General features: G+C 37.1%; 1 long non-coding RNA gene across 1 annotated transcript; it reads right to left on the bottom strand.

Annotated features, from left to right (window-relative positions):
- Nucleotides 1–31,859: 31,859 nt before the first annotated feature.
- LOC113593549 (uncharacterized) lies at nucleotides 31,860–71,138 on the bottom strand. The gene is made up of 3 exons (XR_003413761.2): nucleotides 70,988–71,138; nucleotides 47,620–47,939; nucleotides 31,860–32,569 (listed from the first exon to the last, which is right to left on the bottom strand). It is a non-coding gene; the product is annotated as an uncharacterized LOC113593549 (long non-coding RNA).
- Nucleotides 71,139–72,089: the final 951 nt, after the last annotated feature.

Below are 72,089 nucleotides of genomic sequence, written 5' to 3'. Positions count from 1 at the left end.
GCGATCAGAGGTAGGATGCAGAGAAGAGCCCCAAAAGATTCGGGGCTAATTAGTAAACAGGTGCTGCTACCCACAGAGCTGATGGGACTCACTGCCTTCTTTCTGGCCTTGGGGTTAGATGGTAAGTTTTCTCCTGGATTTTGAGTTTCATGCTTTATGTCTGAGCTCTCCAGGCTTTATTCGGTGTTGGTTTTAAAACCTTCATTTTTTCTTTTAATCTGTAAGAGTACTCATCTGGCTTTCTGTCTGACTCCTTTTCAGAGCTGGACTGTTCCTTCTGGAACTATGCTGGACTTCGGTCTGATTCCTTCTGGAACCAGGCTGTTCCTGTAGAAACTGTGTTCTTAGTGTTTCCTTTTGGTCTAGAGAAAAACCGCTAATAAGTCAAAATGATTTGAGGGCACCCCTCTCCACTGTTTTATGTTTAGAAGATATGGTCCCTCCACATGCACAATGAAAACTAAGTGGACTGACTTAACCAAAAGTACTTGAGAACTTCATTGGCCATCGTGGGGAATTTTCAATCTCTCCAAACTTGTTTTGCTCGAAATTAACTTGGAAGCTGCAGCTTCAAAACAAAAAACCTGAATGGGATGCCTATTTTAAATGGTACTTTGAAGCTTCCAGATGTTTTTTGGATTCTACGTTTGCCTTTTTGCAGAATAGTGTTTCTAAAGTGAGGCAAACAATTGAAAGAAGTCACAATGGCTTCTGAGGTCTCTGTCCCCCCCCTCCTCCATCTTCTTTATCTGCAGACACTGGCAGCCACCTTGTGCTCAGGCCCCACCTTTGGTGCCATCTTTTTCTCTTCTCTCTGCTTTTCCCCCATCTCCTCCGTACCCACCAGGCCCCCATTCTAATGCTTTTGTCAAATTTCCCTTTTACTCTGAAACTCCCTTTACACCCTCTGCTCCTGAACCTATTAAAACCACCCCTTTAAAGTTAAGTGTTCTGAGAATCTTAATAAAACCCAAGTTTCTTATGTTCCCTGGACTAAGGACAAATTGCAAACCATAGTTAAAAAGTTTCTTAAAGTGGCTGAGGACCCCCATGATCTTGCTGAAGAATTTAACATAGTTATTCAAGCTTATTAAGCTGGTTTCTCAGATTTATATCAATTAGTCGTCGTGCTTATTGGTGTGGGCCAGGACAAACATTGGATGAAATTAGCCCAATGGGAGCATCCTCAAAGGAATTTAGAGAAACAGACCCCTTACTTTTGTCAAGAGACTAGAAACCTTGCTGGAAATCTCCACCACGCATTACAGTAGCTTTCCCTAAGTCTTTTGGTTGGTTGGAACAAAATTCAGACTTGCACACAAAAGCCCAATGAATCTGCTCATGATTATTAGAATTGACTCCAAATTGTCTTTAAAAAATTCTGGTCTGTCTTTAATGTCGAATCCACCTGGGTAGCATTTAACTCTGTGTTTATTAATGGGCCAAACCAAGAGTTTTCTCTTTTAATTAAAAGGACTAGGATGGAAAAAAAAAATAATAAGATAAAATAAAATAACCAGGATGGAAAGACTGCTGAAGTTCTCAATTTTCAACTCCAACAAATGAAGGTCTCTAAACAAAACCCAAACCTTCTGGTTTCAGGTATTATCACAAAGGCGGCTTTAAATAAAAAAAGATTCTTGGGGCACCTGGGTGGCTCAGTCGGTTAAGCCTCCGACCTCAGCTCAGGTCGTGATCTCGCGGTCTGTGAGTTCGAGCCCCGCATCGGGCTCTATGCTGACCGCTCAGAGCCTGGAGCCTGTTTTGGATTCTGTGTCTCCCTTCCTCTGACCCTCCCCCATTCATGCTCTGTCTCTCTCTGTCTCAAAAATAAATAAACGTTAAAAAAAATTAAAAAGATTCTTGCAAATTTAAGCACCTCAGGCACCATCAACTCTCTAGCCAATTTTTCTAATGTTCTAATTCCCATTGACAGGGCTACGAGGAACAACAGGGGCTATTCCCAATTTTCCTTTTTTTTTTTTTTTTAAGTTTATTTACTTTTGAGAGAGAGTGAATGAGGGCACGCAAGGGAGGGGTAGAGAGAGAGTGGGAGAGAGAGGGAGAGAGAGAGAATCCCAAGCAGGCCCTGCGCTGTCAGCACGGAGCCCAATATGGAGCTCAATCTCACCAACTGTGAGATAGTGTTCTGAGCCAAGATAGAGTCACACACTTAGCCGACTGAGCCACCTAGGCGCCTCCCAATTCTCCCTCTTCATCAGCTTAGAGAAAGCACCCTCCAGATGGGGAATTGACTTCTCTCTTGTCTGAATTGACGCTAAAGCGATATTCTGGGTGCTTAGCCCCATTGCTATAAAGCAGCCCCTGCCTCAGAGTCCTAAAACACTTCAAACAGTAGGGGGTCTCTAATAAACCTCGACAGGTTCTTGTCTCTGAACCTATTTCCTTTAGTCTAGGCCCTTTGAGAGCTACTCACCCCTTTTCTCCTTAATTATTTTAAGTTTATTTATTTTGAGAGAGAGAGAAAGAAAGCACAAGCACAGAAGGGGCAGAAAGAGAATCCTGAGCAGGCTCCATGCCATTAGCATGGGCTAGGGGCTCATTCCCACATAGTGTGCTATCATGACCTGAGGTGAAACCAAGAGTCAGATGCTTAACCCCCTGAGCCGCTCACGTATTCTCCTTTTCTTCTTAATTACTCCATCCCTGTTCAGTTACTGGGCTAGGATTTTTAAAAAATGTTTATTATTTTTGAGAGACAGCATGAGTAGGGGAGGGACAGAGAGCAACACACAGAATCTGAAGCAGGCCAGCACAGAGCTGCCTGCACAGAGCCCAACGCAGGGTTCGAACCCACAAACCATGAGATCATGACCTGAGCTGAAGTTGGACGCTTAACTGAGCTGCCCTTTTTCTTCTTGATTACTCCACCCCTATTTATTTATTGGACCAAGATTTCTTAGAAATGTATCATGCCAGACTTTCTTCCAGAAGGGGGAAATAATTCTAGAATTCAACAACAGTAATCAAAATAGCCAACTAGGGGAATTAAATGACCATTTGACATGTTTCATTCATTCTGTGTCTGATGGCACTATAGTGGAGTCTGGGGACACTGATCAGTTTTTCCTCTTGGATCACCGACCATACTCTTCATATGCAAAATCCTAATTGATATTGGTAGAATCCTCAGTGCACGTCCCATCAAGAATCAAATAGATCTCTCAAAACTCTTCCTATAATTAATCAATGTCCTATAAAAGCTCTTGAGGGCATAATAGAAAATTACAAGACTTAGGGCCTCATTAATGCCCACACTAGTCCCTGTACCGCCCCTATTTCACCCGTGAGAAAATCCAGTGGCTGAGGATGAAGGTTTGTCCAGTATTTGTGGCAATGAATAGCACTGTTATCCTTTGGCACCCTGATACTCCTAACCCCCCATATGCTACTAACACCCGTTTCCACTGAAAGCAAAATTTTTACTGTAATTGATCTATGCAGTGGATTTTTCCTGCTCCACTTGATAACAATAACCATTATCTTTTTGCCTTCACACTTGACAAGACCAGAAATATACCTGGACAGTAAGTAATTCCCCAAGGTTTTACAGAGAGTCCTTCTTTTCACAAACTTTAAAACCTGATTTGGATGTTACAAAGTTATCTGCAGGTTTTGCCTTGTTAGAATACACAGATAATTTGCTTCTCTGCTCTCCTCCTCAAACCTCTTCACAAGAAGAGAGCATCCACTTGTTAAAACTTTTGACTTTAAAGGAACAGAAAGTCTCCAAAGAAAGAATGCAGTTAGCTCAAGCTCAGGTTCGATACTTAGGGCATCTGATCTTGGAATAAGGGCTACATTTGGACCCACATGAAACCCCTCATCATTCTTTAAAACTGACAGATTACTTTTGAGTCAATTTATAGGAAACTCATTTAGCCAATGCACATTTTTCATGGCTTCCTGATGGTTCTTATTTAAAGGATGAAAATAGTAAATATCACGCTGGATGTGCTTTTGCAACTCCGTGTAAAGTTGTTGAGGCAGTACTGATTGCCAGCACTGGCTACTTCAGCCTAACAGGCTGAGTTACATGCTCTTACTCAGGCTCATAGTTTAGCCAAGGGAAAAAACGCAAGCATTTATACTGATAGTTGGCATGCATCTTGGAATATTATGGAAACAATGAGGTGTTCTTACCTCCAATGAAAATAATTTTCAGAATGGCTCCTATGTTCAAAATTTATGAGATGTTATACTTTGGCCAGCTGTTCTGGCTATTATTAAGCTTTCTGGGCATTCCAGACTTGACTCTCTGGGGGCCAAAATGGTCTACTCTGCTGATATTTCCACCAGAAATGCTTCTCTCAGGGGGGCCTATAGCCAAACCTCTGGCATGATCCAAAGGGATAGTCTCCCAAATTATAAATTGGCCCCAGAGAAGGAAAACCAATATGAAAATCTAATAATTTTTGCCTTGATTAAAAAAAGAACAACTGAGCCAAATGACAATCTGGCCTTACTAGAAATCCTAAAATTCCCACTACTTAGACCTGTACATGCACTAAACTATTGGTCTACTAACAAAATGATCTCTTTCATGTATCCCACCAGTATTGGTGGGAAAAAGCTAACTGGATATCACGAAGTGGTGATATCCCTTGTCCCACCTGTCCGAAGTATAATCTGGGGAAACCTGTTTGTACAAACGGATTTCATACAGCTTCCCCATCTCGTGGATATAAATGTTTTAGTCATGCTCTGTATGTTTTCTCACAGGCCCAAAGCTTTCTCTTGTAGACAGGCCAACACTTCTTATGTTAGAAAAGATTACCCCTACCTGGGGAGCCCTCTCAAACTTCATAGTGATCAGGAACCCATTTTACCAGTCAGATGCTTCAACAGGTCTGTGATATTTGCCTGGTTTTTAAAACACTTTAATTGTGCATTCCATCCTTAATCCTCTGAGTTTGTTGCATGCACTAACAGCTCTTTTACAACTTAACTGGCAAAATTTGTAGAGACGCTCCAAATAGGTTGGCTGAAAGCATAGCTTTGGTCCTTCTAACTCTCAGATCTACCCCCTTGGGACCTGAGGCTGCCACCCTTTGAGATAGTCACTCTTGAGATTGTCAAGTCCCAATGCCCTTGGCCCCTGCCTCTTCTGATCCATAGTTAGTAAAAGGAGATATACTTCAATATTGTAAAATTGCTAATTGCTTCTGTTAAAGATATCTGTACTTTGGTAGAACAGTGTTACACAGTGCACTCTGGGGAGATGATGACCTTAAGTATAAGGGGATTTATCTATTGGAAAAGACAACTCCAGAAAGAGTATTCAACCTCTCTGGGAAGGCCTCATCAGGAACTGCTAGCCAATCTTTGTGCCGCTAAACTCTAGGGACAGACTCCAGGATTCACATGATGCATCTAAAGAAAGCACCCAACACTGACTGGACCTGCATATCATCTGGTGACCTGAAAGTAAAGATTTCCTGGAATTGAAGCAGATGACATCTGATGAGATGTTTTTCCCAAGATGTTCAGACCAGGTCTGGATATCTTATTCTCACTATTGTTTTCTCTTTTTTCTGTGGAAAAACCATGTCTCTGTATGCATTTCCCAGGCCCTTGTGAAAAGGGGAAACCCCTTTTTTTGATTATGGCCTTTCAGAAACAGCCTCATTGTGATCCTGGGACAAGGTAATTGTCACTTGCTTTTTCTGAAGGTGTAGAAGGTTCACAATTCACAAAAGTCTTGTTTCATCTGAACTATTAGATGATTTTGGATTCTTACCCAAATTCATGGTCTCTGAATTTGCAACCTTACAGGATGTATTATCGATAAGATATTTGGTTCCAAACAGTTATTTGAGATAATACATTTTAAAACATCTTAGAGGTTTTGCTATTCTGCAAAAAGTTCATCAGCTATCGCTTCATCTTTATACCTGAACTATATCTTCGTAAAATAACTCAGTTAATTTTTTCATTGAGCTCTTGGCAGCATTCAGTCATCTGCTTTCCTGGTTGCTTTAAGTGGAAGCTTCAGGAGGCATATATGACTCTGGATTTGCTTTTATAAGGAGAACCTTTCTCCCCTAAGTTGGAATAAGTGCCAATAAATATTTCACTTGACTACTTTCAGACCTAGAGCCCTGGTTTAGAGTCATCATACAACTTGGAATTGTTAAATTTCTTGTGTTTTGTGTAATTATTTTAACTTTTGTATTTTGTTGACTGTTGAACTTTTTAAAAAAAAAATGTGGCTCAGTGGTTTGAGATAATCTCCAACACTTATGATCTTGGGAAGAGACAGACTTGAGGTTGAAGTACTTGATAGTTTCTCCCTCCTAACTTTCCTTGTTACTTAAATGTGGCTTTCCTTGGTTTCCAACTGGTATATACTTTCCCTCTGACGTAGAACATGGTGACTATAAAAGGTCCTTCGTGTTACTTAAGAACATACCACTACATATAAAGAAACTGGCTATTCATTAGTGATTCTTTCAAAGAAAATCTTTATCAAAAGGGGGATATGTGAAAAATAATAAAAGGAAACATTTAGAATGGAGTCAGGAGGCAGGCAGTGGGAGTTCTCATGCCCTAGCATACTTCAACAATTACAGACCCAACAAGAAGAGAGGGATCTTGCATGTGGATACTACTTTACTGTCTCAGCAAGAGGAAGAAACGTTTCTTCCTCCCCAGGCAATGGCCTAGTCAATGGGAGACAGTTAATAGCTCCACCAATGAGAAGCCACTATACTTAGAACTCTCAGCTTACTCCAGTGGAATATTTGTTTATAACAGCCCTTCCCAACTCCCCCTTTCTTCGATAAAAGGATGTTCCTCTCCTTTGTTCTCTGGACTTGCCTATGGTTTGGCTCTAGTTTGTTTCTCCTATATTGTAATTCTCCGCTCTTCTCAAATAAACTGATCTTTGGCTGGGGTTTATTTTCAACAGCCTTCTTGGGACTTACAGTCTGAGAAGAAGACAAAAAGCAAATAATCAAAATAAATGCTTGTGTGTGTGTGTGTGAAAATTAAGGCATCCTGAAAGGATAGAGTGACAGAGGTATTCTTTTAAATAGGTTGTCCAAAGAACAGCTTTCTGAAGAAATTACTTTTGAGGAAAGATATAAATGAAAGAAAGAAGCAATAAAATACCTGGGGAAAGAGTTTTCTAAGCAAGGGATCAGCAAGTGCAAAGGCCCTGAGATGGGGACATCCTGCTGTGTTCCAGGAGTAGCAAGGAGGTCAGTCTGCTTGGAGAGTAATAAAGTTGATTAAAATGAAGTAGGGGAGGCAGCTAAAGTTAGATCACAGAAGGTTGTATAGGTTGTGCTAAGGATTTAAGATTTATTCTAGGTTTGATGGGAAGGCAGTGGAAGGTTGCAGTCAGGGTTATGATATTTGCATTAAAAACATCACTCTGAAAAAAAAATCATTCTGGCTGCTTTTTGGAGAATAAATGGTAGGAGTGCATGACTGGAAGCAGGGAGACAATTTCAGTGGCTCTCACAGTAACTCAGGTGGAAAATGCGGGGACTTTGATTTAGACTGTCAACATTGATGTCTCAGTGGCAAGGCACAAGTTTAAAAGGACACAATGAACCTCTTTGAATCCTGTCAGTATGGCTTTGCAGCTGCATGTGTGACCTCATTTGAAAATAATGTCAAAAGTCTAAATTTGACTTTTTTGTGACTATGAGTCCCGGGTCATAAGGACCTTCTACTTACCCCCTTGATGACCCTAAAACTGGCAATGTTAGCCTCATGGAAGTGGTTGCACCTCTATCTCCATGCCAGGACAGTTTTGGAGATGCTGGTATAGCCTGGACTCATGACATTACCACACTCAACAAGTCTACTCACAGAACCTCTGTTTCCAGTGCAAAGGCCCTGTTGATCTTTCTTGGTGGTGACATGAATCTCTTTTCACAGACAGGATACAGACTGCCCTCAAGAACTTTTCATGACTTCCTGTGCCCTTCTTTTTTTCCTTTGCCTGCGCTTTCAGACAAAGTTGGTAGCTATGGTCAAACTTTGTGGAGGAAGGGAAGGATTAAACTACTCCAGACCCATATTTTCTGACTACAAAGTCTGTCTTCTCCATACAGCCAGCTTGAAGGAGCTTAGAGAGAAGCTGAAAGACTCTTGCTTCAGTCTTTTCAAAATCTCCCATAAAAGACAAGTAAAACCCTTAAAAAAAAAAAAAAAGGAAAAGAGCAGTTTTATATATACATTTCTATGCTTTTCTAAAGGTTTTGTTATATTAATTTTTGGTATTTTTTGAGTCACTTACTGTGATGTGGAATTTTTTCCCTTCCCACTTGCCTCCAAGGACATAATATTATTGCAGGCTTTCTACTAAAAAGATAAAATTACTGCCACAAGTAGTGCGAAGTCACAGAGAGATCATATTCCAGATGGAATAGTTTCTGAACAAAGAGGATGCTTTTTAAAGATTCGACTAAATGTGACTTTCCAAGGGCCAGTGTAGGCAGTCTAGACGCTAAAATTACCCAGCCCATCTATGGATGGGAGGGGCTGTAGCTCTCCAGGAGGACCTCTAGTTACACACAGGGCAGTCTGCTGACAGCTGGAAAGAGCTTACTCTGAGGGTCAGATGGCAGAAACATTAGTTTCCTCTCCTGTCCTATCACCTTGATTCTCAGTGACTTTCATATGTGAAATATCATATGGAAAATAAAAAGGTGTTTTTATCTTGTAGTATCAGTGTTTCAAAGTATTTGCATTTTTATTGCAATAAAACATATAAATTGTAAAGCACTATGCAAATGGAAGTTGTTAGGATTGTTACTGCCTCATTTTTTCATAAAATCCTGGGAAGGGCAGGTGTTAATACAACCCCTATCATATAAGGCGGAAATTAGGATGAGATCAGAAGATGTTAGCTCCATGTCCTTCTAGTGAATGATTTGAGGATTCCACAGAGCCAGTTAAACACTCGTATTAACTCTCTTCTCACCATAAACCAGGTTTGATAATAGATCTAATTAAGAATAGAAGGATGAGGGAAGTGACATGATCAAGTTTGCATTTGCATGGATACAGAGAATACATTGTAGGAAAACAAAAAGCTGGTGGTGGGAGAACCAGTTGAAGTAGGTCAGGAGAGAGAAAATGGTGGGCCTGGGTGAGGTTGGTCCTGTAAGTCAAGGGGCAACAATGTTTCAAGCATAGTGTCAAAAGCTCAAATAAAAGGAGGATGGAAAGGGTCCACTGGGCTTATCTGCAAGGTTCCTTGTCAAGAGCAATTTGTAATGAACTGGTAGGAAGCAGAAATCTTTGTGTTAAGCGCTAAATGCAAAGTGAGAAAGGGGACCCTCAAACTCTGAACTAAGAAAACCCCATAGCTCAGTTAATTCCAAGATTAATAACCAGGATTCATTTTGTATTTTTTCAAATAGGTGAATCAACTTTCAGCCTTTCTTGGACTCTTTCGTTTTTGTTAGAAGTCCTCTTTATTCCCCCCTTATGGTTTAGTGACATTGTTTCTTCTCTAAAAGAAAAATCAGAGGAAAAATCTGCAAGCAAAACCTTGTCTTTAAGCCTACATAGAAATCCAAAGCAGTAGAATTTGCACTGGGTCTTCAAACATAAACTTATAGACATATATTTCCATAGCTACAAGTCAGCCCTGACATGATAGTTGAACTGAATTCAGTTCTACTGAGGGAATCACCTGGCTAGACAGTGGCAAGAAACTTTGTAACTTCAGAGAGTGTGAAACCTCCTGGCCAAAGTCTAGACTGTCTAAATCATTCTGAAACTAGCTATTGTAATTACTGACTAGATGGTTTGAGGAGATCATCTTGGTAAACCAAAGAATCCATTGTTTAAATTTATACTTTTTGAAGGATTGCTTTGGAATCATAAAGGCAAAACATTGTTAAAGATAGCTTTTTTAAAAAATAAAACTATTCAGTAAAAGGTTAAGGCCTATGCTGAAGATGATTTGTTTTCCTTGATAACACAAAGCTTTTAAGAAGACACTTTTCCTATGAAGACTATTATGGCACAACTGAAAAGTCCTCTCTCCCTACATATATTACCATCATAGTTCATGAAATACTTTGGTGTGCTTACTCTTTTATACGTCCATGCCCCTCCACTCTGTCGTAAGCCTCTTGGGAACAGGGACTGTTATCATATTCATCTTTATATCCCCAATAACTAGGAAATAATTGGGACTTAATACATGCATTGAATGAATGAATGATTTTTTATTATCTACCCAAATATATCTGTTAGTCTCATTTTGAATTTCCATTGGTACAATAAGAATTGGAATTTTTCTGTTGTCTTATAGAGATGACTATTTTCCCCACAATGCATTTGGAATATTATTACTAAGACAATGGAAAAGAAAATGTCACGATTCATTTGAAATGCAAAGAGCAAATAAACAGCAGTTAAATAACAGACACTAAATGTTGCACATATGTCAGGTAATAACAAGAATGCTTTTCCTAGAATTTGAAACATTGATGAGTGAGATTGTTATGGCATTAGAATTTTTTTAGACTAAAAAGGATCCTGATACAAATTAATATTATATGCATTAGAAGAAAGGAGAGAGCAGTGAATGGGTTGAATCAGTTCTACTGACAGAAGACTCCATAACTTCAAAGCTTGCTATTTGACACTTTATAAGACAGAGTGGAAAGGATGTGGCTGGGAGAGAGAATGAGGACAGTTTTCTTTGGTTGCAATGGTTATACTTTTCATTACTTCCTGTCTCCTTGGGGGTTACAGTGGACCCCTCAGGAAGGACTTAATACTTTGCTAAAACAAAACATAGTTCAATAAATAACAACACACATATACACCATTGGGTAAATTCATTGAACTGGACATTTATCTGTCCAACTCAATCTCCAGTCATAACAAAAGGGGCAGTGAAACTTTTCAAGGTGATTCTGATACATTTAACAACGGTGCATTGAAGAATGAAACTTCATTTATGCTTTCTAAAAAATTGTAATAGGGCAAGATGTATTTCATTTAATGTATAACATTAAGACACAAAATTTGGACAGTATGCACACAGAAATTCTTGTGGAACTTAAAATATACGGAATGACAGTCTTTAGCATGATTTTGTAGGATACCAAGTGCTGTGCAATAATACTTAGGAGACTTCACTAAAAATGTCAAGTAGTGACAGTGGTCATTCAATTTTTTATGTTATCATACATTTATTGAGTGCTAGGCCCTGATATCACTCCTGTAGTGATAATAAGCAAAGAGGCAGTTTTAAAGAAATAACTTGTATTGTTTTCCATAGAAAACCATGCAGATCTGCTTATTGGAATTTATCTACTTATTAGAATTCTAAGTGAACTTTTCTGTCTATAACATCTGCCAGGAAATCTTACAAGAATAAGTTAACTTGTGGAATTTCTGACCCTTGTTCTTGGATGATATGCTGTGATGTCAATAATATTTGCAGCTACTATGTGAACAGCTTTTCCTACAGAGATTCTTAAGTCAGAATCTGAGAGTGAGGAGAAGGTTCTTTTTCTCCTGATCATGTAAGCACATCAAAATGAAGTCGCTGTGATGAATGTTCCATCCTTAAAATAAATGTGCTTGGAAAAGAGCTACCTCAAGGGGATGGCTTTCTGCATATATTGCTACTTTCAGAGCAAAATAATTAGACTCCCTTCCATATCCTCCCCACCCAAAAAATGGAAAACGAGATCATATTGAGTGCCATTTAAAAATTGAAGGGTTGACTGTATGATTTTATTTGATCTCCTATATCTTTCCATATTTATATATCTATCCCTGACCTCAGCTAACCTCCAGACTCAAAGGCCACCTGCCTGCTTGACAGATCCACTAGAAGTTAATAGGCATCTCAACCTTAGCGTGTCCAACACTTAAGGCTTTGTCCCTGCCCCTTCCAACAATTTCCTTTCCCATAGCCCTCTCCCTTGTAGCAAAGTGTACCACTGCCCATCCACCCAGCAAGCCAGACAAAAAACCTAGGAATCATTCCTCACTTCTTAATTCCTTTTGTGCAGACAGTTCTTCAGAAGTCTTATTAGTGTTGCCTTCAAAACACATTCTGACTGGGTCCCCTTTCAGCTCCTCCACAGCTACCACCTCGGTCTCAACCACCATCATCTCTCTGGGAGGCAAAGGCCTCCTAAAACTGATCTCTCTCCTTCCATATTTGCTGCTTTGTAGTCTATCCTCTACTCAGTACATAATCTTTTGAAGATCTAAATTGGAGTGTACATTCAGTAAATAAGACCCTCTCATGGCTTTCCACTGCCACCTCCTTCCGCAGTCTGCAGTGCTGTATGCGATTGGTACCTTGCCTGCCTCCCTAACTTCAGTTCATTCCACTTTTCTCTCTCATGACATTCTGAATGTCATGGGCCAACCTGTGAACACACCAAGCTCATGCCTCCTTAAGGCAGTTGAATCGCCTCTAATATTCCAGATCTTCACATTTGGTTGGGTTTTTTTGATGGGGTGATGATTGGGGGTCAGCTCAAATGTGACCTCCTCAGATGTCTTCCATGACCACCTAATCTAAATCTTAACCTGAATCCATTACCTAATCCATTACCCTATTGTTTTTTTTCATAGCTCATATCACAATATGATACTTTGTTTTTTAGTGGATTGTCCAACTCTCTCAAGGAAAAAATATCCTCCATGAAAACAGGCATTTGGTCTGCTACCTCAACCACAATATCCATAGCAGCTGGAACAGTGTTGGTCCCTAGTTACCACTTGTTCATATTTGTTGAATGAATAAATACATGAATGCAGCCCAGAAGTTTTATAAGTATATTTCAGAATTTAGCAATGAGTAACACTATACTAAAAGTAACAGCAGGCTGAGCTTTTGTGCAGTCATTAATTATTAATGTGTCAACTGCGAAGGGCCTAATAAATCCAGGTGATAGCACTTCAGTGGTCAAAATACGTTGTACTCTCTGTGGGAACTGAATCCCTGAAGAATTGTAATCCAAAAGCTCAAACTTTTTGAGGTTGTAGGTTGAGATGAACTCTTAAAAAAAAAATGTAGAGATCGGTTAAGAGAGGCTGACAAGGGTGCAAATGTATAGAGTGAATGGAGTATGAGCTTCAAACTTCTGATGACGAAGGATAACCAGGGAGGTGGAAATGCACCAAGTGAGAAGAGCAACCCTTAAGAGACTTTTTACTTGGCTTGACCTGAATTGAGATGAGTTTTGATTACAGTAAAGGTTTAAGGATAAGGTTAGGAATTAACTTGTGTAATAATAATGTCTTATAAGTGCAGTAAGCATTAGGATGAGTTTTCTTTTTTCTTTAAGTGTTTGTTTATTTTAAGAGAGAGAAAGTGCATAGGTGGGGGGAAGGAGTAGAAAGAGAGAGAGAAAGAAAGAAAGAATCTCAAGCAGGCTCCGCACTGTCAGCACAGAGCCTGATGCAGGACTCAGTCTCACAAACCGTGAGATCATGACCTGAGCCCAAATCAAGAGTCAGACACTTAACTGATTGAGGCACCCAGGGATCCCAAGAGTTTTGTTTTTTAAAGAATGTCACCTTTGATCATGGTAGGTAACCCACAGAAACAGAAAAAATAATAGTCATAGAGAGTATGGAAAACAAAATCTCCAAAAGCAATATACACAGTGTATAAATTTGAAAAAAAAATGGAAAAAAATATGAGAGCCTGAAAAGGTCCAAAAAAATATAAAACAGAAGATGGTGACCTGGACTCATAAGAGTTGATACCAAGTTTAGAGTTAAAGACACACTCAGTCGCCCCTAATTATCCATGGCAACATGGCAAGTGTCAACCCCAGGACGCCTCTCCTCATCACCCAGCAGTCAGAATGCAATGTGTGAATTTCGAATAGAAACTCATTTTGCTCTCACAAAACATAATTATGAGGTAAATTTTCTGGAAAAACAATGCATGTAATAGATTCCAAAGTCAAGTGGAAGTGATTTTTAAATTATTTGCTATTTTGGGTTATTCAAAATAACCAAATGTTGATTTTATAGCTATATCATCACATATTTGAAATGAATGAGAGAATAAATGAATTTATATACAGTGAAACATTAGATTGGGGTGGTAATTGGCTGCAAATAGAAAAGTAGGGCAGTTTGATATATAAGCTCTCATTTCTAGCATAACTTTATGTTTTAAAATTTATAAATATTATCTATATAACATATGCACACATATGGAATCAAATGGATTTCAGACTAGAATGCACCTGACATAATCTAGTGCAGTCTTTCATCATCACAGGCATAAATTCTCAGTTTTATCATTAAACATGTACTCAAACATCAAAATTATTGTGTACAGGGTGACTAAGGAACTTTAACCAGGGAGGTTGTGGGTTTTGCTCAAGGTCACACTATTGGCTTAGGGTAGAAGTGGCATGGCTCTTGACTCCTAGGGTCACAGTCTCCTAAGAAGAGTACATCCCCCCATCCATCATTGGATAATTCAAACCAATTTAGTTAGAAGTGTTTAAATAGATACATTCTCTATCAGGTGATTATCTTTCTTACTTGAATTACCTTTCCACTGTCTTCTGGAAGCACCTGTTAGGAAAGAAAACAAGTTTGGACAATTTTTTCCAACACTCTACTTATAATAATTTAATAAAAATCCTGATATTTGAAGGAAGTAGACTTAAATTCCAGACGTATGTTTATTCTTTGGGCCCACATAACTATGGAGAACTTGTATCCTTAACAGAATTATACTGTAACTACAGCATCCTTAAATTAAAGAAATATATTTAAAATATGCTGCAAGAATTTGTCACTTTTTCATATTTTTTAACCAAAAATATATCTTTATTTCTTTTAGGAACTCTGGAACACAGAAACGACTGTTGACACCTGATTTCCCTTTGGCAGATGACCAGATAGAATCAGCATTAACAACGTGCAGAAAATGCCAAACGCGGGGTAAATGACAAATGTGCCAGATGATTTAATATCGAGTAAAGATAAAAGGTTAACAGAAACGATCTTTTCCTCTTAGTTTGCAAAATAAGTCAAAAATGCTTTTTGCCTTTGTAAAATACTTTACAAAGCATGGCTTTAAAATGAAGGTACTGGCTTTTTAGTGGCTTTTATATATGTTCTGTAAAAGCACTATTATACACTTGATAGTCACAAAGCAGTTCAGATTAGTGTATGTCTAATAGTAAAAGGGGTAGTTAAGCCCAAGATTTGAGGAAAAAGTAAATAAGGAGCATCAGATAATGTATTTCTTCTACAATTTTGAGCATTCATAATCAAGCCTAAGAGTATTTTAGGAATAGGCTCCTAACCAGTCTTCCTTGCTCTTACTTGTCACCAAGGGAACTTGGTGGCAAAAGAGGACAGAAGAGCTTGAATGCAGCATCATGCTGGCTGACAAAGCATACTGGCTATGGCTTCTGCACTCATTTTATCTTCTATTTATTGAGAATATCTTTTTGTTTTAGTTTATTTATTTATTTTGAGAGAGAGAGTGTGTGTGTGTGCACCCAAGTGGGGAGGGGCACAGAGAGAAGTGGAGAGAGAGAAACCCAAGCAGACTCTGCACTGTCATTGCAGAGCCTGATAGGGGGCTCAAACTCACGAACCATGAGATCATGACCTGAGCCGAAGTCAGAAGCTTTAATAGACTGAGCCACTCAGATGCCCCCATCTTTATTGAGAATATCTTAATAGGTTTCTTTTAATTTCAGAAATAACAAATAGCCAAGGCAGATTAACTTCAAAAATAAAGAAAGGCACTAAGGAAAAATGAACATTTTAAAAACAAAAAACCATCACCAATCTGACTACCAGAATATGATCCCTGTTAAGATCTAGGTATCGCTGGGCGCCTGGGTGGCTCAGTCAGTTAAGCATCTGCCTTCAGCTCAGGTCATAATCTCATGGCTTGTGAGCCTGAGCCGTGCATCGGGCTCTGTGCTGACAGCTCAGAGCCTGGAGCCTGCTTCTGATTCTGTGTCTCCCTCTGTCTCTGCCCCTCCCCTTCTTGTGCTCTGTCTCTCTCTCTCAAAATAAATAAACATTGGGGAAAAAAATTTAAAGATCCAGGTATATCATGGGGCATGGTTTGTGCTCAGGTCATGATCTCATGGTTTGTGAGTTTGAGCCCAGCATGGGGCTCTTTGCTCTCCTGTTCAGCAGAGCCCGCTTCAGATCCTCTGTTCCCTCTGTCCCCGTCTCTCTTTGCCCCCCCCACTCATGCGCACTCTCTCTCTCTGTGTCTCAAAAATTAACATTTTTTAAAAAATGAAAGACCTTGGTATGTCATGACCATTAGGTTATACCATATATTCTGTTTTTACTTTTCTTATCAGTCATGTTATAACCAATTTCCCATTTCATTAAATATTCTTCTGCAACATCCTTTAAATGGCTGCATGCTATTCTATGAATATATATTACTTAGTTAACCAGTCTCCAGTAATTAGAGTTCTAGACTTTTATTTTTTGCTATTATTGATAATATTAGCACATTAATTTTTATTCTTGGGTATCCTTTTTTTTTTTCAAATAACAATATCATGTAAAGGAAGAATAAGGAAGTATCATTTATTTTTACGAATAGAAACAGTCATTAGAATAAAGGATTATAGAAGTTATGTAAAGTGTCTTTTAACAGATCAGCACAGTGATATAATATTGAAGTAATCATTAAACTAGTTCTGGTTTTTGGGCGCCTGGGTGGCTCAGTCAGACATCTGACTTCGACTCAGGTCATGGTCTCACAGTTTGTGGGTTTGAGCCTCATGTCAGACTCTTTGTTGACAGCTCAGAGCCTGGAGCCTGCTTTGGATTCTGTGTGGGTCTCTCTCTCTCTCTCTCTAACCCTCCCCCACTCACGCTTTGTCTCTCTCTCTCTCTCAAAAATAAAAAACATTAAAAAAAATTAAAAACAATAAATTAGGTCTGGTTTTACTAAAAGAAACTGGTGTATATATATTTTTAGACTCCTGAGTTATGGTTCTACCATATAATCATAATATTAGAAAAATCACATTTTTGTGGAAGTTTTTATTGTCAGAGATAGCTGTAAAGTTTATACAGAATCTTCATTAGCAGTCTGTTGAATACGGAAACACTGTAGTTGGGGCTTTCAGTTATAGTTAAATTGGCAAAAAGTTATAAATCCATATGATCTCCTAGTAACAGAGGGAAGTAATAGGAACCATATTTTGAAGCTATTCTTGTATCCAGTCATATATTTTAAAATATATTGCAATGTTTAGTAAAAATGAAGCCTTTGGAAAATTTTGACCAGGAAAAGGAATAGAGAATGCTTACCTACAACATCTGTAAATGGTGGCTTAATGTAATGATATAGTAGAGCTCTATTCAAATGTGGGTTTAAGGAATAAAGATAAAACCCAAGTAAATACATTTTCTGAAATACAGTGACAACACTGGTAAACTGGTTTTAACATGGAATAACTAAATTTGTTAACAAACAAGATTCTTTCTAATGAGTTTATTTTATGCAAAATTATGTGCTATGCTTTTCTTATCCCCCCAAAACAAGGCTTCACTTTACTATGCAGTCTTCATGGACATTATACTATATGAACTAACAAACACACGCTAAGAATTTTTGCAAATCTGTAAAACCTTTCTTTACTTCCTTGATGAGTTCCACTGAGGTCACTTTATAAACTAAACATTATGAGTGGGGAGGATGTTCCTGTATTAGAGTTATGAAATAGGTTAATAATTCCATATTAGATGATATTGCTCTTCCAGGCAGGTATGTTTCATAGCCAGTAACATAAAATCAAGAAACTCATCCAAACCAAGAACATATTTTGTTGCTATCTTTTAAGAAAGGAAATATTATTTCTTTCCCTGAATTAATTCTGACTCACAGCTGTAGTAACTTCCATTTTCTTTCCCAAACCTAATACAAATTCCACACATCTTCTGGATCAGAACATAAGCCTTTTGAAAAATCTATATAAACCAGCTGTTTACAAATTTTCTTTTTTTTTTATTGGTTAGCTTCAAGTGAGTTTTTACATAGACCCAGAAATGCAGACAAAATTCTCTATAGCCACTCCAGCACACTGTGTGACACAATATTGTAAAAAAGGTACATATTGTTTTCAGATCAGATTCTTTAAAGCAGATGCACATTACGATGATCTGATAGTAAATACCCAAAGCTGTACATTATCACATCTTTGAACACTTTGTGCACATTATACAGATCATACAAATAGACTGTGCACTTTGAGATTAACATGACCAGCGGATAATGATGTCTGCAGCACTACAATATGAAAAATATTAAAAAATATTCCTGTTGTATTTACTCTCAATTTGGAGTTATGGTGCTAGTATCAATTTAAAAATCCTATATATTTTGCTACCAGAAATATATCTTCATAAGCAATATTTCTGGTATTCTAATAAGACACTCAAACACCTGATCAGCACATATGTATACGTATGTAAATTTATATATATGTCATGGTAAAGTTATTAAACTCATTGATTTTGCAAAAAAAAGAAATATTTATTTATCTTGAGAAAGAGCTGAGGAGGGACAGAGAGAGAGAGAGAGAGAGAGGGAGAGAGATATAATTCCAAACAGGCTCTGTGCTGTCAGCACAGAGCCCCATGCAGGGTTTGAACTCATGAACTGCAAGATCATGACCTGAACCAAGAATAAGAGTCCCAGGCTTAACCGACTGAGCCACCAGGCATCCCTGATTTTGCAAAAATGTTTAAATTATAATAATTTCTTAGATTATATGCACAGTAATCTTTTTTCCAAGCCTGTTCCCAATCTGTATGCTGTAATCACATAAATAGAATCGCATGTGTTGCACAATAAAATACTAGCTATAAAATCTGAAACAATTCTTAGTTCTTGATAGTACTGTAGTGTAACACAAAAGTAATGCATTCTTTGTTCCCTCTTCCCTGAAAACCACAAAAGTCTATTAGCCCTCTTAGTACATATACTGGAAGCAATATTGGTAATTTTTAACAAGAAGTATTCCAAAAGTGTAATGACATAATTGGAGGGATTTTGTATGAAAAAAAGTAAGGAACTTAACTGCTAATGAGTAACTCTCTTAGATTCTTATTAAACCAAAGTTTACATAGATATGAAAATGAATAAATGTGTGAATGACCATAGCAGCCATGTAGTTTAGAATTATCAGTGTGGAGTCGGATAATCTGAACATAGGTTGTAGGTGGAGAAGAGAGTAAAGGGAGTGTATGTATGTTGTTTGTCCTCTGCTGTAATCCTAGGTGTTGGTGCATTTTGTCCTGGTTCATCCTCATGATGAGGCAGGCAGATATCATGTGCTCCATTTGACAGTTGGGCAAGCAGAGGCTCAGTGGTTGGATGTAACTCATTCCTAGGTGACATTGCTAGGATGGGCACCTGAATTTACAGGCAGGAACCCTCCTTGGCCCATCACATTCCATATTCTCTGGCTCTAACACTTAGAATTGAGCTTTTTGCATATTAGTTTCCTCATGTGTGGGAGAGGAATAAGAAACCTGCATTACCTATCTCTCAAGGCGTTTTTAGAATCAAATGCAATATGAAACAACTTTGAAAACCATGTGGGGCACTCCAAGAATAAAAATAAACAGAATAAACAGCTAAGTTAGGTTTCATTAGCAATACAAGCCACAAACCATATTCCATCACAATTCCTTCCCCTTTTGTCATCTTTCTATTTGTTCTTCCAGCCCGTCTCCCCGAATTCATCTGTTCCCCTCACTGAAAATCCTTCTTTCTGCGAGTTTAAAGTTGCCTGATAAGAGCCCTGAGCTGAGACCCTAGAATGTACTTTCTCTTCCCCTGTTTAGCCTTCATTTTCTTTATGACTGTTGAGTCAAGGGCCGTTTTCAACTTGTAGAGGCCCAGTACTTGGCTGTGGTCCCCTTTCTCCATCTTCGAAACCAGCAACAGCAGGTTAAGTGTTTCCCATGTCACCTTTCTTCTCTGCCACTTTTAGGGACTCATGTGGTAAGATTGGTCCCAGGATAATCTCCCCATTGCAAACCTTAATCACATCTGCAAAGTCTCTTTTGCCATGTAAGGTCACTTAGTCATAATTTCCAGTGATTAGGGCATGGGCATCTTTGTGGGATCATTATTCAGCCTGTGGCACAAGTCCTAATGATATTACTCAAACCAAAGAATCAGCTATGCCAAAGGCCAGCTCTGTGCCTAAACTTCTTCAACTATTGAGAGGATAACTCCCATTTCCCCTTCAATCCACCTTGAGTCAGGTATTTTGTCACTTGCAACTTAAGAAGCCCTAACTACTACATAATTTGACTGAACCTCAGGCTTTTTTTATTGTGTATATTTATATCCCAAAGAGCTGCTATTTGAAAGCATACTCTGTAGGGAATGTTGTTGATTTTTTTCCCCCAACTCCTTGATTTTATAGAAGAAACCAAGACCCAAAGAAGAAAACTAATTTTCTCAAGGTCCCAAAGCTGTTCATTTCAGAATCAACAATGAATCTCCAAATTCCAGGCTGTCACTACAATGTTTGAATTGATGAAAATTTTCACCTTCATCAGAGATGTCTTACTTCCCCTGCAATGGCCACCTCAACACCTCCTTCCATGACAGCATGCCCAGTCCCTATCTGTGCCCCAACAACTGCCATCTAGATTTTACTTCGAATTGCAACTTCTCCTTTTCTATCTAGCTAGAGAAAGTCAAATGACTACTTGACTGTTGGACTGATTATTTATTTACTCATTCATTTCTCCTTTTTTAAAAAACAATATGGGGCACCTGGGCGGCTGATCGGTTAAGCATCCGACTTTGGCTCAGGTCATGATTTCATGGTCTGTGAGTTCGAGCCCCGCATCAGGCTCTGTGCTGACAGCTCAGAGCCTAGAGCCTGCTTAGATTTCTGTGTCTCCCTCTTGATCTGCCCCTCCCCCGCTCATGCTTTGTCTCTCAAAAATAAATTAACATTAATACAACAAAAGTACTTAGCTGGCACTAATAAACTAAATTGCCATCTCATATTTGTTAGATATTAATCAAATCTCCACATGTTACTATGTCTTTTTAAAAAAATGTCAGGAATTTTTAATAACAATATTGTCATCTTCCTGTAGACAAGTGTCTGTTACTGTTTTAGTTTCTGATGACCTGGGCCAAGGTGACCTTGTTCAGCTTCTAGCTGGGAAAGTATCTGTTTTCCTGGCAAGGATATAAAAATGCACAATGGAAAAGGATTTCTAATTTCTGGGACTGAGAACAGCTTAGTCTCACAGCCACTCATGACTTGCTCAAGAGGTGTCTGTGATGTTTGATTCTGTTCCCAGATATCAGCAATGGATTAAAGAAGTGAAATAATACATTACCACTAAATGAACTTAGGAATTTTTGGAGTTACAGTCTATTAAAATATTATGCCTGCAAATTTCACTTTCTACATGTTATTTATTTTTTGAAAGGACAGAAGCAAAATGCATTCCCTGGTGTTTATCTCTCTTCTTAACCTCTTCTTTGCTCTTCATACTGCCAACCTAAGTGCATCCTGACACTGGGCTCCCTCCCAATCTGGCAAACTCAGAACCCAAAAGCCTCCGTATCATCCTCTCCAGTGATATTTGAAGGCTACTTCAGGGTAAGGTTTGTGAGGACCAGATGGTCCCACAATGGGAGAAGGAAGGTGTGCTCCCTTCAGATCTTTCCAACAAATTGCTGTGCCTTCCATGCCCAGGCCAGAACCCACTGTCAGAGTGTACTTATTTTTAACTTGTTTACTCAGAGCTACTGCCTCGGTTTCAAAAAGCCAGGTTTTGCGGCGCCTGGGTGGCACAGTCGGTTAAGCGTCCGACTTCAGCCAGGTCACGATCTCGCGGTCCGTGAGTTCGAGCCCCGCGTCAGGCTCTGGGCTGATGGCTCAGAGCCTGGAGCCTGTTTCAGATTCTGTGTCTCCCTCTCTCTCTGCCCCTCCCCCGTTCATGCTCTGTCTCTCTCTGTCCCAAAAATAAATAAACGTTGAAAAAAAAATTAAAAAAAAAAAAGCCAGGTTTTTCCCTTGAAATGGAGATGACATGTATAAGTTATCACTGATTTCCGAGACCTTGCTTTTCCCACTGCTGCTTAATTAAAATCATAAGTTAAGTATTGTTTTATTTCCATTTGTTTTCAGTTTTAGTAGAGAAAAAATCGTGTGTGTGTGTGTGTGTGTGTGTGTGTCTGTTTTCTATCTTCTCACGGTAATAAGAGGTGAAATCCACAAACTGTTTAAGTTTAAATTCTTATCCCATCTCCTAACTGCATGGTTCTAAACAGGTTATTCAACTTCTGTATTCCTCAGTTATCTCAGCTGTAAAGGGGAATAATAAGAATGCCTTCCACCTGAGTTGTCGTGAAGATGAAGTGAGAATACACACAGGATGCTTGGACCAGCATCTACTTTGTAGTAGCACTCAGTAAGTGTTGGCTATTTGTTGTGGTGGTGGTGGTGATGGTGGTTATCTAAGAGGAAAGTTCTGTGTCTGTTGTGAACCAAGGAAGGACATAAACGCTGAGTGGAAGCAGAGGAAATAATAGTAGGGGGAAAAAAAAAGACGTGTGTAGGTCACCAGGAAGAAAATGAAAGAAGCTTATGACCACTATTTTTTCCTCTAAACCACAGAAGCTGCAGTACATCCTTCCAATAAGCCCCCTGTCTTTAGGCTTTTCCATACAAGGGGATTAGATTCTCTAGGTGGAGAATACTAAATTGAGGAATTCTCTGGTGAAGAGGGCTTCTGAGGACTAATTTGTTTACTTCATTACTATACTTAACACTATTTCTATGGGAAATACATTCCAGATTACAAACAAACCAAACTAGAAAAGAACTTTTCAGATGAGACCCCTCAGTAAACTAGGGAAGTCAACAGAGGACATTTTTGTTTGAGAAGAAAAGAATGTCGGTGCCATTTAGATGGTCATGGTCTTGTCACCATCATGCTAGATGTTTTCTGCTGCTTTTTATATGTAAAAAAAGAAATGAACATAAATTTTAAAATTTCAAAAAAAGGTGGAAGTAATGTCTTCACTAAAAATTTGCAAATGAAATATTTCATTATATTCATCTTTTTATGCAATAATAAAAACTTCAAACAGGAATTCTTAAAGTATATAATGAATTTGGCATTATAATGAAATTCAAATAATATTTCCAATTTTAAAGACGTTAGAAAAGAAGAGAAATCAAAATGGTGATTATCAATCATTGCTGAATAATCTGAGGAAATAATTATTCCAAAAGTACAGTTGCAGCTGGCAGTAAATGCTATATGTTATAATTATTCTTTATTTTTTCAGATTTTACTATTAGAAAAAATATAATTTAACTTGGTTAACATATCTTGATATTTACATAATAGAAAAATAGTATTTTTCACAAAGAAAGACTTAGCTGAGAGACCAAAAGTTCAATCTTTTTAATTATTTACAATTTTACACAAATGATGAGAAAACACTATGGAATATTGGGGTAAAATATCTTTTTAAGCCAGTAGCTCATGAGGAGTCTCAATCAATCATTTTTCATATTATTGAAACATGTTTACTTATTACATCCCATTGGGTAAATGCAGATGGCATGGGATAGTTTTTCTAGAATGGGAACACTAAATAAACAAACAACAAGTCCGTCATAGCAGAATCCCTTTGCCAAGATGCAATGCAGTTGCTGTGTTCCTCTTTAACCATGGTTCTTCCACTGTAGCAGCCAGCCCCCACGATGGCCTCCAGTGATCCTTGTCTTTGGGTATTGACACCCTTCTGTTGATTCATCCCATACTGAATGGAGTTGGCTGTGTAGCAAACCGGATATTGTGAAAATGACAGGGTATAACTTCTAAGTGTAGAAACAACATTAAAGCTTCTATCCTGTTCTCTTGTATCACTTGCTCTGGGAAAAGTTGGCTGTTATAATGTGAGGTCACTCAAGAAGCCCCATGATGAGACTGTTATGCCAGAGAGCTCTTCAGGCTTTGAAAACTTTGAGCCATAACCACCATCTAAACCACTTCTGAATTTCTGCTAAGTTTGGGGAGATTTGTTACACAGCAAGAGAAAACTAATATTCTCTTTCTTCAGAACACCTTAATTATGTCATGTTATGAAGGCCATGGTTTCTTGAACCTACTTTTTATACTATTAGTAACATCTGCCAGCTTGCAATGTTGCTTGGGTTTTATAATGTCAGATGTCTTCCACCAATTTCTAATTCCCTGTTGGCCTTCAGCCTCTATTTCCTCTATTTCTTTGAAGAAAGGAAGGAACTTCAGGTGAAAGCTCCAGAACAACCATTTGCAACATTTGATCATCAGTATGGGCCAAAATTATTCACCAGAACTAAATTAATGGAGTAACTAAACAACAACAGAGGGAAGTACCATTAAGGGAAAACACAAAATGGCATATGAATGCTCACCAACTGAAAGCTTAGAATGATACCCATCATATATATTGGCTTACTGGCTATGAGGAAAAAACTGAATATATTTATATTATATTTGTATCAATCAGGAAACGTGGATTTTGCTGTAATGTAAATAATCCTCAAATCTCAGAGATTTTATGAAACAAAGATGATTTCTTGCTCACTCTACTTATCCATGGGTTTACTTGGAAGTTTACTCTGTATCATCCTCACTTAAGTCTAAGATAAAAGCTCTTGGAACATTTCCAGTCACCATGGCAAAGAGAAAAAGCTATAGCAATTTATACTCACTTTTGCTCAAATTCCATTGGGCATAACTAACTTCAAAGAGGAAAAGGAACTATAATTCTGCTGTGTGCACAGGAAGAATATTTGGCCAACAGCACACATGCCACCATATGTATTCAAATTAATATCAAGTATTACTGACATGAATATACAGTACTATAATAAACCACTATATACACAGTGCTGTATGAGACAGACTTACAATGTGACTTTTTTTCTGGCAAAGGTGGGAGTGGGTAAGCTGGGAATAAAATGCAGTGGTGAGAATATAGAAGGATCAAAAAAAGGTTACAATAAACTTTATTGTAATAAAAGGATAATTAATTTTATTTGTTATTTTGTATTAAAGACAAATGTTTTAGAGCACAGAGAAGAGGAAAGAATGATAGTAACTAAATGTTTGAAGAATCAAGGAGTGAATGGATGAATGTATGAAGCCCTAGAATTTTAGTATCTCATTAATGATCCTGGGTGGTTCTAAGACCCTGAAGTTGACCCAATCCCTGTAATAGTCTCTTTGATTAATTCGCTACCATTCCTAGAATGCTCAGTACTATGAGTGACTTGGATCAGTCTGGAGTCCTTGAATTTATGGGAAATTGTGTGAAGTCTGGACTGTACTGAGTTTGGCACATAGTGAGCTTGGCCATTTCTCATCTCTTTGAAGTCCCTTCATTATAAGTTGTGGACTTTTTTCTTCCATTGCAAAATTTGTGAGAGAATCATAACCCTGGCCACACAGGATATTTACCATTAGCTCATGAATACAATTACAAGAGAAATGTATTTTCTTTGTATGTTCATTATATTGAGATAGATGCTAATTCTTTTTTTTAAGTTTTTTTTTTAAGTTTATTTATTTTGAGAGAGGGGGCGGCAAGCATGAGGGGGAATGGCAGAAAGATTGGGAGAGAGAGAATCCTAAGCATGCTCTGCACTGTCACTACAGAGCCTGATTCGGGGCTTGAACTCATGAACTGTGAGATCATAACCTGAGCCGAAATCAAAAGTTGGGCACTTAACCAACTAAGGCACCCAGGTGCCCCTGTTCCTTTTTAAATAACATTCTGTTCTTGTTTTTTGGATGCATTATTTTCTCATATATCTGAAGGTATAGAACTATAGATAATTTTGAATTGTTTCTCTATTCTTTGGGTCACTATCTTTCCCTCTGAGTTTAGATTTTTTTGTCCTCATCTGTCATGTTGAAGACTTTTCTTCTGTGTCTGGTAATTCTTAGTTACCAATCATATTTTAAGAATGAGACTTAATTAAGCTGAATGAAAGCTCAGAGCACGGTCAGAGTTTGCGGACGATAAAGTTCACTGTAGGGAGATTGACTAGTAAGGCAGCATTTTCCTAGGTGAACCCCAGATTTCAATTTGTATGAGTCTTTCCTTGGGGTCCTTTCAATTTTTCCAGAGAGGTGTCTTGAAGTCTCCTACCTAGAAAGGCCTGTTCCTTGCTGTCAACATTTTGAAAGCAGAGCCAGAGAAGGGGATGGAGGTTTTACAATTTAGTACTAAACTTTCATTTATTTTAGTCCTGTGTTTTAGCCTCAGCCTCTGCTATGCCTGAGATCCTTAAAACTAGTGGCCAGTATAGTCCATTTTCTTTGGAGAATAATCCCCTCTTTCCTACAGGGTAGTATGTGTGTTGTGTGCTTGTATTGTGTGTATATATATGTGTTTGTGTAGGCGGGGGTGGGAGGGAGGGTTCATCTTGTCTATAGTCAAACTTTCTACCCCTCCTCTGGTTTTTAGCCCTGCACTTCATCCTTGCTTCTATATTCAGCCCTTCAGGACTTTTTGACCCAACCTCCTGGCTTTGTCCCTCTGATCTGCCTATACTTCTCTACCTGCTTCTTTTCTAAATAGTTGTTGAAATCCCATGTCCTCTGTTTTTTTTCTTTATCCTTTTCTTGTAGGCAGATACCTTTGTTTTTCTTTTGCTATCATTTTGGCAGAGGTTGTAGAAGGAGAAGAGATGAGTGCATGTAATTAATTCACCATTTTTAACCAAGAGCTCCTTAGGATTTTTTCTCTAAAGCACCAAGGCAATCAGACTTTTCACAAGAGCCCTTGATCCTTACATTCTTTTTCTCCCATCATTTGGCAAAGTAGAAAAACAAATTTACTCTTTGATCTAGTAACATGGCTGAAAAAATCTAAATAAATAATTGTCTGCTATAAAGCATTTTCTCTTCAGCTGTTTAATAGTACACCCTATGTACACCCTCCACAATATTATTCTATGATTACATATTTTAAGATTTTTTTGAAAGAAGTGTAAAATATCAAACAGGTTTAAAATGCTATTAGCCACTGAGTAAATGTTATATGGTGTTTAAACTCCCCCCTTTTTTAATGGGCCACCAAAAGGTAAAAATAGAAAAGAATTTTGTGAGTAACCTGATTTTTTTTCCATCAATCTTTTCCAGTCTTTCTGGGACCATTTAAAACAATTAGTATTTCAAAATGTCAAATTTTAGCATTTCTTCAATGTATATGTTTATCAAATTTTCATTTAATAATTCGTTATTCTTTCTGCCTGTCATCTTTTTTTGTACGTAAGATTAAAGCATTGCATGTATGTAAATTCCGATTGCTCTGTTATTTATTTTGTGATTAAAAAGTATTTCCATAAAATATTTAGAAATATTCCAAATGTGTATGTAAATTAGACTGTTAGACTGATCACAACTGCCAGACTGGTACCCTTTCAAAGTAAGTTATTTATCTATAATTTCAAATGTCCTAACAGAAGCAGTCTCAGGGTTGTCAGCAATTTACAGTTATTGATATTATTGGAAAATATTTTTAGACTGTATTCTAGAATATATACACAAGGTTTCATCTCTGGGAAATTATAATTTAAAGTATGACTAGACAGGGATGCCTGAGTGGCTCAGTGGGTTGAGCGTCTAACTCTTGATTTCTGCTCAGGTTCTGATCTCATGGCTGGTGGGTTCAAGCCCCACATGGGGCTCTGTACTGACAGCCTGGAGACTGCTTTGGATTCTACGTCTCCGTCTCTCTCTGCCACTCACTCTCTCTGTCTCTGTCTCTCTCAAAAATAAACATTAAAATTTTTTTTTAAGTATGACTAGACAAAGAAATGTGAAATGATATAGAATTGCTAATGAGGAAGGAATGTTCTCAGAAGGAAAAAACCACCCAAAGGCAACAATTGAGGATGTAGAAAGGGGTTTGCCAAGCTGGTTGCAACTTCTCTTAAGAGACAGGACTGTCAATTGAGAAAATGCCAAGGATGAAAAGCTGAATATTGATCATTTCAGTCGTTGATCATTTCCTCCCACTCTTTGACCCAGAAAAGCAAATTAAAACTTTGAAAGAAAAGGAATGAAAAAGTGATGTTCTAATGGTGGGACTCCTTTCCTTGGACAGGGAACCTAGGTAAACGGTTACTCATTGTTTTTTCATCTCTGAAGTAAGGCTGGTAAATTACATAGGTGAACACTTTTAACACATCACTACCACAACAAATGGTAAGTGTTAAATGAGTTAAGTAAAAGAAAAACTTAGCCAAAATGAAATGAATCCATTTCAAGGTAAACAACAGGTTTCCATTTCCAATGAACCTAAGACACTGCAAGGGGACCAGACAACATTATCGGCATACAATGAAACCACCTGTTATTCTAGAGTCTAAATTGAGAAATCCAGAAAGTCTCCAGTCTCTCAGTTCAGGATGCTTTAGATTTAACAACAAATAAGAGTTTCAAATCTCAAGATGCTAAAGAAAGTGTTTATGATGTAATAAGTAGCTGATTATAATATTGGGAAAAGATTTGTTCTGATAACTATTTTCATGCTTTGGATTTACTTTTTAACATAAAATACTGGTATTTTATAATATTGTACCTAAAGTTTTGCTTCCAAAGTTGTGATAAAGTCTCAAAAGGTAGAATCAAATGAGTATGTAAGATGAAGCAAAATGAAGGATAATAAAAAATAAAAACAGTCAATGTGAAAGGCAGTGTCTTATCTATATATTAATAATATTGAGGTTAGGACTTCAGGAGCAAGATAACTAAATTTTGGGATTATGCTCCAGAATACATAGACATAGTCACAATGAAGTACAGACCTAGGATTTAGATGCAGAGTCTTTTTCACATTGCAATATTGGGCAGCTACCTGACCAGGGATCCCCTCCCCTTCTCCACTCACATGGATGCACACAAAGGAACAGTTGGAAACAGAGCAGGGCTGCCAGTGTCCCACAAATAGGATGGCAAATTTCCTAAGAATTGCACGTAGAGTTAGAGGAAACCAAGGATGGAGAATGCCTTAAAAAAGAAAATCCACAAAGAGATATCTGACCCTAACCTCGGCTACAGGAGCTAGAGAGAAGAGAAACAAAGACCTAGTTATACAGACGACGTTAAAACAAACACATGTACAACATTGATAAGCATTTTGCTTAAAGGAAGAAAAGAACAGGAAGGGCTGAAAGTCTCCACACAGACCAATCTGTTTGATGAAAACATATTTCCTTTTTTCTTCTGCTCTCCTCTAGAAGACAGTGTACAAAGTGCTCATTTATATTTTCTTTGTTTTCATCCCAAAGCTGGAAGATCAAAGAGTTAATAAAACCTCCTTGCTATAGAAGGTCATTACAAAACTAAATGCAGCAATTCAAAGTGGAAAATAGAATGAATGCCAAGGAGATGTTTAACGAAGTAACATTCTACATGTATTCTTTGAAGAACATTTGCAGACTCGTTTGATTGCTTTAGAGCTCACAGGGCACAATGCGTCCTGTGCGGAGCCAACAGTGACTGATGGTTGCGTTCTGCGGCACTGAGGCCAAGCCACTCGGAATCACAAGTATATTTGAGAGTGAATTACCTAATATGGTGGAAATATTCATGAGTATTTTACATAGCAAAATGGTATTAAAAACTTCCACATTTTTCCCCCTTTAGGACTAAATGTCCAAATATAAGACATGAGTCTATTCATTTGAAAAATAATTTGAAGCCCTATTTTCCCAAGAACTGACAAGTTGGATGGCAAGATAAGGGATTAGCTTGATGTTTCCCATTAGCTTTTGAGATCCTTTTTTTTTTTCTGTTTCTGTTTCTTTTTCTTATTTTTTGGTCCTTTTTTGGCACTTACATTCTTAGAATGGGAGCAAATACGGAATATAGAGAGGTAGCCTGTGGAATTATCAATATTGTCATAGGATTCATTTGACAGAGGCAGGCTGGTACATTGCACTTGCCTTACCGTGTGACATAAGGCAAGAATTTGCTATTCACTGTAGCCCTTGAATCTCGGCTTTGAGACCCACTGGTTTTTTTCCTAGAAAAGATGCACAACAGTCTAGAACATCAGAAATCACCAGCCTGCTGGTGGACCCATGACTATGTGGTGAACCCATGACTATATGGTGACACGGAGGCCAATGGTAGAGATTATTTAGAGTCTCCGAGGTATAATTAGACTTTCTTTTTTTTTTAGTGTTTAAAAACTTGGGAAATACATGTTTTTCTTTTCAAGACGATAAGGTTCTTCTCTAGGATAATTTGGGAAAACTGGCAAAGCAGGTGTTCAGATAATGATTCCACTCAGAAGAGGAGTGTAATTAAATAACAACATAGGAACATAAAGATATCTGAGATTAAGTTTAAGCCATTAAAGTTTTTAATTATTTGGAGCGAATAATTGACCTATTTTACCATAAAATGAAACTTTTGAAGTACTGTTGAATGTTGTCCTGATGCCAGTAGTCTTTTTTTCCCCCCTTTTTGCATCAGTGGTGCATGTCACCTTCCTGCGAGGCAACCAGTTTGCAGATCTGGCCAGAGGGAAAATTACTGGGCAACAGAATGAAAAGGAGGCATAAGTCAGCTCAGCTCTCTGAACCCTAGAAAAGGCAACTTCCCTCTAGCTCATGAAAGAGGACGATTGTGCTCAGTACCACTTATCCGGTGCCAACAATCTGGTAAGCCCTCTATTCAGCACCACACCAAGGCTCTAGCAAGGTGACCCAGAGTTTCGGGCTGAGGTCAGGGAAAGGTCAATGCCTGAAAAATGGAACTAGTCAAAAGGAAAGAATCCTAGGAATGGGTGAGGTTAGTCACCCACAAGAGTAGCCCGATCCACAAAATGGCATAGAAAAGCATTTTTTATGGAATTTAAAGTTCTAAATAATCTCTCTGGCCTCGGCAAGCTGGGGCTAGATGCTCTGAAGTATGCTTATAGTAATCAGCATTCTATCATGAAAATTCCTATAGACTTCGTCCATCTCTTCATTTCTACTTTTCCGTTTCTTCAGTTCCTTCCTCCCCGCCACTCCAACCTTCGAAACTAAAGACCAGACAATAGGCATGAAGACACTATCACCTTGTTATTAGAAACCCTCTCTAAAAGCTAGTCAGCTTTCCCTTCTCCAGTATCTTTCTGGTGCCTCCCTATAAAGGCAGAGTCAAATACATGCCTACATGATGACGTTAGTTGTGCACGGTATGCCATGAGTACCCATTTTAAATAAGCACTTTCAAGGTAAACGGAACCTTGATGTTTGGAATATTCATTTGTCCTTTCAGAACTGTTCTTCCCTCACGTGATACATATGAGTGCTTCTAGGGTGCCTGTTATGAGCAGAGGTTATCAGGATGAAGGAACGTGGGCTTAGGGTTATTTATTTTCAGGTTAAAAAAAAAAGACATTTCTTCCCCTAGATGGCAAAATGAAAACATTTTACAAATAAATCCACAAATAAAACTTGATCACTTTAAAGATGTGAAAAGACTAGGTATACTTTGAAAAGGAGTTTTATTCTAAAGAAGCAACCAGAAGCTGATATGTGTAACTAAAATGTTTACTATTCATCTGCTTTCTTTTTCTAAGAAATCCCAAATCATGAAGTTAGAAGGTATTTCATTACTTCTCTTTAGTGTGTGGGAGGATGGAGAGAGAAATTTCAAGTTCTTTTTGTTTTATATTTGTTGTCAAGAATTCATATAAGAAAGTCAATTTTATACAAAATAATTTCATAAAATTACTTTAAAGAGAGTCAATTTCCATAGATCAATTTCAGTAGGTCATATAATATAAGCCTTTTAATATGAGCTCCTTAGTTTTATTAGTACATTATAAATTATTTATCTTGGAAAAAATACATTAAAAACAGAATTAGAATGTCTTTGGTTTATATAGCTCACAGCATTAAGTTAAAATAGTATAATACATGTTATACAGCGAGAAATGTAAATGTGGCCTAAAAGAACATTTTTGAGTCAGTTTCACATTAAACATTGAATAGAAAAGTTGACTTATCTTAAAATAAAGCAAGTCACTATATCACTCTGCTACAAGCAAATGTTTTGTTTGTAAATAAGGATGAACTGACAGTGCTTGAAAGTGTAGTTCATCAAAATCACAACAAGAAACCAAATATTATGAATGTGTAAAATTCCATGTTTATTTAATATCCATTACATAGCCGGTTCATTGAAACCAGACTTTGTAAAGACAAATAACATTTCTGATGAACATAAACAATATCATATAGTTGAAATTCATCCTGTATTTTCACATGAATAAAGATGTCATTATGCAAGAGTTTCAACAATAAAGACCTTGCTGTGAATTGGCATGGCATGCTTCAAGGCAGCACCAGCCTCTGTCAGCTCAAGAGGGGACATTAGCAGCTCTGCGCCAAGGAGCTCAGTGATCCCATGTTCAAACTCAACTGTTGTGGAACCTTTCCCTGATATCAGAGTTGGTGTCCCGTGTGGTCTGTGTCATGGGTACTTCCTCAGAGGACACATCCAAAGCTCAGGCTGGGTATTCCTAATCCAAAAAAAAGAAAAAAAGAAAGAAAGAAAGTAAAGGCAGAAAACCAATGGCAATATGCAGATAATGCACTTCTCTAGTGAAGGAGAAGTAGAAGTATTATACTCAATAATATCAATGATTATCTTTATAGTTGCACGTATTTATTGAAGTTTACTGTGTGCCAGGTACAATACTAAGCCCTTAACATTCACTGTTGTATAAAACAGATGAACATAAAGGAAGGGAAGCAAAAATAACATAAAAACATGGAGGGGGACAAAACACAAGAGACTCTTAAATATGGAGAACAAACAGAGGGTTACAGTAGGGATTGTGGAAGGGGGGGATGGGCTAAATGGATAAAGGGCATTAAGGAATCTACCCCTGAAATCATTGTTGCACTATATGCTAACTAGAATGTAAATTAAAAAAAATTTTTTTCAATAAAAAAATAAATATTATGTCAAAAAAATAAGACAAAAAAAGATTTATATCTAAGAAATATTCACTATAGCATTATTTACAATAGTAAACAAATGGAAACATTCCACAGGGGCAATAGTTTGGGAATTAGAAATATGTCAAATTCATAATCAGAACACTATGTAGCCATTAAAATCATGATATGAGGTAATGTCTGTAATTGTCATGTTAAGTAAAAAGAATACAAAAGTTCACAGACTATATAATGTGATATTTGGTTTAAAAAATCCTATATATCTGTGCAGTTAAATTCTGAAATGAAATTAAAAAAAATTCACTGTTGTATAAAATAGTCACAAGAATACTTTAAAGTAAACACTTCAGTTATTTGTGTTTTATAAACAGGGAAGCTAAGCTCGACAGAAGTCAAGAAACTCGAACGCTGTTTCACAGTAAATAGTAGAACCAGAATGTCCTTTGTGGCATCAAACATGGCTCAGGGAAGACCAGTAGCTTCCTGTGTCTGACATTGTAGATGAGCTGATAGCTTCTTCCAAGCTATTTGTAGCCCTTTTCCACCTTGCTTTCTCTATTATGGAGGCTAAAATTCCTCACATTCTACAAAGACCTTTTTATGTCTTTCTGATAATACTTTTTCTTCTAATTTTTACATTCTGAACCACAACACAGGTCTTCCTGCTCCTAGGAGTGACCATGTGATAGATTCTGGCTAAGATGTATGGTGAAGTTGCTAGCTAGGTTTTGCAGAATGTTTTTTTTTTTTAAAGAGACAAACTCAGTGGTATGGTAGGTCTCTAGCTAAGAGGGTAAACCCCATGTTAAGTATTCTATACAACATATGTACACCACACACGCATGCACACACACAGAGCAAGAAAAACAGACTCCTGGTCCTTTCACCCCTCCACCCTTCTTCTTTTCCTATCCTGGATTATCCATCTTCAGATTGGTTGATACATAAAAGAAAAAACAATCCTTCTGGTAAGCCATGTTAATTTGGTCCTTGTGGCTGACTATACTGATCACCTAAAACTGCTTTATAAAGTTTTGTGACTTACTGGGGGAAATAGTCACTAATATTTGTTAAATAAAAGTATAAATGATTGAGCTGTATATCTTAATTGAGGTATATTCTGTTCTGTATTTCTACAATTAAATTAATGCTGGGTGAATTTCCTTTTATTTAAATACTAAACACAAGCACATCTGAAATAGCTATCAGTTCTTTTTGCTCTAAGTGTGTAGGTTAAAAAATAAGACAAGCCCTCTGGGCTATGTGCACAGAAAGAATAGCTATAGCCCTGATCAGAGGGTGCCAAAGTCTAGAATTGAATTCATTGTTGGGCCCAACAGAAAAGGAAAGGAGAAAATCAAGGGGAGAAAAGAAGACATTTTTGGAAAAGGTGAGACACTCAGATTAAAAAAAAAATTCTGTGAAATTGAACAAAACCCACTTTCGCACCCCCTCCCCGTTAATGATTGGAATCCCATTTCCAACACTCACTGGGTGTATGACCAGAGATAAGGTTGTTTCACCTCTGTGAGATTACCAGTTGTTTTCATATATAAAGTCAACATTTTGCAGCCCTTCTCATAGGATTGTTTTGGGATTAACTAAAACAATGAATATAACTTGTCTGGTGCTGTGCCTGACTCATAGAATACAGTTAACAGATTTTAATTCTGCCCCCCACCCAGCTCCCCATTACCCATACCCTTTGACAGAAAGATGACTTCAAAGACTTCTGTCTAATCTCTGAAAGCATTATTTTTCTTCACAGTCTAGTCCCTATACAAAGATAACATTTGGTTGGACATAGATATTAGTGAAAAAAATGCCTCCAAGAGGGATATAAGCTTCCTGAAGGCAGTAACCATGTCTTATTAATGTTTAATTCTTCAAGAACTTGAGTTTCTAAAGAATGTCCAGTTAAGGTATTTAAAGAGAAAATAACTTTTGAGGCCCCCATATGACCGTTTAATGATTTATCAAGTCTAAAGCCTCCTCTTTTTCAAGGTGTAATCTTGTCAGCATTTACTACCCATTGAGCACAATACTTGAAGACTTGTAAAGTAATTCTGAACAAAGGTAAACCCATATTGTCCATAATAATAGGAAGTCATGAAAAAACAAAAAATATAGTATAATGGTTGTTTACTGTGAACTATTCCCTATGCTAGGCTCCTTTATACATCATCACTAATCATCTTCACAACTATGCAAAATAGGTGTCATTAGCCCCATATTATGAAAGGAAAGCCAGCCATCAAAGACTTGATTGGCACTAATACATGAATGCAGAGTGCCTTCATCACAGTTTGACTTCAGATTTCTCATATTCCAATGTTGGAGCTCTTCACACTCTACCTACTGCATCCCAGAAGACATGCAGACTATGAATTTCTAGAAAAAAGAAAAAAGCAAAGGAAATCAGACATCCAGTTTGGTGGAAAACAAGGTTTGGAGACCTTAATTATTCAGATCTATAATGTCAAAATTATTAATTGCTAATAAAAATCAATAATAGGGTAGGTCTATTTTTAATTTTTTGAGGAACCTCCACAACCCCAATGTTTATAGCAGCACTCTCAACAATAGCCAAATTATGGAAAGAGCCTAAATGTCCATCAACTGATGAATGGATAAAGAAATTGTGGTTTATATACACAATGGAGTACTACGTGGCAATGAGAAAGAATGAAATATGGCCCTTTGTAGCAACATGGATGGAACTGGAGAGTGTTATGCTAAGTGAAATAAGCCATACAGAGAAAGACAGATACCATATGGTTTCACTCTTATGTGGATCCTGAGAAACTTAACAGAAACCCATGGGGGAGGGGAAGGAAAAAAAAAGAGGTTAGAGTGGAAGAGAGCCAAAGCATAAGAGACTGTTAAAAACTGAGAACAAACTGAGGGTTGATGGGGGGTGGGAGGGAGGGGAAGGTGGGTGATGGGTATTGAGGAGGGCACCTTTTGGGATGAGCACTGGGTATTGTATGGAAACCAATTTGACAATAAACTTCATATATTGAAAAAAATTTTTAAAAATAATAAAAAAAAGAAAAAATCAATAATGCCCAATAATACTATTAATAATATAAAAAAGTCTCATTTAATCTTCACAACATTCTGTGAGACAGATGTTATTGCCTCCTTACCTGAATAGATGTTGACATTTAGAGAGAGCAGTGGCTTTTCCAAATAACAGATCTTGGACTTAAATTCTGACTTCATCACCTAGTCTAGTCCAGTCCATCACCATCACCTTTCCAGTATACCACCACATTCTGCCTGCCATGCTACTTTGCCTGAATTTCAGTGAAAAAAGGACAAAAGATATGGCAACATGGAGTAAACACCGTCTTTGGCTCTTCCAAAGGGCCTTTACTAGATCTAAATGCTTTCTGCTGACAAGGCTTTTTTTTTTTTTTTTTTTAATGTCTTCTGAGAAGGCATTCTGATAAAGTATGGATTCAACAGAACAAGTCTTCCCACTGAGCAAGTATTAAAGCGATTTTCTGAAGGTCTTTAGTTCATGCTTGGTTTTCAGTATGCCCTTTTCCTTCTTAACATCTGTTTTCAAATGAGCAGTGAGGAATCACTTTAAGGACTAGAATAGCTCTGGGATATTTAACAGATGCTGGAACTCATGTCTTGGGCGCCAGTTCAGATCCAAAGATATATGGTTCTCTCCTCTTCTAACCTATGACTTTAAGCAGTAAGAGCAGACCAATGTGTTTAAACTAGTATATTGTACCATAAAACCATTGTTTCCTATTTTGATTTAGAGATGCTGGTGAGGAATCAACTAGGATTGTTACCACTGAGAACTTGCACGGCAGTAACCATCATTCACTCCAGTGACACATGGTGTGTCTCTTGTGCTTTTTGAAGCAGGACAGCTGGATATAAGCAATCAGATGAGGTGGGATAGCATACATTCCTTTAAAAAATCTTTCTGAGTTTGGAAAAGGTGGAACTAGGGTGAGCAGCAGATAGAGCAGCAAGCAGTAGCTAACCAAGAAGAAAGATGATAATTCAAGCTGGGACTAAATTAAAATGAACAGAAAGAAAGCCCAAATGAGCCAATAGCTAAACATGGGAGTGAAAAAGACTTAAATGCCAAACATATCAACCTTGAAGACTAGAGGACCCTGGACAATACAGGTGACAATCAAAGCCAAAGGCACTCAGCACTCAGTTATTCTTTCTTTTTAAGGTTATGTATTTATTTTAAGAAGGAGAGAGAGTGTACATGCTAGCAGGGGAGGGGCAGAGAGGGAGGAAGAGTGAGAGAATTCCAAGCAGGCCCCATACTGTTTCTGCAGAGCCTGACGTAGGGCTCAGTGTGGGTCTGGAACCCATGAGCTGTGAGATCATGACCTGAACGGAAATCTAGAGTCAGACGCTCAACCACTGAGCCACTGAGGTGCCCCAAGTTTTTGATGCCCCTTAAGTGTTAAAAACACTGTCTTCCAATTTGACAATAAATTTCATATTTAAAAAAAAATTAAAATTAAATTAAAAAATAAAAAATAAATAAAAACATTGTCTTCAGATATTATTAAGGAAAGATACCTGAATCAGAAAGACTCAATTATATTTATAGATAACATTCTGACTCCTGGAGTGGGCCAAAGATGTAAAGGCATCCTTCAAAACCTAGTGTTTGCAAAGGCTTCTTTCTGTTTGTGCTCTACATTACATAGTTCTCCTTTTATTCCTTCTTGAACCCCTATTTACTATTGTGATATACCATATTAGCAAAAGCAAACAGTTTTGTTTCACTCTTCTAACATATATCTATTAATTTAGCCTTCACAACAAACCTCTGAGATAGGATCTATTATTATCCCCATTTTACAGATGAAGAAACAGCACAGAGAGGTCTGGCAGGTTCCCAAAGTCATGCAGGTAGTTAGTGAAACCAGGCCATCTTCTCCAAGTCCTTGCTCATAACCACTACACAAAGATGCCTTGCTTAACTCTTTAATGCAGTTAAAATATTTGACAGTCCTCTAAGAATAAAATTTCACTACAAACAAACTTATAGGTAACTTCCAGGTATTAGTGGGTCCATAACTGACCTGAAAAATCAAATTGTTTTTATTAAACTATGATTTAATTTCTAGTCTCTTTTGGTATGCAATTATATTGCATAAAATATAGGAATAAAATATATTGTTTTACTTATGTGATGATAATAATCATTAGAGAAATCTGAAAATTTCAGGAAGAACCTAAAAATTATAATTTTTTAAAAGGCTGAGTTCAAAAAGCCAAGCTAAAGCTAATGGGGCACCTCTTTGAGATGTGTTTAGTTTACAAATAACAAAAGACTCCTATATTCCTACCATCATTTGTGGGCATTGTAAACATTGTATTAATGAAAATACTAGTTCTGTTGGTGGCATTTTAAACAAGGAAGAGGCGGCTGTACTTTAGAGCTGAACATACACATAATTGGAAAAGGTGATGATGAACTAAACCATATTTACACAAACATTTGAAGTAATCGCTCGTGAGTCCTGTAGAATAGTTTTCCCCTTTTAAAATGATCACACACAGTACCCTATTGGTTCATTTCTTGGCATCTTATTCATGCTGTAAAGCTCCCTGCTGGATAGGAAATCTAGTCTCCATCACCACCTTTTTTTCAAATTAAGTTTCTCTCTCTTGCTGGGTGTATGAATGAAGTAAAATCTAAGGATTTTTCAATTTGTTTCATGATTTTTTGAAATGGGAATTTCAACCAGTGGCCATCAGAACGACAAACTCCAAAACTTTATGTCACAGTAGCAAAGGATGTGCATAGGGGAGTGTGTGTGTGTGTGTGTGTGTGTGTGTGTGTGTGTGGTTTATTTATGTGCCCAGCCAGAGACTATTGCAGTGATGACAAAAATTGGAGAATAGAGACTGGTAAATATGCTCTCTGTGGAGAAAAAAATGCAAATTTAAAATGAGTTGGACTTTCCCTCTACTACATATTTATTTACCAAAGTCATAGAAAACCCGAACTCATTTCAGGCTTCTTGAAAAGTAAACCAAAAAATGATTAAGCATCTCTGATAAAAGTGTGCATATATGGCTAGAATGCTAAATATCACAGATGAAAAAAAAAAGCAACTTCCTATACTTTCAAAAAAATCCCCCCCAAAACCTATTCTGACCAAAAATCATTTCCAAGCAATCTAGTAAGTAAAGTGTGAATGTATTAACCTGATGGTTTTCTGAAGTTTTCCTGAAAGTTGCACGTGTAAAGTTTCCATCTCTTACCTTTCTAGAAGCATGAACTGTCCATCTGTGTATCCTAGACAGAACAGTATCCAAGACGACACCAGCATAAAGTATAATGAAGTAGTGTTTCTCAAAATGTGATGCAAGAACTCCTCGAGTTCCATGAAAATCCTACACATAGCCTGTGGATGGTCTTTGTAAGGTTAATCAAATATCAGTGGCAATGGCAACACTCTTTGTGCTGGCATGAGCTAATAATCTACTTATGATATATACTAAAATTAGATGTCAGTTCATTATTGCCTCATCAAAAAGAGCACTAATTCTGATGAATTACTTTGATGGGTACGGCTGGGGTAGGAGCAGTAGGGTGTGGATTCTTTAGTTTTATCCGAGTAGTGTAAGGATTCAAGTATTTTTCGACTCATGTTCTTGGGACACCCATTTTTGTAGCCTCCTGAGATTTCCTAAATTGTTGTTTTATTGATCCTGAATCCAAAGAGAAAAAAGTTGACACCTTCTAAAAGAGATAGGTTTCAAATGACTATATGGGGTACAATTTACATTGGAATGGTTTCTCTTAATTTTGAGCATTAACCATTCCCATTGCTGTAGTACCTCCCCAAAGGAAGCATGGTTCATAGTCTTCAGACTGCCTTTTGGCACAGTAACGTATTCTCAATCTCACAGTAGTAGCCTGAAGGGCGGGAATTGTGGCCTCTTTTCTTCCTTCTTTGTATCCCTAGCACCTAAGAGTGTGCTCCATAGAATCAATTTGAATCAATGCCTGGAGACACCTAAAGTAGATGATTTGGTGTATAGTTATACTTGATTACCTAAATGTAAAATTACTATCGTATAGAAAGTAAAAAACATAATCCTAATGCTTTTCAAAAATGTACAACCACTTCATGACATGCCAAGATGGCTCCTGATATAGAGTCCTTCTGTGACAAGCTCACTACCCCACATAATCATTTGCAGAAACACTGGCCCCCACTTTCATATCGCCTCCCCACCTTACGTATGTAATTCTATATGAGTTTAAAAACCTCTTCGTCCCAAGATTTAGACCCACTAACCTTAGGTTTCGCTAACCAATTCCCTGTGGTTTTATAATAGCATCTATTCTACAGTACTCAACATCTTACAACATGCTTTTTCATGAGCACCTGTGTTTTGGAGAAAGTGACCAGTCTGTCACCATGCAGGCCCCCTAATGTCAGCTCACTTCTCTTTTGGCACCTTTCTGGCCCACCAGAGATTGTGGAAGAGGGATACTGTGAAAAGACTATTTAAGTCCACTCATCAAAGCAATTTAAGTGATGTATTGGATTAAAGTGTTATCACTATCTTAGCCAGTTAGGCTCCTGAATGGACTGGAGGAGAGAAAACCTTTCTGATGTACTTTGACTTCAAATTTTAAGTCCGAGTTATTTACCTCCCGAACTTACAATCTCCAACTTGCCTATTTCTACACTTCTGAATAATTGTTCCCTCTTTCTGGAATGTTCTTCCTGGCTCCTCTGGGATAGCAACTCAAATCTTCTGGGACTATATCCAATGTGATCTCCTCTGGGAAATGTTTCCCAGTTTTGTCATTTGTCACAAGCACATTTGTCAACATGTGCTTGTGATTGGTTTTTCTTACATATTTTCTTGGGCAAACTCTAAGGCCTGTGTCTAATTCATGTTCATGTCTATATAATATTGAAGAGAGTGTCTGATTAGTACTTAGTAGATACTCAGCAAACATTATGTTAAGTGTAAATAATTAATGACTGCAACCACCTCTCAGAGATTTCAATTCCTTCTTCCTGGAATGGAATGTAGAATTAAGCCATGAAAAAGGAAGTGACCTTAAAATTTGTTATTTTTTTTTATTATTATTAAAGAAACTACTCTTTAAGGAGGGATGGAAGAAAGAAAAATTTCTCCTTGGGTCTTACTCGGAGAGGTCACATCTTTGTTCTTTCAAAGTCGGCAAACATCAAACAGTTATTATTCAGGCTAATTTAATTTTCATGGTACTGGGCTATTTTATTATAATTAGCTTCTTATACTACTAATAAGGAAGAGAAAAACATATACAAGGTGAAAGCATCTGTCTTCACAAAACCAAATGCCAACAATTCCAAGATCTTCACTCTTTCCATGGTGGTTATATATCTGAGCTTGTCAATGTTAGACTTTAAGCTCCTGGTCATTTCCTCAAGCAAATATGATGAAACCAAAGGATCAAATAACGTTTTCAATTTATAATGTCTCACTACAAATTTTTAATTTTTTATAAATGAATTATTAAAGCTGCAAATGATAGTGGCTTCCTTTGAAGAATTATTTAAAGCTCTCTTTAAGTACTTAAAAGATAATAAAGAATAAGAAAATTCTGTGATTGGTTAAAGGGCAAAGGTATGTGTGCTATTGATGACGGCAGGAAACAGTCTGCCAGGTGACTTCAATTCAGCTGAATCATGTGACCCATATTTGTTGAGTAGAGGAATCAAGAAGTAGGCCAGTTAAAGAGGCTTGACAAAGATTGGAGACCCTTGGGTCAGAAACACTGCAAGCAAAGATAAGTGATTTTTTTTTTTTTTTTTACTGAAAAGGATCAATACCTTATACATCTAACTAAGCTGTCTTCTCCATCAGCTAGAGTATGCCTTTTAGTCTTCTTGAGACTAAGTGCCCTCATTTGTAAATGGGACCACTGTAACATCCTTGATAAATGATGAGGACAGGCAGACCTGAGATAAAAACCCTTTCTGAACTCACCTAGAAAGGGGAAAGCTAAGAGAGAGAACCCTACTGGGAATTATACTTCGAACGGGAGGCTGAATGTTGGAGTAGATTCCACACAGCTATGGGATGACTTGGTTTTGGTAAGTAAATAGCTCTTTCTGTCTGATTCCTCACTGATGGAATGGGGAGGTTTTTCAGGAAGTATAAAACAATTGAAACCTATAAGTAAGAGCAAAGTCATAAAAACCATCTGCAGTCGCATAAACTAAACGGACTCACTCTGACATGAATTGCTAAAGAGGCATTGTGGAATCTTCACATGTAGTGTGGCTTCTAGTCTACTCTCCTACCCCTGTTTCAGGGAGGATTGTGAGAAAGAAGTTATAACGACTGGGTACCTGAGATGAATCCTGAATGGCGCAGGGTGCATGACATGATGCTCCTGGCGTCAGGACAGAATGCTCCTGAGACCATGTCATGCATAGCAGTCTCATGAGTGAGCCAAGGGGTTGTAGAGATGGGTTCCAGGCCTTTGTGAGAATGGTTTGCAAGTGATCCCCAATTTCAAATGGCGATCATTTTTGCTCTGCTCAGGTACTCTGCATCAGAAATGAATCTGCTCAGGAATTCTTAGAAGACAATCAAAGAAGGTGCAGCAGCTTCTTCCTTCTCTGGGGAGTTATGCTGAGCAGCCTCCCTTCCACATATATTGTGCTGTGCATGGAATGGCGGGGGCGGGGGGTCCCTTGGAATTCTTCAGAGACTGAAGCCTCTCTAAAGGCTATTTGGCTGGGCTCTCAGAATCAAGAATGAACATGTTAGAGTCAGAAGTGGGTCTGAAAATGGGAATCCTCAATTTGGGAGAGTATTAGTAACTTAGAAAAGATGGTGAATTTATTTTTACCTCATTAAACAACCTGAATGTTATTTAGACATTAAGAGAGAGAATCAGTGTAATTGTTTCCCATTTCAGCCCTTGGACTTTCTATTTCATTAATAGATGTTAGTTACTTCTTTAGACACCCAATATATAACACAGATGCCTATTAGTCCCAACATCTGAATAAAGGAAACTGAGGCAGAGCAAAGTTAAGGAATTCGTTCTCATCTGACTGGAATTCTTAAATATATTAAATGCCTTACTCTGTTTCACCTCTTTCCATATACAGCATAGATTTTAACACCTAAATGATTAATTCACCAGCTTGACTCTGCTACCCACCTCCTCTCTTCCCCCGCTTTCCCACTGGGAGACTGGCTTCGGTTCATAGATAATACATGGACAAGAGGACAAGAGGAAAGCTTTTATTTATTTATTTTTTTATAAGTCAGTAGTTCGGTGACCGCTCTGTCATTCTGAAATTCTGTTCCTTGTGCTCCAGAATGTCTACTCAGCTGGAGTGGCCAGTACCTTAAGAGGCCGTGAGTCTCTGTCAATAGAAGGAACTTGCTCCTCTATCCCCCTCAGACCTCACAGAAATACTTTGTCAAGAGTCTCTGGATTTCACAAAGACATGTAGATTTCTTATCTCAAACTGCAAGTTTCACTATAGTATTTTTAAGATCTTTAAGACCCATAATTTCCCTGAATTCAAACCTCTTTCTAGTAGCATTTAGGTTTGTATTTCAACGAGACCCTATACGTGTGAAAAGATATATATTGCTTAGGAAATTAGTCATTAGGTTTACAAGTATTTACGACTTGTAAATTTAAAACAAAACATATTTTGATTTACTCAGACGCTAGCCTCAAAAGAGAAAAAACACAAGTTTAGCTTTTAATTTAATCTTAAAAAGTTTTATACTGGGGAATTTTTTTCTCCACTTTGGTTCTCAGCTAGCCCATGTCTCACAAATATAGTTTAATTTTCCTAATATTTACAGTTCCTCTGAAATAATCTTATCAAGTCACTCCTGTCATTCATTGTTTTTCAAGCTCAAAGTTAATGTGTAGTATTCACAAAGCGATAGGGGAAAGGACATTTTATTTTATTTATTTAAAAACAATTTTTTAACATTTATTCATTTTTGAGAGACAGAGAGAAACAGAACATGAGTGGAGGAGGGGCAGAGAGAGAGAGAGGGAGACACAGAGTCTGAACCAGGCTCCAGGCCCTGATGTGTTAGCAGAGCCCAACACAGGGCTTGAACTCATGAACCACAAGACCGTGACCTGAGCCAAAGTTGGATGCTGAACCAACTGGGTCAGCCAGGTGCCCCGAAAGGCCATTTTATTTTATTTTATTTTTTTAATGTTTATTTATTTTTGAGAGAGGGAGAGATGCAGAGTGTGAGTGGGGGAGGGGCAGAGAGAGACAGGGAGACACAGAATCTGAAGCAGGCTCCAAGCTGTCAGCACAGAACCCAATATGGGGTTCAAACTCATGAACCGCGAGATCTTGACCTGAGCCGAAGTCAGATGCTTAACTGACTGAGCCACCCAGGTGCCCCCGAAAAGCCATTTTAAGCAAAATGATTCAAATTAGTAATTTTTTGGAAATGATTCAAAAAGAGAAGTGACATTTACTTGGCAAATGGCCTGTGGACTACAGACGGTCCTGACTGGGATTTTCTGCCCTCTCAAGGCTTTGAGTTTCCCACCTATCCAGTGAGTCAGTCTCCAGCTCCCCAGCACCTTTGTGACTTTTACTGTTTCAGTGACTATAGCCTTTATGTAATATTTGCATTGCTGTCTTCCCTGAACTAATGTTTACTTAATTTTTGTCCTGAATTAACTTAAAATTTTTTTTAACTTAACTAAATGTATCTTAAAAGAAAGTTTTGTGTCTCCGCCATAAGTAAATGGACAAAATTTATTTAGTGGAAACCATACAGTGTTATTAAATTCTAGCTCCACAGGGTTGTCTGCTGAAGACTGAGCCTGAGGCTTGCTTTCTGTTTCTTAAAAAGCAAGAGAAAAGTGGTAGAGAGTTCTTTGTCTGCCCCAGTCTGAGACTTTCTTCCTGATATAATTAGAAGTCTCAAAAAACCTGAAATAATGCAAACTTTCTTATTGTGTTCTTTGGTATCGATATGCCTGCTAAAATTATCTTGTATACACCAGTGGTCCATATATATCCCTCAACCTGGGAAACACAGAGTTGAGTGTTGTCCAAGACCTCTGCCAGCTATAGCTTTTTTTTCTTTTTTTAATGTTTAATCTATTTTTGAAGGAGAGAGAGAGCGTGAGCGGGTGAGGGGCAGAGAAAGAGGGAGACACAGACTCCAAAGCGGGCTCCAGGCTCTGAGCTGTCAGCACAGAGCCCGATGCAGGGCTCGAACTCACAGACTGTGAGATCATGACCTGAGCAGAAGTCAGACTCTTAACCGACTGAGCCACCCAGGTGCCCTGCTATCACACTTGATTATACTGCAAACCAGGAATTTCAGTTTGTAGACATGTAAAAGACACAGAGGTACGTTTTCTTCCGGTGCTTCGAAAGCTGAGACACAAACCTCTTGTAGAAAGAACTGACTCTTCTCTCTACTCCATGACTCTGGCTAACTTGTTCACACATGAGAAGGTAATGAGGAAATGTGGGTGGATAAGAGCAGGAATTAGGATTCAGCTGGCCCGTCTGATTTGGCTGTTGCCCCTTATCTAACCATCAAATTGAAAAATGTCATTAAATCAGTTGAAACTTTTTTGAGCAGTGCTGAAGGTCAAATTCTGGGATCAGTTTAACAAAGGTACTCTATTTTGATAAGAGAATTGATGCCGTTTTGATAATATTGCCAAGCTTAATTTTCTTTACCTTGTTCTGACTGCCCAGTGACCATTTACATGATGAAAGTAAATGTTTTAAAAACTGAAATGAGGGGTGCCTGGGTGTCTCAGTCGGTTAAGCATCTGACTTTGATTTTAGCTGAGGTCATGGTCCCAGGGTCAAGGGATCTAGCCCAGAGTTGGGCTCCATACTGGGTGTGGAGCCTGCTTGGGATTCTTTTCTCTCCTTCTCTCCCTGCCCCTCCCCTGCTCACACTCGCCCTTTACGAAAACCAGTGAAAACTGAAATGAATAGCCATTTCTGTTTAGAGTTTTGTTTGTGTTCTTTTTTTTGCTATAATTTTGTACGCTTAGAGTAAAACCTCAGTTCAAGAACTTTCTTTCCTCCTTTGCGGAGTCACACAAATGACCAAAACTTAGAACCGTTTTGTTACCCAGCACAAAGTAAAATGAATTATTAAAGTTGACTCATATAGAAAGTAGCCATGGAAAATTAGTGGAGAAATTCATTGTTATTTTTTGACTTCTATTACCAACATAAAACACCATAATGGCAATTGAGATATCATTATTTTTCAGTAATCCCTTGTACCTGGCAGGAACTCCAAGGAGTTCTTCCTTCTGCCTGAGACCTAGAGGTGGTAGTTTTTATAAGATTAAAGTTGGTGCTAGTCATTTCAGATACTCACTTCCAAGTAGAAGGTGGGGGCTCACCCTCACCATAAGTAGCCTCAAAAATGCACCTGGCTCCTGCCACCATGAGAGAAAATTTCCAGTTAGTGCAACTGCTGCTCCTTTCTACCTACCTACTTAATTCCTACTTCACTTTGCTTAGAAAACAGTACAGGAAATAAAAGGCCAGGCTCATAATTTGCACGGCAAATTACCCACAGCATCTGCAGAACCAGACCCTGGGTTGGAATCTTGAAATTCAGTGGCTTGGAGTCTTGAAGAGCAGTGGCCTGGGAATCAGGAGACCTGGGTTCTGGGTCGGCTTCACCACTAACCGTGTGATACTGAGAAACTCTATTGTCTTTAGTGATGTTCAGTGTCACTTTCTCCAAAAGAAAGGGTGAGAAGAGACCTATGTAGCCATTTCTTCCCTTCACATCCTATGATTCTATTTCCTATAGTGTTACAGTGATATCTAGCATTAAAAATAATGTTCAATTATCTGAGACTTTGAAGTAACAACCCAGCGTGGCATGAGATTTTAAAAAGAATAGGCAGCATAAACTCTCATCAACAAGTCACACACTTCATTAAGAAATTAATAATAGACCCACAATTAGACAGATATTGTATTTCTGATTTGCTGGTTAACTCATTGACTCTGCTATATATTGACCTTCAGAAAGCTAGGGAATGATAGATAGGGGCCTAATCATTAAGTAGTTGATCTTCAAACATACCTGCATTAATATTTTATCGATTGCATTTCATTTTAATTGTAGTGTGGTTAAAATTCCAATGAGATAAATATTTTCCTTTATGTGAGAACCCCAGAGAACAGTAGCTTTGAAACATTTATCATAAAAATAAACACAGACTATTACCCAACAATTATGCATAAAAATGTCTGTGAATGACTAGATTAATAGAGGCCTTCATGTAAAACCAATGATCTACATTGAGCCTTACAGGAAGAGCATGTTTCCACAGATACAGAATATTCCCAACCTGGAGAGCTGGCTGAGAAAATGCAGCCAGAATATTACTCATTTAGTCTTTTCTACAACAGCTCCATACTACAGCCTAAAACTAAAAGCCAAAGACTACATTTTCCAAATGTTTGTCAAAAACAAGGGAATTGTGCTTATTTATTTTAAATTCAAACCCAAATGTGCTCATTTTTAATCCCACAGTTTTTAACTCTGATATTCATCTCTTTTCCATGAGCAGTAGTCTCACCTCAAGAAAAGAAGCATGTGATAGTCCTTTCAGTCAGCCAGCATCTCTCTGTTGAAATGCAACTATTCCAAGTCAATAAGTGGTAAACTTTGGTAGGAGTCTGACTCAACTTGGTATTAGAGTTACTCCTGAGAAAGGGTCTTCAGTTTGGTGGAGCTCCTTTCTTCTGATCATTCATTCAGCGAACTCTTGTGTCGGGCACATACTAATCTTCTCACGCACGTTACTTTCACACTGTATTTTTCCAATGGAATCAAATCTAAAACACCTAGTGACTGAATCCTGGAACCATACTCCGGAGGCCATATGTCAGCCTACTCCTATCAAGAGAGAGAGAGAGAGGGAAAAAAAAAGGAAGTCTGAAACTAGAAACCATGAGACAGTATTCTGTGCTCTCTTCTCACTTTCCTGAATTATGTATTTGTCCACACCTGGCTTTCTGCAGTGGGAGGAGGCAGCATAGGCAAAGAGTAAGAACACTGCCTCTATGACCAGACAAATTTGCCGTAGAATCCTTGCTTCCCCAATTACTGGATATGGAACTTGGCAAGTTTTTAAAATCTCTTGAAGCCTAAGTTTCTTCTCTAAGTTGGAAATAATAATATCCTACTTGAAGTTGCTGCAGGGATAAAATGAGATAATGTGAGTAAAGCTCTTAGTACCGAGTCTGGAAATGATAAGCACTCTGGAATGTGCAGCTTCAATTTAATCTTGTCATTAGCGGAGCATAGAGATGACAGATGAACTAAGACTTATTAAGTGCCTAGTACTCCTTGGGCGAAGAGAGACTCTAGATATTCCCTCTCTACCTCCACCTCACCCAAGTTTCTTCTTTATGAATTTGAGAGCGAATTCTCTGGCTTGTGTGCCATCTTTCCCTTTATCTCCTCTTTCTAATTCCTTGTGATTAATTTTAGCAATAGCACTGGATATCAGCAAAACCGTCAACGGAGAAAAAGAAAAACAATACAAATTCAAATCATTACCTAAAATTTATTTATTAGTAGATATTTCTAAGTGGTGGAAGTAATGATGATTTTTATCCATTTGACTTTACTCTTTATATTTTCCAAAATTCTGCACTGACATATATTACTTTTATAAGAACAAAAAAAATGTATTTAAAAGTGTGTGTGCATGAGTGTGTGTGTGTGTGTGTGTGTGTGTGTGTGTGTGTGTAGCTGGGGGAAGTTACTTATAAAGGTCAGTAAAGATGTGGTTGCAGGGGATTGTCTGAAATAATTGGAGCACAACTGAGTACTAAAACAAAATTATTTTAGAAGCAGCTCGGGACTTAGAGGACATTGGTTTAAATCTTAATATGATGATTTAGTAGCTGTATCACCTTTGTTGCTTAACCTTTCTAAGCCTCATCTCTCTCATCCATTAAATGGGGTAGTAATCTCATTCTTCTGCAGTTTCTTGAAGGCTGAGCTTACATGTGAAAAAGGTATGATGTATGGGACTGAGTTAGAGTTCAGACTTATAACCTGAAGAGTATTTAAATGCTTTATTTAAAAAAAATGACTAGAAAACTTAGACAAAAACTCCTGCACGAATTAAAATTATTTCATACATTTGAATGTTTCACCCATACCTGAAGTGTATAACATAGTAAAAACTAAACTTAATATTTTTTCTCACAGTCCCTTCCCCAAGTAGCTCCTTTTCGTAGATTTATTAGTGCTGTTGATCAGCTTCATGGTTCCCCAAGCTAATAACATCAACTCATTCCAACTTCTGATTTTGCAATATTCAATCTGTTCCTTATTCCAGTTGAGGTTCCCTCTGAAATATTGGTTTGATTCCATTCTTTTCTCTCTCCTTCAGGGTTTCTCCACCTCAGCACTATGACATTCTGGGCTGGGTTATTCTTTGTGATGAGGATCTGTTCTGTACATTGTAGGATGTGTAGCTGTATCCCTGACCTCTGTTTTATGACAACCAAAAATGTCCCCCAGACATTACCAAGTATCCCCTGGGAGGCACAATCTCTCCCAGCTGAGAACTCCTGCTCTGCTTTGCACATGTCCATAACAAGAGCACACCCACATCACGGGTCCACATGATACTAAAAGTTGTAAGAGCAACTTTTAAAAACATTTACCCCAAATTTAGTGTTTGAATCTAAAATTCTTACCATGAATTTCCATGTAACTTTCAGAGAGTTGCACAGGATACAGAAAACAATGTGTTGATATCTCTGATATTCTCTGAATAGCGTAGTGCTAAACATTGGCCTTGTTCAACGATGTTATGCATTATTAAGCGAAAAGGTCTCCCTCATCACTGAATCTTATTCTGAGAGTAACCATTTAAAGCCAAAATGTCTTCTTTATATTTTTGTTGTTACTTGCATCTAATATGTATTTTTTACATATCTTCTTGCTTATTTACGTTAGAACGCATATTCATTGCAGTGTAGAAGCAAAATGTAATCTGTAATCTCATAACGTCTTTCATCCACACCAACATAATCACTAGTGTGTTCATTAAATGTTAAATAATCAAGAACTATGTATTTTTATAATGCATAAATCCTTAGTAAATTATTATATAGATGTGTTAGAGTGTGTAAATGATGTTTAGGGGAACTGGGAACTGGTTGGGGCTTTCACTTATACTAAGAATGCATTATTATTTTTCCTATTTAAAATAATGAAATATTTGCTCTTGCAACAAAAAATTTTGCTTTCCCACACGTTTTCAGAAGTGGATTAGAATCACATATGTAGGAAGGAATACCTGCAGTTATATTACTTGAGCATTTACTATGTTGGCTTTGTGCTAAACATTTCATATACATTGTCTCTTGAAAATAAAGTACCTCAGCACAGATACCTGAGAGAATAAAGAATAGATACAAAAGAAAGGTAAAAGACTTCATTTTAAATTTTTTAGAAGATATATAACTAATTTTGGCTCTAATCCTGAGATTTAAAAAAAAAAAGAAAAAGTAGCTGTTCTCATTTTAAGCATGAAGGATTCCATTCCCTTGTTTTCCATTTACTCCTCCTTCATCGGAATCTGGCTTCTGTTCCATCATTTTACTAAAACTCTACTAGCCATATTCATCAACAGCCTTTTGTAGTAAACCTTGTTGTATATTACTTCTTCACTTTATTTAAAATACGTTAGACCATTTAGCTTTTTTAAATACCGTATTCTCAAATGCACATCCCAAAGCTAGATTTCTTGCCTGATCTGTACACCCTGTATTTAACTATAAACTGAACATCAGTATCACAACTTAGATGTCTTACAGACAAGCCTATGATTCAATTATGCAAAACTGAATTCATCACATCTCCTTCACCCAAAATCTGCTTTTCCTCCTGTGTCTCCCATTTTAACAAATGGCTTCATGATTACCTCCATTTCTAGAGCCAGAAATAAGGTATGATCCATGGCTTTTCCCTCTCCTTTATCTCTTTCAGCCAATCAGTCATCAAATCCTATTGATTCTCTCTCTTCAGTAGCTCTTAAGCCCATATTTCCACCCTCCTGCTATCGTCTTACTTCTGAATCTTACAGTCTTTTGACTGTTTTATGCAGTTATTTCCTAATTGGCCACCCAGATGGTCAACTAAATATTAAAATAAACTGCTTATTTTTCTGAATTGACCAAATACGTATGCTAGCATAGATAAAAGAAAACACCGGACATAGCTGTCAGACCATGCGTATTATGGGACTGGTGCAGCAAGACTGTGGGGAGGAGCCAGTGAGAATACCACTAAAGAAAATGTGGGATCAGTTGCAGGCTATTTTTAGCAGACTAGGTGCATACTTGCTGGATCTTAAACAATGACATATTAAAAGATGTCGTGCAGCAACGTTCTTGAGATACGTGGTCTCAAGCCCTATATGTGTATATAGAAGTTAGGAAGCCACTACCCTCCACTGTATATAAAAGTAGGAAATTATTGGATTGAGCCATACATAAATCAATTATCAGTAGAAGGTAATAACAGAGCTAGTTATTTGGGGAAAAGGTAAATTACAGGTATAATTTTATGTCTTCTGTATCTCCTCTAATCCAACTTAATTTTAGGATCTCTTAAGGCAAAAACTTTGCCTGTATCTGTCTCTGCTTATAATATCTGCTTAGGTTACATCAGTCATCCCCACAGTATAAGTTTGCTTACTTTGAAACAGTATTCTGTATAATTCTTGCCGCTTGACATTATATTAGAAAAAGTGTTGACATGATATGTTAGTCTTTGGAAAGGACAGTAAACACTTGTAAAAATAATTCGTTGCAGGTAAATAAGGTAGTTAGCAAAGGTTGCCATTTTAAAGTAAATACATGGAACTTGGATATTCTAAAAGGCTCTCCTAACTTTCCTCAGACATAGATTGAAATAGTATTTTGTTTTCCGATCAACATCAATTTCTTGCAAATAAGTGTCAGGCTCTGAGTTAAAAAACTACTTTCTTTTGATTTTATTTTTTACAAAAATTTGAGTGAAAGTAAATAAAATTTTTGTTGTCTAAATATTATATATCTCTGAGTAAAACTTTGAGATTATCATATTCCTTGCATAGTTGATGAATAAAAACACTGTACAAAGTAGAATTTGAAGATTGCATTGATTTTTCCAATTTTAAGTGATTTAACCTGTTACAGGCAAAATAAACATGGGGATTTGCAATTCCTGTTTGGCTGTTCATTTTGAAGTGCTAAATAGTTTTATTTCTTTGTTCTGTCTATAGTCCCTAACTGATTTCATGAGTTCCACTGTCTCAGAGGCAACTCTGAATTCTCTTTCTAAAGATGAAGAGTTATGGAACAGATTATATGAAATACTGTATAGTTCAGATTAATTATTGATTATAATAGACATTAATTAATAAATCCATTCTAATTGTAATTACTTATAATAGTGAATTAGAAAAAGACTTTATGTTAGTGGATCAATGAGAGAAAAGGAGGGTCTGTAAGTTTGCTGGAGAATGGGTATGCGGTAATAGAGGATAGGGTTTATTAGCAATATCACCTAAATCGCTTGTCCATGGACATTTTTCACATATCTCTAAGACAAGATTTTTTTTCTGATAAGATTTACCATGTCCAAATGGTTCAGTGCTGACAGACTCTCTCAATACTTCCTCCAGATTACATGGGAAAACATCACAAGGAACAGCTTGTTAGCCCTACCTAATGATCTGATTTTCTGTGAACTAAAAAAAGTCTGTCTGCACAAACAAGGTGTTTGTGTCAGGACCTAAAAAATGAAGGTCCTGAATTGATCGATATGTACCTGGCTGATAATGCTATATATATATATACCACATCAGTTTCTAGTGTTCTATTGTTTCCAGTAAACAATACTCACATTTTTATCACGTTTTTATAGTTTGCAAAGTGATTTCACATACAGTACCACATTGGGCCCTAAAGAAAATACAATGAGATGAGTAGGGTGGATTTTTGCCAATGTATACAGATGAAACACCTAGATATCTGGAATGTGGCCATAAAATACCATGGCCACTTTAAATCTTCCTTCAGGTAAGGAGTGCAGGAGAAATAGAAGTTGACTGAGCATCTCAACCACAAGCAGCCATCACTGAACACCAAGAGATTATTCCACAGAGCAAAGAAATCTGCTCTTTTACTTGTCTCTATACCAAAGGTTCGTTGGATTATTCTAGCAAGAGTCCCCAGTTCCAGGAATCTAAGTACAGGGTTTCCCCTGTATGTATCCACTTCCAGACAGCTTTTTTTGATTCTTACCAAAAAGTATGAAGGGAAGAAGGTGTATTCATCTGACTAGATTATATGGAACATGAGAAATTAGGTAGGGAGATGGCAGTGGTGGGACCTCTTAAAAACCTTTTGTTTGTTTTTTATTTATTTTATTTTACTGTTTTCTTTGTATTATTTTTTCTTCAAAACCCTTTGAATTCATTTATCACCAAACTGGTCCTGGTTAAATTAAAATCCAGTGCTGAATGGTAACAAAAGAAAACAATCTCACAGACACTGTATCTGAAGAGCTCTTTTAACGTCTAAGCACAGTGGAGAAATAGCGTGAGGACTTGCCTAAAGCAATTGCATCTTCAAGGTTAAGACAAAGTCTTGGTCACTGACCCACATTAACAATAGCTGAAAAAATCAGAAGCTAAGTAATGAAGTGACAGAAAAAGAAGGAAGAACAGAGGAAAGAAGACATGAAAAAGAAAACCAGGAGAAATGAACAAAGTACAATGTAGAACTTCTCTTATTTTTTTCTATTTTGAAAAAACATCAGAAAAATATTTAACCATAGCTGTTGTACACAGGTTTAAAATTCAAGAATTAGCTACATACTAACATAAATTATGAGTTTAAATCCAAGATCAGTGGCACATTTTTCATTTTGCAAATTTTAATTTGGAAATCTATGAGATGTGAGGATTGACCCTGGCGAAATGATGGAGATTTTTAAAGACTAAAATGTACCTAAATCCCTAAACAGAATTGTTTTCTTTAACATATTTTTAATATCGTATCTCTAAAATTAGGATAAAAAAATCATAGTGGGACAAGATGAAAAAACATTTCCATTTCAGGTAATGTAACACACGTGTTCTTCTGCATTCAGAAATACATTCTACTCACTGACTACATTTCATTTTCAATTTCATTGACATATGTTCAAGAAACCCAGTTTTAAGCATGTTCTTTTAGTAAAATGTCACTTTTGCACATGTATTCAATTTGCTTCCAGTTTTTCCCCCCATATGTTTTTCTTTCAGTTTAGTCACTGAGAGTCTTAAAAACTATGGAGGACTATTTTTTTCTCTGTCCCTGAGATGGGCTCTCGTCAAACTCAAGTTATGCATCTAAAAATTCAGTTGTAAGTAAATAAACACAACATTCACTATAAATAAAATAGAACAGTTAAAAATAATAACCTGGAGTTATCTTAATCCTTTATTCTACACAAGGCATTCAGTCAGTTGTCCTCCATTCCAGGATAGAGTGATTTTGGAATATGGTGATTTTGTACCTTACAGTGTATTTTAATAAATTTTTGCTGAATTGAGTTGAAATTGATCATGTCACATAGGCTATCTACCTGAGACAGATATCTTTGGGTCATTCATGTTGTTTTGATAACAGTATCCCCAATTTCGCCTTCCCACTCCATTTTTATCACGTGCATGATAGCAAAAAAAGGGAGGATAAAATCTTTATAGAGATGGCATGGCAAAATAGACAATTATAAAACTGAAATACTTTCTAGATGGATCCCATTTACTCTAGAAGAAAATATATTGCAGTTTTCCTCTACTGCAAACAATTGTCGAGTAATATTTTGACATTAGTTTTGTCACCTGTCCTAAGTCACATGGCTTGTGGCACTGTTCGAGGTAGAATGTAAAAGTTGTGATGCTCACGTTATTCCTAATTGTATTGGCTTTAGCAACAGAAGATGGAGAATGGTTTTCCAGGGGTCATAAACATCAGGGAAGGGATGAAGAGGGCCATCCCAATCTCTACATACTTCATGGTCAACTAAATGGTCCCAATTACCTGGATAATCCTGATACCTATTGTTCAAATTCTGATTGGTGTATCCATTCTGATTGGTGATTGATTGCTATATCCATTCTAATCAGTTCATTTACTTTTAACAGCTTTATTGAGGTAAAATGAACATATAACAAACTTCTTATTTTTAACTGTGTAATTATTTCATAAAGTTTATTTATTTATTTTGAGAGAGAGAGAGAGAGAGAGAGAGAGAGCGCACACAGGAGGAGAAGAGAGAAAGAGGGAGACAAGAGAAAATCCCAAGCAGGCTCCGCACAGTCAGTGCAGAGCCTGATGCAGGGCTCAAACCCATCAACTGTGAGATCATGACTGGAGCTGAAATCAAGAATCAGACACTTAACTGAGATGCCCAGGCACCCCTTAACTGTATAATTCTTTAAGTTTTTCCATTTGTATACAACTGTGAAACCATCACCATAGTCAAGACAATGAATACATCCATCACTCCTGAAAGTTTCCTTATACCTCTTTCTAATTCCCACCTCTTGATCACTCCTTCAGACAACTACCAGTCAGCTTTCTGTCACTATGTATTAATTTGAATTTCCTAGACTATTATATAAATAATTTGTACTCTTTTTTTTCTAGCTTCTCTCAGCATATTTAGGTTGCAATCCTTCCATATTGCAAAATGTGTCAGTGATTCATTTTTTTATATTGCTGTGTAGTAGTCCATTGTTTTAATATACTATGGTGTTTATTCATTCACCTGTTGAAGGTAGAGCCATGCAGGTTAGACTTTAGATGCATGTACAGTTGTGATTGAGTTCTGCCTACTTTTTTAAGCCTAGTTCATCCTAATGTAAATCATATACGAAGTATTTCTGTGACAAAATATAAACACCTCAGGATTGGTAAACTATTACCCTTTTTTTCTTGAATTTAGGCTAGGTCTGTGTACTAAAACCATTGGTCATCTCTGTCAGTCAACCCTGAGGAAACAGTTTAGGAAAAATAGCTGATCTGAGAGACTTCAAGTTACTTAAAGCTTTTTCCTGAGTTTCATGGATTCTTCCCTTACTTGCTCTTTTGTTTCCATCTGTTTGAGGAAATTATCCAAAACGTAAGCATTGGTAACTTTTTAAAAATAAAGATTAAGGGCGCTGGGGTGGCTGAGTCAGTTGGGTGTATGACTTCAGCTCGGGTCATGATCTTGGGGTTCATGAGTTCTAGCCCTGTGTCGGGCTCTGTGTTGCCAGCTCTGAGCCTGGAGCCTGCTTCGGATTCTGTGTCTCCCTCTCTCTCTGCCTCTCCCCACTTTCTCTCTCTCTCTCTCTCTCTCTCTCTCTCTCTCTCAAAGATAAATAAACGTTAAGAAAAAATTTAAAACAATAAATAAAAATTAAAAAATAAAAATATTAATTACAGCCTTATACCTGTAAGTCAGGAGTGAAAGATATATTTCATTAGGGGGAAAAACTTCTGTTTTATTTTATAATTTTAAGAGGTATTTTTAAAACTAAGAATAAAATTTCCTTTTGAAATTTGAAAAATCTGTTGATGTTAATCTTCTAATTGGTTGAAGGGCATAGGACTGAGACGGGGCAGATTTCTAATTTCATTGATTGGCACTGTAGGAAAATGCTCATATTTCGCAGGTATACCATTATTAATGCACAATCCTGTAGTCCTTTTTCATGCAGAACTCCCACTGGGAGTACCACATGAGAAAGAAATGTAGGATGAGACCCGATTATTATAATTCACAAGACTAATTATGACTTTGAGTTTTCCTGGATAAGCTAATTCTTTCTGCACCCTGGGATCAGTAAGCACGAAAGTAGTCTCACAAGGATTTCGCTGCATTTAACATTACATATATTTATAAATAAATCCAAAGACATTAAATAGCCCTTCAATTCTCTGCTATTTTCTTTGTGTTGTGTTTTTTAAATGATAAGAAAAAATTAAGTAAGACAATGCCACAGGTGTAGTTTCACTAAAAAATAAAAATAACAAATAAGCTACACACCAATCATGTCTTTTTTGGCATTGACTCACTTGTTTTAAACAGACTGTTTATTTTTGTTGGCATCACTGGTGAATAAGACTAAACAGGGACATGGGGAAAGCAAGGATTAAAGAAAACTTGAAAGAAAGGAGAACCTCAGACAAATAAGAGTTGGAAGGAAAAGAGAGAAAGAGAAAGGCTGTTGTAAGATAAAAAGACTGGCAGGAGGGGCTCTGCTTAATTTTCATTTTTATTTGTGAAGGGCTTTGTGAGTGACATAAAATGATGAGATATTCTTGAATGATTTGGAATCTGTTCTTGATTTTTTGGTGTGACAAATCTCACAAACACTGATTCCAGAGTTTTCTGTGATGCCACTATCAACAAATCCCTCCAACGGCCTTTTTTATTCAGTCACCCATTGTACATTTATTTGAGAGGGAATTTCTTTGTGTACTGAGTAATTTCCATGTTGTGAGGTTTCTTGTCTTCAGTTACCTCCACAGTTTTATGCTTTAGTCAGAAAACTCACATAGCATTCAAAAAGGAAAACTCAAAGCAATATAGACTTTTGTGCCTCTTACAAAGAATTAGCGCTGTGTGCCCCTACCAATATAGCAATATATTATATAAGGTCAATACTCCTTTTCACATGCCTCTAATACAGATGCATTTTATGAGGTAGAACAGCAAACACTGAATCACTCTAGTAGAGATACACAAAACAAGTAATTATCGCTAGTTGCAGAAAAATAATTATGCAGTTGTGTGATGAAAACCAGTTTTTAACTGGGAGGAGAAATTCTACCAAAAGAGCATGTGGAAAAGCTAAATGTTGTGTTCTGGAAAATAAGCCATTCTATAAAACTTCCTAATGCAGCTGTATCATCCAGAAGAGGTACCATGCTTTTTTTTTTTTTTTATAATAGCATATTGCATACTGCATGTAATGCAGTGTGCTCGTGTACAAGGCACACATAATTACTGCTATTTTCTGTTGGCTTTTCTGTCAAAATGACCATTTTCTTTATTATCAATTCATCTAATATTTTAGTAAGAATACCCTTTATTGTCACTTAATGCTTACCAGGTAGTCCTTGATTATGATTCAATAGACACCTAGGATCACTAGCCATTCTTATTTGGAGTCAGCTATTACTATCATAAATGTTATTGCATATTCTCTGCGTCCAAGATATATACAAAAGCATTTAGTATCAAAAAAAAAAAAGCTAATGGGGCTTTATTTGTAATGCAGCATATTTTTCTTCACATTATATGGGACATCAACGAAATGTGTACGTTTCTACAGAAGGTACTTATCTCAAATATCTACGGTGAGTCCCCACTGCTCTGACATATACCTAGCCCCCATTGAAGCCAAGAGGATTTTGTTTCCCTAATGTTAAGCATGGCTGTTCTGGGCCCTTTAACTAAATCCACTACCATGAATGAACTTAGAGCAGAAACAGCAAGTGCAGCTACATTTAGGCTTATATCAGCATTTCCGTTTAACACATTTTAAAACTACATTTAAGTAATGTGGAGGTTATGACATGAAGTGACAAAACCCAAGCATGTGAGCTGGATGAAACTATCTTTAGCCAGGCTTCCTGGGCCAATGTAGTGAAGTATATGGGCTAAAGAAAGAGGCTCGGCTTTGCCTCTGAATTTTCAGGAGTGTGAAGGCTCTTTTTAAAGTCTTCATATTAAACATATCTTATCTATACACCATAATGGCATCTGTGGCCAGCAAACAAGCCCGTGAAGCTTGAGGAAGTTTCCATCCTAATCCTTTTGATTGCTTCTTGCTGCTTCCTCCCCCTCCCCGCCCCCCACAGTTGCTTGTTGGACTCCATACATACCACTACAAAATGAAAAGAACAAGCAAACAAGACTTCCTTTGGGGCAATATCTGTGGTTGGTTTTAAGTGAAATATAACTTTTCTGAGCAAAGCTTTGAAACTGGTTTAGTAATTTGGGGCTAGGAAAGAACTGGTCAAGATAGGACCTTTAAAAATCCATTTTATAATATGATGATCAGTGCAAATAAATGACAAATACATCTGCATTTAGCATATCTGTACACATGTATCTATATACTCTTAGAAAATGTAGAAACCTTGATGCATGTACCTAGGGCTCTGTATTCATTTTATCTTACTTATTATTACTAATATCTTTGGGACACCTATCAATTGTAAATCTGTCGTTATCTCTTCATTTCCTAATTAGTTCTAGAGCTTGATAGTAAATGCATATGTTGGTGTGGTATATCACTTTGCCTTTAATAATAAATTATTATACACCATATTCTAAATGTTTTGCTAGACTAATATTTTCCGTCGACAATTTCAACGATACAGTAAAATCAAATATATATTCTCAAATTGTGTATATTGGGGTTTTTAATAGATCCTAAATATCACTAAATATTTTGCTCTTTTACAAGTTATTTTATTTTAAAAGGGGTAAAGTTTTCTTTTAAAACTTGGCAAAATAAACATTTGTTGCTAATCTCATCGCTTGTTTTGCTTTAAAGCATGTTAATGATTTTTCTGATTATTTAATATTAACAAGTGCTCTTTTAAAAAAGTAGATCTGCTCATTTGGGGTATTGGGTTTTAAATATAATGTTAAGATTAGTGTGATTAAGTACTTTGAATTCTTAAATAATCATTTTAACCACTTCTAACAAATTTAAGTTGAATGCTTTTAAAAGTTCTTCCAAAACCATCGTCGGTTTTATTTTGTAAAATCTGCTTCAAAAATTAGTCTACCACTGTGAATGAATTGCTTTTAATAGAGAGATTGGGGGAAAAAAAGGAAAGGGAGATTTAGGAGAAGAAAAATGTCAAGTGAATCAATATGATTAATTAAATTAAATGTGGATTTATAAAACTCATATTCATAGATTTACACAATATATTCACAGTGACATTTAAAACATGTTTTGAAAATCCCTAAATAAAGTCCCATGTACATGAAGATATTTTCCATCTTTAAGAAATAAAAAAAAACCCTTAACAACATAATAGAATTATACAACTTTACTGCCATCTCCTATACATTTCGATAGTTTTTTGACAGAAAAACCAGAACAATTTTAACATGTAAAAGTTTTAAAGAAAATTATATCCATTTTTGCTACTAAGATGTTTATACTTAAGCCAATAGATAATCTTGACTACTAATGCAACACAAATAGTTTTTCTTGTTTTAAATTCACATCAAGGTCATTTTGATGTTAACCCATTAAGTCTACCTATATGGTGTTAACCCGTTAAGCTCGCTATGCTATTCTACTGGATGCCAGAATTGTTCAATTTAACAGGTCAAATATTTATAAAGAATGAATGTCAGTTTTTACAAGCTGTAAAATATGATGTGGAGGAAAGGAACTGGTTCTTAGGTTTCTGAAATTGCTTTTTAAAAATTCAGGTAATACAAAGATAAAAGTGGTGCCTTAAACCTACTTGTAGAATTAACATCTATGAATGATAAAAATGACAACAGGGACATTAGCATGGCACAACAGCTAAAATAAGAGATTTGGAGAGAGTATTCAGGTTCAGACAGTACTTAATAGTGTGATTTGTACACAAATCAATTTGACTTAAGAAAATGAACAGTCTTTAGGTATTAGTTCTGAGTTATAATTACTTCCTTCCTCCCAAAAGTCTGTTAATGTTGGTGTGTTTCTCCCCCCAATCCTGTATGTTTCATATTAGTCTAAAATTTTTTCTTCCAGTTTTCATGAAGAGTATAGTATGTTGCTTTCACAAAAAATTCAGTCACAGCCCAAGCTATTTTAACATATGACAATTTTTTCCCTGTAAAAAAGGCTCCAAGATAAAGATTTTTACATCACAGAAAAAAATGGAGGAAAATTGAGAGAATACTTTATTTCCTGTATTGGTTGCTATTGATGATGAAAAACAAGGAAACAAATGTAATTGGTAAAACAAACCCCAAGGGAAGTTTCAAGTATCTCAAACAGGGGAATATTCTTAGTTGTAAATAGCTCAGTTTTATTTCTAGAACCTAAAATATGTATCTCTGCCCCCCCCCACCCCAATCTCGCTTCCAATTTCAGTACTTCAGCCTTATCAGAGTAAACAAGCTATTGTTAGAATAGAAAACCCAGCTAGGTCTGAGGGCCTGCTGCCACTTCCCTCTCTTCCTAGCACAATCCAGTGCCAATAGCTTTTGGAAAAGGGAAGAAAGAAAGGTCTGCTACTGTGCTGTGTGGAAGCAAAGGGGCAGAGGGGCATCACTTCAATCTCTTGGCTCTGGTCCTTTCTCTCTCGCATCTCCAGAGAAAAGAGATGCTCTTCATTCACAAAACAAAACAAGAAAATCTCTATAATTATTTTTGGCTCAGCTCCATTGAAATGCATTCTCCTGGAAGCATCTCTGTTTTAGATTAAAACAATGCTTAGAATATTCATTCTTTGCTCTTTCTTTCTCACTCACCCTGCACGCCACCCCCAACCACCGCTCTCCCCCAGCCCACCTCATTTTTCTCTTGCTTGCTTATTTCCCAGTCTTAGTTTCTTTTGCTCTCTGTCACTGCCTTTGGTTGTATTTTCTTTTTCTCAATCATACCAAACTTAGGCCTCAGAGTTTGTTAGCATCGATACCTACAAGTGCAACCTAAGGTCTCCATGTTCAATGTCAGTTGGTCAAGACTCAAAACCTCTGCCAACCAGGAAGTTTCCCCAATCCTGTGTCCATCATCATATTTTATGATGGTTGATTTGTAATCTGATGTTTCAAAGCAAAAAGTAGGTGATTTCTAGCCTTTTCCTGTTCATTAAAATTGGGAATAAAATTTACTTTCTCTTTCCTCTAGCCCTCTTCAACACACAGTCCTCAAAAGATGGATGAAATCTTCATTGTCCTTAGTAGGTGGTGGTTATTGAATTCCAGGGGTAAGGTATGGAAAATTTTTTAAATCCAAATTCCATCATTTAGTCACTGACAAAATTGAGCTCAAGAAATCAGAATGTATCTATTAATTTTTTTTCTATCACCAACTTTACCTTTGGTTTTGTTTTCCTTAATAAGGGCAAACACTTTTACTATTTCTCTTTTTGTTAAGGGAAAAAAATTACAGCAAATGGAATATAGAATTCCTGCTTGTGTGTGCATATTAATAAAAGTTATCTGCGCTATGAAACATGGGGTTCTCTTCTCTAAACAGTGGGTTCATTTGTGCCCTGATTTTTATTTATACTGACGTATTTTGTGGAATTCCAACTTCTTATACCTTTCAATTCTTGGCGACTGTAGACAAAAGTTGCTGATTAACCTTTCGTAGACAGAGGTAGATCTGATACCTACTTTGATGAGCATTATGTGTTTTTCTATTTCTCACTTTCTCATTGGAATAATTAATTTGTGCTCATTTCAAATTCTTGGTTGTTAGCAAAGGCATCCAACCTTAGTACCTATCACCCATGGAATGTATCCTATTTAGGGGTGCCTTCTTGCTCCTTTGAACAATGAATGTTTTGTGTGGAGACTGTAATCACATATAAGTAAGAAGTAGCCTTCCTGCACTATCTTGACAAACAAAACAAAATCCTGACAGTTGCCCAGATGTGAAAGGTCTCTGGGATTTCCTATCTGCCCAATAACACTAAAGTAATCTTGTAAACATGTATTTAAAAGAGTTTGAGAATCTGTTTCTAAGCCCTCACAAGAACCCTGATTACTGAACTCTATTTGGTTTACCAAATAGAGAGAAAGAAAAGAAAAAAAAAAAAGAAAAAAAAGGAAAACCACACACACTGCAATTAATTACACAGTAAACATTTAATAAATATTCTTTCTTTCTATCCTTGCCCTTTTCAAAAGGAAAGGTGGTAATTTACATGTGCTATGCCTTTTTCTTCTCCTTGTTTTATTTCTTTTCTTCCTGGCTTTCTTCAACTTGTGTAGAAAAGAGGTGGACATGTTTGAGGAGATAGAAATGTTTACCTAGTACATTTATTTTGTCATATAATAAAACAGCCTAGGCACCTTCTACTTTGTCTTAGAAGCTTTGTTAAACCACTAGTTCTGTAAGCTGCATTTTAATTACAAAATATTGTAAAGGAAATACAGTAGGAATACACAATCCTTGATTCTCAGCCAAATGAGAAGAAGTTTAATAGCAATGTATAGTTGCAGGAATGGTTATGTTGGGGATCCATATGCATTTTCAACTCACACATTCAGGCAGTGCAATAAAGCAGGGAAAAAACAGCTGATACACAAAAGGGACCGTCTAGACAGTACCCCATCAGTCTGGCTAAATTTGGTGCTGGCATTCCCAATGGGATTGTAATATAATTGTTCTGGTGTCTGCGTTCATTCCCCCTGTCAAACACCATTCCAAATATATATCCTTCTCCCCCCAACCCTTTTCCTTCCTTAAATGTGAAGCCCAAATTGTGCCATGCTAGAGAGAATGTTAGATGGCCCAACACCAAGAAAATGTTATAATTTAGCAAAATCACATTGTTCAATTTCTTAAAAAAAAAAAAATCCCTGTTACTTCCTAAGTCCAAACAGAATTAATTCCACTCAAATTTTGATAATTTAAATTAGAACATGGAAAAATTTACATGCAAATACAAATAACCTTGAAATATTGAGCACTTCAGATGAAAGTAAATAGACCTTTTTACTCCTTTATATTTATTAACCTTTGTTAGAAAATTTAACAGAAATCAGAGATGTAAAAGTGTAATGATGGACATGGATCATAAATTCTAATGAAGGAAAGGCTAATGAAAAAATGTTAAGCAAAAGCACTGAAAAAATGTAAATTGTGTATTTTTTCTTTCTTGGGTTTAAAAGCCATAATATTTTTTGGTCTCTAGCCATCTTTTGAAAGTTAAATTTCTGTTAATTTATATATGAATGCTTCAATTTTTTTGGCTTTTTAAAAGAGAAACCAGAAATATTGATTCAGTGACTTGTGGTAATTATCAATTAATATTTTCTAAATATACTGGTTTAAGACATCACGAAAATGAAAAGCACTACTTACAGAGTAAAATAAGCTAAACATCCTATCATTAAAATGAATAATGCATACATTATTGATGAAAATGCTTATAATCTAAAAACTTCCACACCATTGAAATTTAGGTGGTCAGATTTATTTTCAAGAAAAATGCAGATTTTGGGATTGCCATATGAAACAATAACCAAATACACTCACTTTATTTTCTGTTCCAAAGTGTCACCTCTGGGCATTGTTTAGATATTAAAATTGACCAGGAAATGTATTTTTTTTATTTTTTTTTTAATTCCAAGAAAAATTATCTTGAGAAAGAGGCTGGGCTGTTTTGTTTTATTAATTATGGGTGTATATTTGTACTTCCTGTTTGGAGGTTAGTAATCCTTTCTCTGATCCTATAGAAAGAATTTGTCTCCCTTCTCAGCAGTTTTGAGATGCTAGGTAGACTAGGATCTCAAGTGAGTTAACAAAGTCCGCACCCTCATCAGGGACCACTCTAACTAGAGCAAATTCAAAGAAAATACTTCAGGCACTAGATCCTGGCTTTATCCAACTTTAGGAGGCTGAGAGAGTGGTACACCAACCAAGACTGGGCTAACGAGAAATGGCTGTTCCAGGAAGAAGCAAGACACAGGGCCTCAACCCGCACAAAGACAGAGCACAATTGCACAGAAAATCACCACCAAAGCAATCAGGAAATATTCAGATACATTTTACAGAGGTCTTAAAATTCTCATGTAAAAATGAATGATGAAAGATTATAGAAGTCTTAAAATTCTCACGTGGAAAAATAAGATTAAGAGATTGTGTCTTCTCATTTTTAATTTTTAAAGGTAGCGACTTCATATTTTTTTCCTTCTTTGTATGATATTTTTCTTACGACTTTGTACATGGGTATGAGAAACAGGTCGTTTAAAAAAGACAAAATAATGATATTTGAACAGTGATTGCCTGGAACAGGGTGGTTTGCTTGTGATTGTTTTTTAATCACTTTATTTTATTTTTTTACATTATGTACAGGCGGAAAGTGAAAGAAAGGCAGGTTGTAGGCCTCTCTGAGATGAAACAGTGTGGCAAAATCTGAGTTTTATACTTGATTCTCAAACTATTGAATAATATCCTATGAGACCTCTTAGGTCTTAACTGGATTAAAATGAATATATTTGTGCTCTGGCTCTTTTCAGCTAACTAATGTGCATGTGAATTGATAGTGTGCGAGGGAGCCGGTGAGAGCAAGTGTATGTGACACAGGGAAAGGATGCGGGCTCCGGGCTGAGGGTGACTATGAAGGAGCGTGCAGGACGGTGTGGGCTGCCTCCAAGAGTGAGAGCAATGAAAATTAGCAGGCCTTGGGGTCTGGTGCATTTTGTCGAGAGCCAGAAGAGAAGCTTAGCTGGGAGATGAGGAGGGAGGGGAAGCATGGTGAAGGGAGGGAGGGGAAGGGGGTGTGGCGTGTGCGTGTGCGTGTGTGTGCGCGCGTGTGTGTTGGCTCTCAGATGTCAGTTATGGCTGAGCCTTGGGTTTTTGTTTTGTCGGTTCCTAGCGTAAATAGGCTGGAATCTCAGGTTCAGGTTGGAGTGCGTGCAAAGGCATCATCGTTCGAGTTTCTTTTTCTGGCCCTTCGCTAGGGCTGCTGCTCGGAACATCGCCGCTGCTACAGAGCAGTGGGGGGAGCAGCAAGGGATGGGGGTCTGTCTGCAGCTGCCCCTCTCACACTTGAATAAAAGAACTTTTTTTCAGGGGTAGGGAAGCTGTGAATACCTTTCCCAATAAGAGATGAGGCATATTGAAAACTATATTAAATTACCCTGATTAACAATTTAGCCACGAACAGGGGAGCTTTGGGAGATCTCTATAGGCAGGACTGGGGGCTATTCATGCCAGCAGCTAAGAGGTCGAAAGGTTTCTGAAGTTCACAGGCTCAGAGCCTTTGTTATGCTAACAGACAATCTCAAATCAGCTGCCTAGTGGAGTGTGAAATATAAATGATTCCTTGAGAACTTCCAATAAGTTGTCACTCTTGCTCTCCAAATACCGGGACAGGCTGCTAATTTCTAGCAGGCCCTTTTGCAACATCGCTAGCCCTAAATGAATGCCTTTGTAGTTCAAATAATCTTTTCAAGGGAGCTGTCCTATCATCATAGCCCAAATGCATCTTGGTTTTGACTATTAAATGAAAATCAGGGCTCAGCAGTGCTTGACTTTTCCAAGCGGTCCGATGTTTGGGAAGGGTGGCGGCAGCTCTCATGCACAACAAGTTAGCACCCACTGCAGGAGGGCCAGGGCATTAATAACAGCTCGAGGCCCCAGGAGCTACCCCAACTCTCACCCCCACTCCCTACCAGGAACAATGCTCTGGGAGAGATTTACGTGGCTTCCCTCAGGCTAGACTACCTTCCTCTTTCAACCACACCAACATCTCTCTGATTTATGGACCCTCTGTCCAAGAGGACAGCCAGCTGACCTGCGAGCGTCTGACTGGTCACTTCGAAGCATCAGCTTTGGAGATGGATGTATTCATTCTTCAGGGCATGCAAGGCCAAGGGGAAGAGGGCAAGGTGTGTGTGTCCAGGCTGTGCCCCTGGTATCAGATGCTTGTGGATATTATTTTATCATTTTCCCATAAGGAAGATAGGAACATGGCTTCTGATCTTGGGTGTGACCCATTGAACATGTCCAGATGGATAGAAAGAGGTCCTGGCCCTCTGAGTCTGAATTACAAAGCTTTTTAAATGAGGAAAACCACTTCCCACTCCAAAACCAACACAAGTTGGAGGCAGTGGGAATGAGAATCTATCTGGGAAAGCATGTGCCCAAATTAAACATTCTACTAAGAAAGGACAAAGCTAATTTATACAAATAAAAAAAAAACACATGAAAGAGAGGACAGAAACCAAGGAAATTAGAAATCCATCTCCATCGGTCTTGCCAAAGGAAGGAATAAAACCTTAACAGTAATAATTTAGGTCCTAAAAATGTTGATATTTCTGACTCTATGTGCTCTACTTCTTTGCTGAAATACAAAAAAGTCCATGATATCACAGAAGTCTATGGTTTTTTTTTTTTCCAGACAGAGCAGGTTTGATTTTTGGTAGGGAATGGGGGGGAAAAAAACCAAATGGGCTGTATTTCTTAATATATTCCTAAGGTAAGTTTATAAACATATAAATGTACAAAAGCAATCTATTTTAATACACCCTTAGGTAACTTCATAAATCTTGATGATGCAGCTCTACAGAAAAACCAAAAGCCTGATTCCCCTTCATCTTCTTCCTCTAACTACGATTTAAAATACTACACCAAAAGTGTTTGGGGGAGTTCATTTTCATTGGTATAGAAACTGGTGTAAGTAAACACTTTTTTTTTTTTGCATTGGGTATACCAACACTTATCACTATATATTGATAATTAAATATAAAAAAGCGGTAGTATAACTTATACCAATTTTGAAATGACCTAGCTTACATGTTTAAATCTTATTTTTAAAAAAGCCAGGACACAAAATACAATAGGAAAGGACTCTGGGATTCAACTCAGAGAATCTGGCCGTCAGAATAGGAGAGAGTGTTTAGTAATCAGGTCATTATTTGTCTTTCAAATCCGTATTTGTTTCACTCAGTAAAACAAACTGCAAATAATATTGGCTAGAAAAATTAGTTCAGATTACTGACATTGAAGGAGTAAAAATAAAGTTTGTGGTTTCTTCTGCCAAATACCAGAATTAGATACTAATTTGTTACTGATCCCCTCACACCCTTTTCAGAGGGACTTAGGATCCTGGATATCCTTATTTCAGAGATAGCAGAATGATTGGCTTCGGATGCACTTCTAATTACACACAGAACTTCTAATTACACACAGAAAGGCAATAGCTCAAAGTTCAGTGGATCTGACACAACTTGCTTAAATTTAACTTTTCATCCCCTCTCCGTTTAAAAATTTTTAATTAATATGAAACTATAAGCATCTACATGTTATTGACACATGCTGGATATTCAGAAAAGAAACACCTTCTCTGTGCTTCCGAATACTTATTTTACCACTTCCAAGTGTCCTCTCTCTTTCCCGTCTTTAACACATCAAAACAGGGAAGAAAGCGCTTTTGTGTTATAACTACAGAGAAAACATTTGAGAATGTGTCAATGCTGTGAATACCAGCACCAGTTTGGGGGTTGGTTTGTTTTTCCCCCTGCCGTGGTATTTCTTTTCCCTTTGCTTTTGCAGTCTTTAAACTCTGACCACTTTGAGAAAAGCAATGGTTGAAATGAAAAGTTAGGACAAATTGTGTTAAACCTGTGTGTTGCCAGAATATGAGCATGATGAAAGCAGTGTTAGGACATTACAGACCCAGAGCAGCTCTCCACACACAGAAAATTAAAATAAAAAATAAAAAGCTGGTCTTTTTTCTTTTTTTTTTTTACTTTCTTAAATACTTAAGACCTGAGAGAAAAGGAATCCCTATTTAAAAACAAAAAACAAAAAACAAAAAACAACTTTCCAAGGTCGCCATTTCTCCAGATTGGGGGTATCTGAATGGGTGTGTTTGTGTATGTGCATGTGAGAGTGTGTTTGGAGAGAAAAGAAAGAATGGGGGAGGAGGAAGGGCAGATAACTTTACTGACATATTAATTCTTTAGATAGTAGTAAATGAATGGTCCAAATAGACATTTGTTTCCCTTAATAGGTTTTGTACAGGTCTCTTACAAGCTGTGGCATATGCTTCATTTATATGTATATTTATTTAGAAGGATTGAGAATAATAGGTGTAGTTTGTCTATAGTCGCAGTTATTATTTAAAGTCCAAAGAGGTTACAACTTTTTTCTACCCCAAACACGAATACAAAGGTCTCTTGTATGTGCTTCCTTGCATTACGTTCAAGGCCAATTAAAAATAAAGGTAATATTCTAACTCTCGAGCCTTGGGAGGAGAAAGGAGGCTAAAAGGCAAAATGACTCCAAGATGGCTGCCTCTTCCTTCTTCCCCCTCCTTTCTGCCTATTTTCCACATAGAAATTAATGTAATATTTTGTTTAGAAATCACATTGTAGGTCATTTGCAAATGAGGCAGCCTCGGAGGCACCAGTATCTGCCTAGAATACTCTCACGATGCCATCGAGGTATGGAGAGATTAAAATGCAAACATTCAAATGTATTTAGATTTGTACACAGTGGCTAGACTCACACACATACACACTTGAATGTATGAACAACACACACAGCTGCAAATGGAATAAAGGGCTGAAATCCTTCTTAATTCTTAGGACAGAGGGCAAAGGAGGGCGCCAGGCCACCTCCTTCCTCCCCAAAGGTTGGAAAATACCCTGTTCATGGTCTGGATTCGATTTTTTAAAAAAGATATATCTTTCTGATGACTCTCTCATTAGGCAGACTTCTAAAGTCTGGGGAGACAAGATTTCCATAAATTATCTCTCTAACTCATCTCATGCTGGTACAAAATGCAACGCTAAAATTGTTTTTTTATTTTTACTTTTGCATTTTTTTAAAAGAGAATAGCAAGCTAACCAGCTTCCTTACTAACATGTTAAAGGATTAAGATCACTGGTAATTACTGCTATTAATTATAATAAATATATATTCTCAGTGATAAAATCCCACCCATAAAGCTGAACTAAAATCATGTCGAGAATAAATAAAAGTATATTTGGGGCTTTATAACAGATTTATAGCAGGTTACTCTCTAGACTGGAGTGCATTAGGCATAGAACAAAGCAAATGGTTTAGTTCCTATAGGAAATATATTAAAAAGGAAAAAAAAAAGAAAAAAGCCCACAACCCTTTATCTAAAAGCCATCAGGGACAAGCACTCAATACAAGTTAACAAGCAGGAACTGATAAGATAACATTTATATGAGGTCAGAAGTCAAATGCCAGTCAAAGGCTTTTAACCTCTTGGGTCATAAACAGGAATAGTTAAAAGTGAGAGGTAGTTATTTATCGGATATTAAGGGTACCTGATCATTGCCAGAGAATCACCAATGATGAAACTAATTAGGATTTATAGAAAAAGAACTTTGTAGCTGTTCAAAGAAAATTAACCTACAAACCCATCATTCTGCAATTGGTAGAGAGAAAAACAAACAAAAAAACCCACCCTTCTTTTGAGGGGGAAAAGAAATCTAGCAATTTAAACAGATTTAGTAACAAAATCTCTCTCAGAAACAATATTTAAAGTTAATGTATATATTGATTAATATATGGTAAATGATAGACCTTGTAAATTCTGTATTAACCATCTTAAAACAAAAAGAAGCATCACATAATTTATTTTCAATTTTTGTTCTTTTTCTTTTATTCCCTCCTTCACACCTCCTAAATTAGACAGGATATAACTCCGATTTCACAATACTTCTTGCCCTCAGAATGCCGTCATTTATAAATTTAAAAATATATATGTATTCTAACAGCAATTATTTGAAAACATCAGAATATCGGAACTGCTTAATTAAAATTTTATCTTCATCTATCCAGAGAAACAGATGTCTCTTCCTTTATTTGCTGTCAGGATATTTTCCTTTGTTTTGATTTTTGTCCTTTTTGTCTTTTTTTTTAGGTTCACATTCCAAACAGTTCTTGGTCTCAGAGTCCATGCTGGCTTATATTTTCAAAGCATACCACCCCCCCCCCCTTTTTTTCTCTTTTGCAATAAAAGAAAGCAGATCTAGATATTTCTTTCTAGAGAGAGATAGAGGGATTGTTGTTAGGCCTGCTAAGGCCCACTGTTTCTTTAAACAGAGTCCACAATACACTAGGCGAACATTGTGGATTTAAAATGCTTTTAAATATTTATCAGAAGTATTTTATCATCATATTCAAATGACACCTGGAGTGCACTCACCTTTATTGACAATCTCTGTTCTGAAAGTCCATTTGCTTCCTTAAAGCCCCCCAAGCAGAACAAGGACTACCCGTTTTCATTCAGTTAATGTTTAGTAAAAAACCAAGCAACCTTAATCAGCATGCTGATTGCATCGTCAACTAACAAATAATTTACTACTCTGAGCATTGCATTCCATTAAAAGCTCATTAAATTTTCTGTTCTCCAATGGGAGGTTTAGCTTTTGAACTGCATGCTTTTGCTTCGAATGATCATTTATTCAATTTTTGCAAAATGTTGTGTTTTTTTTTTTTTTTCCTAAAGTATAGGTGAGCATTTCAATACCTATAGACTACAGGCATATGGAAACACAGTTCAGGGTTTGAGAATGTTCCATTTGATTTATAGACTCTGTTTAATAAAAATTCAACATAATCTCTTGCACTTTTAGAAAATCCTGAAATCACTGAGTATATCTGTGCTTATGTGTGACCCAAACATAGCCTCAGAAATATTAATACATAATATAAAATATCAAATCCCCTTTTTAGAGCTTCGACTTTCCTTTTCCACGTATTACAGCTATTGCTATTTTTAGGATTTTTATCCTTATAAATAGCTGTTTTCTATTGATTCAAAAAGGAGCATGACACCACAAAGATCTTACCATATTTGATGCCAAACTTAATACCTTGGGTGTGTGTGGGGTGGGGTGGGGGGCTGGCTAGTTACCCAAAGAAATCCACATTTTCCGGGGTTTACACATTTTTTACAAACTCACAATCCCCTGAATTATTTTCATGCCCAGACTCAACTAGGAAAGAGTATATTTATTATTTTTAATTTAGGCAAATGTAGGAAAATATCAGCCCCCAAATTAACATGCATCTTTGGATTGCTAATTGTGCTCATTGCAAATTTGGGTCATTTTGCATGAGTGACTCTAATGTAGGTCTGAGATTGCCATGCAGCGCAGTGGATTCCTGATTCCCCGCGCTAATCCTGAACTCGGTGATTGTGTCAGGTGCAGTTCTGTATGCTCTAGCAGCTGGCTCATCCTCATCAATGCAAATAAGGCAACTCCTACAATCAGAGCCTTGTGAGTGTGAGGCCTGATTGCTGA

Source organism: Acinonyx jubatus, chromosome A1 (genome assembly GCF_027475565.1).
Source record: "Acinonyx jubatus isolate Ajub_Pintada_27869175 chromosome A1, VMU_Ajub_asm_v1.0, whole genome shotgun sequence".
NCBI classification, from domain to species: Eukaryota; Metazoa; Chordata; class Mammalia; order Carnivora; family Felidae; genus Acinonyx; species Acinonyx jubatus.
The sequence above is the reverse complement of the archived record's forward strand: the minus strand, read 5'-3'. Positions and strand labels throughout refer to the sequence as shown.